We start from the raw sequence: 53733 nt of genomic DNA, 5'->3' as shown, positions 1-53733 counted from the left end.
CTTTAGCAGCACTCTCTCGACTCCCATACAGATATTTTCCGTCAGAGAAACAGAGGAAGCTCCCGAAAAAAAAGTTGCTTTATTTTATGATAGTCCGGTATAAAGAGACGAGACGTAGGCTACTGACAGATAAAATAAAAACATGACTGTTATAGCCTTTATGATTGGTCTGATTTCTTCAAGCGTTCACTATGTTTTTACACTATGCGTATCTTCAAGCGTTTACTATGTTTACTATGGTAATGGTTAGCGCGCATAGTATTTTGCATCACAAACACAAGGCATTCAAACATAAACGCGAGTTAAATTATTTTAAAAGTCTTTAATGCTGACAGAATCATCCCGACTCAGGTGAACTCTGGACTCTGTTCGTAACCACTCCTCTAGCCCGAGCGATCTTCCTTGTATAGTGCCCTCTGGTGGACAAACTATGCAGCGCCAACACTCATAACATGGTTGAAGGGTGTTTCGTCCGCTTTTATTTTATTTTTTAAATATTCATTTATTGGCCATTATAAATGCCGATACCGATAGTTTGAAAAATGCCTAATATCGGCCCGCCGATATATCGGTCGGGCTCTAGTATCCATCTTTGATCTCGCAGGTGTCAGATCCACTACGAGAAGAGAGATCTGTCCGGCTTGCCTGCGCTTTTTTCACTCCTCCTCTCACTGCAGCCGCCTACTCTCGCATACATTTCAGGCGAGGCAAGGCGCATCTCAAACAAGCCTACTGACACGATAGTAAAAGGTCGGAAGACCACAGTTTCACATGGAGCATTTGGAATTTTTTTCTCTTGAATTACCGCGGGGTGTGAATTGTACTAAAAAAACGTTGCCTTATCTTCTCTAAAAAGCGTGCCGCCCATTCAGCTGACATAAACCACAATTTCAGTAAACGAAAAAACCTATTCAGTGATGAAACAAATCTTGTGCGATGTCCTGTCCTAAACTGCCGAGATAATCACACAATGCCTGCCATAGGCTACACGTCTGCTAATGACATGTCCGATACGCATAATGACTCCTTTGAACCATTCACTTTAATGAAGGGTTAAAACAACTGATCTGTCCAACACTGAATTGGTGTATAATAAATAAATAAAAATCGGTAACACTTTACAATAATCTTCCATTTATTAAACTCTAGTTATACATTAGTTAACATACTATTAATAAAGAGGAGAGGAAGATCAAGGGAAAAGGAGAGATCTGAGAACTCTAATCATGTGTTTCTATAATGGAAAATTCTTAACTAGCGAGTTAGAGTAAGTGTTTCGTCAGCAGATCTTCACTGTGACTGAGTGTGAAGCTGCTGAAGTCTCACTGGCTTCAATCAAAGCAGCATCTGTCTAACATTTACAATTTAGGAGTTACAAACTTAGTCTATATGGAGATATCACTTATCTCTGCTTATATCTTTTATATCGATTACTCTCAATCATGTAATACTTTGCGCAGTAACTTACATCATTAGAACTAAAAAATCTGTCACATTCGTGTTAATGAATTAGCCTATATATATATATATATATATAAACATCAACAGATTCTAGTCTCTTGAGTTTGTATCACAACACTGTTAATTTTTTTTTTATAGCCTAGGATTTTTCCAGGTTAATAATTGCATTTCTTTCACAGTATTTTCCGCTGCACTCTGCTGTAACATTTCACAATTACACTACATATATATATATACACTACATTTAAAAAAATACAGTAAAATCAGTAATAAAGTGAAATATTATTACAATTTGAAATAAGTGTTTTCTTTTTGAATATATTGTAAAATGTAATTTGTTCCTTTGAACAAATGTAAATGATGTGTTTTCAGCATAATTACTCTCTTCAGTGAGTCACATGATCATTGACTCCACATGACAGTCTTCAGTGTCACATGATCCTTCAGAAATCATTCTAATATGAACATTTGATGCTCAAGAAACATTTATTATTATTATCAATGTTGGGGGGCACAACGAGGGACACAGTCGAATGCCTTCTCCAAATCCATAAAGCACATGTGGATTGGTTTGGCAAACTCCCATGAACACTCCAGGTACCCTGGAGAGCGTATAGAGCTGGTCCAGTGTTCCACGACCGGGACGAAAACCACACAGTTCCTCCTGAATCCAGGGTTCGACTATCGGCCGAATTCTCCTCTCCAGTACCCTGGAATAGACTTTCACGAGGAGGCTGAGAAGTGTGAACCCCCTGTAGTTGGAACACACCCTTCGGTTCCCTTTCTTGAAAAGAGGGACAACCACCCCGGTCTGCCAGTCCAGAGGTACTGTCCTGACCGCCATGTGATGCTGCAGAGGCGTGTCAGCCAAGACAGCCCCACAACATCCAGAGACTTGAGGTACCCAGGGCGGATCTCGTCCACCCCCGGTGCCTTGCCAACAAGGAGCTTCTTACAGTTTTTTACAATCGCGCTATGACAATTTTTTTCAATACTTTTAACAAATTTCCTAAACTCTTAACGCACCAACACACCTACAACACACAATTGGCAAAACAGTTCATTTCATGCTCAAAAGCACACATTGTAAACTAAACTCCAACACTAATTTTCAAAATACAATAATACACTAGCAACAATACACTATGTCTACCAAAACACTGCAAACATGTCTCAAAATCAAATAATTTTTCAAAACACTAACATACGTTCTCGTCCAACAGGAAGATTTAGTCAATCATAGCACAATGTCATAAAAACACTAACATCAGATGGAATTACAGAAACTGCATTATTTTATATGTGTCAGGTATGCCCTTATATATTGATCATAGATTGTGTTTTGCACTGCAGGTCTTTTTAAGTCTCTCTACATTTTAGTTTTGTTGGGTTTAGGTCTTTTGCTGCAGAAATTTAATAAAAAAGACCCATCTCAGAGTGCTTTACAGAATGTACGGTTACTGTAATGAAAAAACGAAGACAGAGACAGAATTGCTGCAATAAAGACTTTATTTGCAAAAGGACATTACTGCAAGATAACAAAAATATGCAATATAGATGCCATTTATTATGTGAAAATAAAAAATATACGAACAGAAAAAGCACCAGAAGAAAAAAGAAAAAAAAGAGTCATCTTCTAATCTGCCCGGTCTTCTGCATTTGGCCACATGTATTGCCACATAATTTTGCATAATTCAATCAGCTGTTTCTCAGTAGCAATGGAATAAAATACAGGGGATATATTTGTGTTTCAATTCACAATATAAGCAGCTGTTTACCTTGACTTTAGCCTGTAAGGTTAGGTTTAGAACACGGTGTTATCTGTTCTGACATACAGTGTTAAAGCATTGGTAAATTTGGCAGTAAAAATCCATTGTTTTGGTCTTGTTTGAGCTTGTGTGTAAAAGAAGTTCAAGCATTTTAAATTTGTGTTAATTGTATGCATTTTGTGTTAAAGCAACAAGAAATGTGTTAATAGTATAGCTTACACAGACGGATGTAGTGCTAACTGTGTTAAGAGTTTTGGAAAATTGTTAAAAGAATTGAAAAATCTGTCATAGCAATCGTAAAAAAACTGTGACTTCAGCTTGGGTGATGGACGAGTCCCCCTCGGAGGGGTGTGTGTCGGATGTATCGGTCAGATTGAAGAGATCTTCAGAGTATTCCTTCCACCGTCCGACGATATCCCTAGATGAGGTCAACAGCTTCCCCCTCCTGAGGCGCCGGACGGTTTGCCAGAATCTCTCCGAGGCCAACCGATAGTCCTTTTCCATGGCCTCACCGAACTCCTCACAGGCCTGATTTTTTGCCTCCACGACCACCCGGGCTGCAGTCCGCTTGGCCTGCCGGTACCCGTCAGCTGCCTCAGGAGTCCCACAAGCCATCCAGGCCTGATAAGACTCCTTCTTCAGCTTGACGGCATCCCTTACTTTCGGTGTCCACCACCGGGTTCGGGGATTGCAGCCTCGGGCGACGCCTCGGTCCTTGATAGATTGTGTCTCATGGGCTTCTGAACCGCTCTTAGTCTGACCCGTCACCTGGACCTGTTTGCCTTGGGAGACCCTACCAGGGGCATATAGGCCCCCAGACAACTTAGCTCCTAGGATCATCCGGGTACTCAAACCCCTCCACCAAGATAAGGGGGCAGTTCAAGGAGGAGTGTAAGAAAATTTTGTACATTTTAAAGTTAAATTCCTACCTGGTCTCATGGGAAATACGTACCTCTGCACACTTTTTTGCAGCGCCACAAATATGTACCACCCGGTACGTATTGCTACAGTTTTGAAACACAAACGTCCACTGGGGTCGCAAAAGAGTGACATTTACACAAAAAAAGTATTCCTTTTACAAAGAAGAAACAGCACTGCATTGAGTACATTAACAAATAAATAAATAAAAAATAAAACAATAATAATAAAACAATTAATTAAACATTTAAACAATCAATGAAAAGTTGAAATCACAGCTAAAGAGTGACATTGTTTATTCTTATAGCAGTTTGTGACGTCACGAAATATAAACTATTGATTCGTGTTCTTGAACACAAATTTCCCATTTTTTTCCTGTCACTCAGCACGACTTTCGATCTACTGTAGCTATTTCAATAAGCTATATTTTGTGTCTGCACCACGTTTTTCTTTTTGCCACTCGGGAACATTGTTTGGGTTTTTTTCCCCTCATTTGTCATTATTATTATTTTTTACTTTAAGCGCTACATTACTCAACATTTAATCAGAGATTTTTTTGTCATTGTTTTTATTGATTTATTCTGTAGGCTTCTCATCGTCAGTGATTCATTCCAGTCAAAATATAGTTAATATATTCTACCCGTTAATTAACGAGACTGCAGAGTTGTGCTACGGCTATTGCTTCTAAAAGTTGCTGTTTATTTTTTGAGAAATACCGTTTTTCTATCGGTTTGGTGTGTCAAACCTAACAGTAATCTGCAGAACCCATGAGCCTTATCGACCGTTATGACCATCAGTTTTATTTGTTTCTCCTTCGATTGTGAGAACGGGGATTTGTTTTGGATAGTAATTTAATTCAAATAAATGTAATACATTTAATTTAATTAATTAGTGGATGCCAGCATTACCCGTGATCCGAAGCATCCGTTGCTATGGAGACGTACCCAGTCCGCTTTGGGATTGGGTGATTTCTTTAGTGATTTCATTTCTCATTGCGCTCTGCCAGGTAAGTTACGAGGTTCATAATAAGTAATGATCACGTTTTGCTTAAATATTATAATTGATGCATTTCTTTGTCATTAGACTCATGATGTGTCAATAATAACAATATAACTTGGCCTAACGTTACTGCATAAATCTGGAATGAGAAACCCCAGACAAATGTCACGCGCCTTTTAACAGTCATACAGGAAATAGGAAAAACATGACTTTACATGTGCTTGCAACTCTGCTGCTGTTGCTGTTTTATCAGTCAGTGGTTAGATCAGCGTAGCAGACAATAAACGGGACAAGGGACGTCGCGTATGGGACAAATCAATTAGGCCCAATATACAGACGTCCCGGCTAATAGGTGACACGTGACAGTTGGCATTGGCAAGTGGCTAGGTTAGCCAGTAGTACTAACCCCCTTTATAGTAACAACCTAGTTTAAGGAATTCTAACGTTACAATTGTGCCTCTTGTTACTGGATCTCATGTTCCAAAAACAAGTTGTATTAAGGCTTTAATGTCATTTTTTACTTCATTTTAGAGATGCCAGGAAGTTCAAAGAAAATGTGCCCAGGGTGCAACACCCTAATAAGTGTTGCATACAAGGCTTGCCCGCTTTGCAAACAACTGCAGCCATATAAAGCAAAAGTTGCAGCGAAGAGATGCAACTTTCAAAATAAAAAAAATGAATGGAAGGAGTCAGTCAAGAAAAACAACAACAGGACAGTTGTTCTCAATAGCAGCCATGTGTTGGTAAGGTTAGGTCAAAGTTCAGGATTCTAATAGGAATTTATGAAGTTAAGTCAATTAACACAGTAAAGTTTAACAGTCAATAGCCATGTTTCCATGTAATTGTCAAGCGAACTTTTGAAATGTTTCAAAAAAGTATAAAATATCAATCAGGTATATTTCTATCAACTGTGTTGGAGGGAATTAATTAAGATCCCGCGAGGGGATCCTCCCACACTGAAGCTGTCCCTAACCCGCCCCGTTTCCCACCAGCTTTGGGCTGCAAACAACCCAACCCTTAGGAGATGGGACCTCGGCACTATGGGGGCCGTTACCGGAGAAAGACTCAGGGTCCCGAGCAACACCGCCCAAGTGGTTTCCCATACACCACATTTTTGAAAAAGACAAAAACCACCTCAAGCGACCGTAAAATGTTTTTGCTAAATTGAGGACGTTTTTTCCCCAAATTTTGATGGAAACATGGCTGGTGAAACATGTAGTAGTAATGAATTCCTTGATATGAGTTGTACATTTAATATGACCATTAAACAGTTGTCATGAAATTAATATTTAAATTAAATTATTGTATTCGGTGCATGTTTTTTTTTATTTAATAATGTTTTTATTTCAGCTTGACAAACTTGCTGCCCTTGATTTATTTATTTTTTCCCCATACTACTTTTGGGGAAGAAGTGCAAAGGAAGCTTGGTGGCCGATGTCATCCTAGGAGGGGATTATATTTTGGATCCTGATTTGCTTCAGAGGGTTAAACATATGTATGAAGCTGTGCTAAAGAGTAAGTCTTTTTTTACAAATATGAAGCTCTGGATTAATCTGAAAACACTGGTAACCCTAAGGAACCCAAAGCAATGTGAACCCACAAGTATCATTATCTTTATTTTTCTATTGATGCAAAGTATGAGCATTACTTTCAGCCATAATAGGATAAAGCAGCATGTGATCACCCAATTGTTTTCTTTAGCAGTTAAGCCAAGTCAAAATGCTAGATAAAAAGTAGGCAGAAAATCTAGAATGCTCTGATCAGACATTAAGAGACAGCATTACCTTGACTAGGAACTCGATGACTATATTTGTTGATATAGACTGTAGATAATTAATTTTACTTTTTAATCATAGCATAACACACCTGTAATGTACAAATCAATCTTATTATATATACTAGCCTGTTATCATCACTCGCCCGCAGGTCCTCTTCCTTGTGGTTCAATAATTAGTCATAGGCTATATGGAATAAAGGGGCACTGAGATTAAGGCAAACCGTTTAATTTTTCTTGTGTGTGATGTTTGTCTTGTCTGCAAGTTCATTTTCAAAGACAGAAGAAGGCCACAAGTAGCACAGAAACTACAGCACCTCCAGAAGCCACTGAGACCAACGGCACTCCAGAAGCTACTGCCACTGAGACCACAGGTTCATCAAAAGCCACAAGACCCTGGGGCCAGAAAGCAAAAAAAAGACAAAGTGAAGTATATTTCCTTATTAGTCAGTAATGTTTTATTAGAACTGTGTTAATAAGTATGTTATCACAGAACTATGTTTTTTTAATATAGTACCAGTCAAAAGTTTGAACCCACCTACCCATCCAAGAGAATGGGAAAGCGTGTCCAAACTTTTGACCGATACTGTATATTCTAAATTAGTAATTTCTCTGGCAGGTCACATTAGTCAAGCTCGCATCAGCTGATCCACGTCTACCTATAGGAATACGACGCCTATATACAGTAACGTCTATTACTGTATACATGTATAAGCTCCTTCAGTATTATCAGCAGCTATCGCGTTTCTCAGGAGCCAATTACCCTCCTCCATCCCCAGCTCCACCTCTCGTCAGTCATTATAGCATTCTGATTACCCCTGAATCAGACTTAAATTCTCTTAATTATATTGTACATTCAAATGAATTAATGATATCTGCAATACATTTATGTCTGCTCTTATGATTCTATGCTAGGCTGCATGGATGTGCTGGGAGTTCTTGCCCAGAACAGAACCATACCACCAATCCAAACTATATGCTAACTGTCAATCATATTTGACGATAGTGGTCTTGACAGAAATAGTGTTTAATAAAATGTGGTATCTTGTATGTTTTTTATACAGATCCAGTCCAACAGAGGGTAGCCAGCAAGATGAAGCAAAAAAAAAAGTGTTAAGTACATTTTCTCTATTTAAAATGATATGATGTATCAACTACACATTGATTCTGCCGTCACAGTTAGGTATTGTCTATACTGGTATATTGGTATACTTATTTCAATGTTATATTGACTGTCTTTCAGATGAGTGTCCAGAATGCTGTAGGAGAGTGAGGCAAAACAACTTTGACTACTCCAAGGTTTTGAAAAGAAGAGTGAGAGAGGTTTGTCTTTCTAAAGCCTTTTCAACTGTCTTGCTTTATATCAATGTACTTGCATTCACTCATTATTAATATTTAAATCCTTTTTGATTCTACAATGAATAAGGCCCTGTGTCCACGAAAGCGTTTTTTCACGCGACTGGCATATTTTTCCAATAGTTTTCAGTGGGAGCGCCGCTGAGTGTCTTTTTCACGCTGATGCACTGAGCATTCGTCGTTTTTTACCGGTCGCAAAGAGTTGAAGAATGTTCAACTTTGGGTAAAATGCAGCGCTCATCACTGTCACTTTTTACCCAGCTGTCCAATCACAGTGGAGGAGGGGCGGGACTATCTTGAAAATACATTCGCCAAAGAGGGACATACCTGGAAATTCAAGCTTCGCCTTTTGCGTTTTACACTCAGTGACACTTTACCGGTCGCCAAGAGTTGAAGAATGTTCAACTTTGGGTAAAATGCAGCGCTCATCACTGTCACTTTTTACCCAGCCGTCCAATCACAGTGGAGGAGGGGCGGGACTAATAACACACAACCGCCACACTCTGCTCGTACAAAGTAAACAGATGACAACAACAAGCATAATAATGAAACAAAATAATTTTAAACTAGAACCAGAGCAAATACTTTATAATCTATCGACATTTTTATATAGAAACAACACAGACACAAACAATCTGTGAAATGAGATACTAGTAACACTTTCGCGAATATTCCGTATAATAACAAGAAGCAAAGCATCTCTACTGGAAAAAAAAAAGCCAAACGCTGCCAAAACGCTCTCAAGCACTCACAGCTAGGCGTTATCAGCTGGCTAAAAACGGTTTGGTGGACACACAGCCTTAGCCTGACTACGTCAGACTTCGTACTTCCGCTCAATTTCAGTTCGCTTCTGTACTCAGTCTGAGATAGCGACCGTTTTCCCTGTTTTCCTCCGGCCTCAAAACAGCCGGCCAATCAACGAACAGAGGGCGGGCTGAGAGCCGTGACGTAGACGCTGATTGTACCGTGGATGCGTAGATTTACGTCACATAATCTGCAAAAGTCGTTCACAGCCATGTTCACTCCGGTATTTCGCTCGATGGTTTTGTTTTCGCATCATACATGTGTTTGCAACACGGTCTCACCCCTATTCGTCACATACTGCCGTTTGGTCATTTTCCCCTCACGTCCAAAGGCCGACGTTGAGGGTACCCCCTATTCGTCGCTTGACAACGGAGAGGGTCGTCCGATAGATTTGAGTGCAAATCCCTCATCTTTGAATTTTGACGAAATGGGGTTACCCATCCAGCGGTTTGCCTGCGCTGGAAAGTATGGTTTTAGGCGACTGATTTTATGCTGCAAATGTGTATTTTGCAGTAGCGTGCGGCGCATATACTGTTACAATCATTGGCGCGGTGACCATACATTTTCGTAGGGCAGAAACCCTTGTCTGAATCGGTATAACGACTTTTCCTTTCTCTTTTTTATATAATTTTGGGTTACATTAAAATTACATAATTACAGGACTTTATATTTTCTGTATGCTTAACACGTGCCTTAAAGGTGGGATATTTTATAATTGTAGATCACATAGTTTGATCATTTCCCCCTCACGTCCATAAGCCGACGTTGAGGGTAGCTACCCCCATTCGTCGCTTGACAACGGAGAGGGTCGTCCGATATTTGAATGCAAATCCCTCATCTTTGGATTTTGACGCAATGGGGGTTATCCATCCAGCTGGAAAGTATGGTTTCAGGCGATTAATTATGCTGCAAATGTGTATTTTACAGTAGCGTGCGGCGCATATACTGTTACAATCATTGGCGCGGTGACCATACATTTTCGTAGGGCAGAAACCCTTGACTAAATCGGTATCACGACTTTTTTCTCTCTCTCTCTTTTTTTTTTTTTTATATATAATTTTGGCCTACATTAAAACGACATAATTGCAGGACTGCATATTTGCTGTAGGCTTAAAACATGCCTTAATTTAGGTGGGATATTTTGCCGATGGTATTTCAATTTGCAATTGCTTATACTATAGTGAGCCTACAACTTTGCTTTTTTTTTGCGTCAAAAAAAATAAATAAACAATATTCGCCTACTTTTATAGAACTTTCATCTCAATACTGATTATGATGTTGTAATAAATTAAATAGCCTACTGCAGAAATGTTTATATTGCTTAATATGGACATATCCTTTGGCAAAGTGATGGATGCATTCTGGGAAGTGGTGTGTTTAAATGTAATGGCTACATATACCCGTGTTTCCTTCACTTAGACATTTATGCTGACCCTTTAAAATTATATTAAAAAATATTATAAAAAAATATTAAGACTGTACTTTTTAATTATGATTGATATTTTGGCGCAATTTTGTGCAACACGTCACTGTGTGCGACCATCGCAGAAACCATTGCCCAGCGCGATTCCACCACGGTAAGTCGCTTACAACAGTCTCATAAGAAAGAGAAATGAATAAGCATTTATACGTCCAAAAGTAATACAATTACGAGTTTATATAAAAAAAGAACATGTTGTAGGCCTATATATATATCAGGGTACCGTCGTCGGTGTATGAATGAATGAATGAATGGGTGAATGTGAGGCAATCTGTAAAGCGCTTTGGTGGCAATGAGTCTGTTGCAAGCGCCTATATAGTCCATTTTGTGTGGAAATAAACTCATAATTTTATTTTGGACGTGTAAATGCTTATTGAGGGATTATTGGGGATATATATATATATATATATATATATATATATATATATATATAGTTTAAGTCTGGCAAGGCAAAGTTTATACAAGTATCCTGATCATGTTATTCCTGTTTGTTTATCCAAACACAAGGATGTGTTCAAAATATCATGAACCCTAAAGCTCACACAAAAACTTATTTTTAAAGCCATTCATTTTTTATGATATTGTGATTGCATGAATGAACAAGAGCACCATTTACTTAACTTCTTAGCCTAGTAGTTATTCATATTGTAATATGTAGTTTGGTGATCTATTCTTTTTTGATTTGTTCTTCTCTTTCTCTGCAGGTTCCTTAATCCCTGTCCTTTAAAAAAAAAAACATCACCTCATTACATCGGAAAAAAAAGCACTTTTAAGAGCCACATTTGTCTTGTATCTTGTTACTCTCTCTACTGTTGTATTGTGTTCTCTCTCTCTTGCTGTCTTACTGACCATGTCTGATCCTGAGATGGACCGTCTCCTGAATGAGATGAGTGACCTTGTTGATCAGGCTGAACATCAAGCTCACCTCCAACAGCTCATTGGCATGCACCAGGAAGCAGAACCATCCACCAGTCAGCCTTCCACCAGTAATCCGTCCACCAGCCGGCCATCAAACAGCAAGCAAGATGTTAGGTGGATTAAGAGGGACAGTGAGGGAAACATTATTTACGGCAGGCCCAGATCATCCCGGAAACAAGCAGGTAAGATTTTTTCTACATTAATGTTTATTAAAATGTAGACTCCAGATCTAGTTTTGTATCTTGGAAAGGTATACCACATAATCACAAGTCATGGGTCTGAATTAGAATATATCTGAGGTTATTATTACGTACCTGTGCCTAGCATCAGGTAAAGTTTGTGTCATTGAGTGTAAAAAGCAACAGCTTTTTTGCTACAGCAGGTCCCAGTCACAGCCAGAGTCGAAAGACTGGTGTCTCTCATGTCAGGGCTCCGGAAACCAGTGCGGAAATGACCATTGACTTTCCTTCCGTTTCTGCAGGTGTGTTATTTATTTTGACTTCACTGGTTCAAAACAGTATGTTCATTTATTATAAAATCGCCATTGTTCAATGCTACTGTTTTTAAATATTGTGCATTGTTTTAACAGAGTCCTTCCTTCAAGAGCTTAAACGCTCACTGGGTGAGGACATACATGAAGATGAAATGGCACTTCAAGCCTCAGCAGACTGGTCGACTCGAAAGAGCCTCATATCAGGGTGGTGGGAGAAAGAGAGACCCCGACTGGTCAACACCATGGTGGCTCGACAACATGCGGCAACTCGGATCTGCCAACATTGTGGAAATGGTCCAGCCGTTATCCGTTGTTGTGACTGCCGACCACACCCATTCCTCTGTGGCCAGTGTGATGTCAGGGTCCACCAAGGTCAAGTGTTCCACAACAGGGATTCGATGACACTTGCATTTTTTCATCCATTGCCTCCCACAACTTGTGTTGTGGAGAGGGTTCTAACCCAGTGTGGTAAGTTGTAGTTTTTAAGTCACATTCTTAGACTTGACTGAAAAACGAAATGCTGTTTTCTGATAGGTCGATGAAGCCGTCAAGTGCATCTTGTTTAAAATAGTTTCCAGTAAACAAATGTTATTGTTTAATTCTCATCCATGTGTTTTTTTGTTTGTTTTTAAGAGCGTCTTGTTCCTTTGGAGATGCCAGAGACAATATGCGGTTGTCTACAAGTATCGTCCAGTGTCATCGCAGGACAGTCCATAGTTGTGGTTACAATGAATGGTAAGAAGAACTTTATGGGTTTGGGTGGGGGTCACTTCTGTAGAATTTTCTTTTTGATTTTCTCTGATTTTCTTTATCATGGATGGAAATCCAGAGGTGTCAATAGGTTGTGTGTTGATTAGATTGGCTGGGCCCACCTATGTGGAGGAAAACAATTAACCTTTGTTTGAATGGGGATAGTTAATTTGCCTGACAAAAGTGTGACTTCCTATAGAGTGCCTTACAAAATGTTTGTAGAAGTGTCCTCCTGATCCATCCTTAGTCAAATGTTCCCATATCAGTTGTCAGAATGACACAGTTTGGTCTGTCAGAATTAACTTTGTGTATATATTTCCTTCTTTTTCCAGGGCGATATGATCTCAGATTGCCTCAGATTATATGCAAAGCATGTGAAGCCACTTGGAGTCCTGGAGTGGATGACCTGATCCGTAATGACTACTGGCCTGCCACTTCTCACTATTCAACTGTGTACGCAACAGATGTCCTTTTTTCTTTTGAAGAGCTGAAGATGGCTGCACCAGGGATGTCTAGCCAAGCATTTCTTAGAATGCTGGATCAACGCACTGTTCGCTTTGGCCGTGTAAGTATTTGTGGTAATAATTGCGTAACTCCATATATAATACTATGAGGGCATGATGATGATGATGATAGTACACATGAACAGAGCCATTAGACCCTTTATAGACAACCATAAACTCATGTTCTCAAGGCCGGACTTACCATTGGGCTTGACTGGGCTCAAGCCCATGGGCCCCGCCCAATAGGGGGCCCTGCCCGTTTACGTTTGATTTTTTCAATAATATGTCAGTCATTTAATTTTTCATTTAAAGTTTGTTGATTGGTCTAGCATTGTTACCTGGCCCTGCCCTGCCATGAAAAATGTAATTTAATTAGCTAAATTAAATGTCAGTCATCTTGAGGTTTGCTGATTGGTTATTGGCAGTTACGTAGTGCCTCGTTTACTGCCGAACCGTTGAAAAAACCTGTCCGCATTAGACAGTAGCCGCGTTTCCATTAACCTTCAAATTGCGCAAATTGAAATTGCGAATTGAAAATAAGCACAATGGAAACACGTCAATTTCGCAAAAACTCCCGTTTATCGCAAAAAAGTTTTTACGCTCTCATGAGGAGGTTTTTCAGGCAATTCGAAAAAGGAATATTTCGCAAAACTGCAATGGAAACCGTTTTTGCGCATTTACAGTCACCAGACTTAGAAGACGCGGTGTGTTTGAGGTCCATGTATAGCTACGCAAATAATAATAATTTAATATTATTTTATTATAACATTTAATAGGCTATATTTAGAAGACGCTTTTATGCAAAAAAGGAACAAAGCTGAGTGTGGAGCGCGCACTGCATGACACGGAGGCGCGAGCGCGAACACTTGCATTTTCCTATCAACAGTGGAAACAACTTAAAATAGCCTAGGCTACTCTATCATTTCTTGTAATACAGAAAATAATAATACATTATTCCCATCTACTTTTATTTGTGTAAACTCACAATAACAAGAAAATGTTGTGCTTTTGTAAAATAAAATAAAACAATCAGACGCTTTCATGATCTCCGTAAACTGGAGCGCGAGAACTGAAACAAAATATAGCTTATGTAGGCTAAAGCTTGAAATGTCCACTTTAAATCGAACAAATTCGAATCGAAATCTAATACCTTCTGATTAATCTGTATGAAAGGTGCATTTCTCTCCAAAAGCGCATCTGCTTAACAGCGGAGATGGAGATGTGATTTTAGCCAAAACAATAGTTTATTAATAATATTAATGGCTCTTCTCATTCAGCACTGCGGAAAAACATCAATTCCATGTTCTAATTTGGCCTTAGAAAACCAGTCAAATCGACATGTTTTCCATATTAATTTGTGAATATTTTAAATGTTTAATAAAGGGGCAAAAATCAGAAAATTCGTCGATATTTACTTTTTTGCGCAGCAGTTGGTGTAGCCAGTTCAAATTAAAATTTTGGTGTTCAACTTTGCGTTTTAAAAAGACAACAACCGTTCATTTTTCGTTTTTCAATTACGGGTTAAAAAAGGAAAAACGAATAGGCACAAAAGTAGCCTACATGGATCGTTTGGACAGAATACGAGACAGAGTTCTTTATTAAATTCATAAAAGAAACAATAATTAGCCTATAGGAATACTGGATTCTAAATCTCAAAGAAATGCCACAATCAAAACATATGTTTTCCAGGTAAATAAGTGTTTTATTCTCATTCTGACCAAGACATTTGTGCATTGCAATAAACTTATGATCACTTTGAACTTTTTTAATCATTATGTATTTATTGGAAAAAACTTTTTCAAGCTTCAATCAGTGGTCATATAAATAAATTATTACGTTTTTTTAACATGTAACACTGTCTACGGTACCAGTCACCTTTTGAAAGTAGCTTTGCACTTCAAATAACGATTGGATCGATTATATTGTTACGCCACCAGATGGCGACAAATGACTTTTAAAAAAACATTTGTCATTGAATCGTTCATTCAGGAGATTCGTTCAAAAATGCTGATTCATCTATGAAACAAGTGTATTTGATTGAGGAATTGAATCATTCATTCAAACCAAAGTTTTTTTTATTTTTTTATAATTCAGATTAATTAAACATTTTTAATAGACTTCAGCAATTAACATAAATTATGTTATTTTGTTTAGTTGTTTGTTCAGAATCGTGATCTCTACTTTTTATTCTCAGTTTATCCAGAATTGTGTAGCTCTAATACATAGCTTGTGTATGTATCATTTGTGTTCTATTTAAAGTAATGTATAGCCTAGAAGGCAGGGCCCGAAAGTGACTCAAGCCCAGGGGCCTCCACCAACCTAAGTCCTGCCCTGCATGTTCTCTCATCAGCAGTTTGCACTGAGACATTTATGAAAAAACAGGTCATTCTGAAGATCTCAAATTCAACTCCAATGGCTACCGACTTTGACATCTTCTCCCCAATATCATTTCCTGATCCCAGAAGTGTTCCCTTGGATTAATGGGCTAAACATTGCACAGGCTTAATTCTAAACAGTATGGAAGCCGTTGTAGCCCTCTTTGCGTATAGATTTAGACTGAATGTCAAACAATATCCTGTATGTTTAATGGCCAGGTTCCCCAAATACACCAGTGTATAGTGTATGAGTGAAGTTTACACATTGTTTATTTCCTTTGATATGTATTCTAAGGAGTGGTAACAAAGTTTGTACAAACATCCCAAAATATATCCATTTAGAACATTTTACTTCAGTGTCGTATATTGTTTAATTTGATCCGTTTTACTGTTCTCTTTTGTTCTCTTTTACTGAACTCTTCTTTGAAACAGAGCGGAAACATCACAGCAGACAGCTTCCGGAAAAGCTTCTTGGAGTGGGAAGCTGTCCGATTCGAAGTGGACAAATTATGCCAGGAGGACCACTTTGACTGCCCAGCGTGCAACCCAGACATGCTTGCAGTATCCGTTGATGGAAACCGTAAGCACTACAGATTCAAGAGTGCAGCAAGGTACTGTGTGTGCATTGACGGTCCATTACTTTGAAAGTAACTGCTGTGAATTCAAAATCATATGAATATTTAAAGTTAAAGGTGCTGTAAGCGATGCCGGGAGTCGTAACTTCTTGTTGACATTCGAATTGTTGTCAAACAAAACGGAGGCTAGCTAGACCCTCCCTTCTCCTCATCCCGTCTCCTCCCTCCTCCCCTCCCTTCCGGCATAAAGGAAAGTCAAAGTAGTCATTACAAACAAAGTTAAGTTTTACTGATACTTCATTCAATGTGTAATGTCGCCAAGTTAGATAAAGGGTTTTATATATTGCAGAACAGAATGCAGAAAAAGAGAAACATTATTTTAAAATCGTTTTGCCACCTGAAGCTATAACTATAGCTCCCATACAAGGACGCAATAATAGCAAGATAACGTAGCTTCGCGTTTCCCAGTGAGCATAAACAACGGCGGCGGCGTAAACAAATTTAGTCAAAGTTGTCAACAGCCTATAAATGAACATTCAAATTCATAACAAACAGTGGATGAAAACAATCATTCACACAAATTGTCGCCCTACTGTGAATTTGCTTGATCATTTACAATAGAGATTGAGCTCTGCTAGAAACATATATGTTGTATTCACCAAAGTTAACGCTGACTGCATAGTTCTAGCTAATTACATCCTTGTGTTGGTTTGGCGAACATTAACGTCAATTTAGAAAGAAATATGGATTTACCTGTTCTGCAAAAACAGAGCAACTGAATGTGGATCGGAAGCCCTTCTGCCGGCGGAGTTCTCCCACCTTTAAAAGGTTTTTCCGATGTAAATTCGGGACTTCACGCGTTCCTTATCCTTGTCCCTCTTCTTTGCAATTTGTTCATCGGAAATGTCGTGTTTCGGCCATAATTTAAACTTCCCTCTTCATGCTTCTCTCTCCTCCACACACCCACTTCATGTGCACGCGCACTAACCCCCTAAACCCCACACTCAAATACTTCTTGTCGGTGATTGGCTGGAGCACTGTTTGTTGTGTTTCGTGGTGCGGGTGAGCCCAGTTTCTTTTTGTTGCCGTTTGTGGAGCCTGTGGTGTCTACAGAGACCGTGTTTTTTTACAGTGTGTTCAGGGGACAGGCAGCTAGCGGATAGTGAGGAGATGTTTGCTGTATGTGACAAAAAAATGTTTGGCCTAAAAAACGCGTGGCATCGCTTACAGCACCTTTAATATGTATCTCTTTTATTTAGATCGGAGGAAAAAGCCATCTTTGATGGCGTGTTCATCGCGAATGATGATGACGTTGCAAAATTCGTGGACTATGTCCATACCTCAACCAGTCATGTAAACTTGCACAACTTCACTATATTTACCTATAAAACACCACGTCCTACAGAGTACTTTGTTTGAACAAGTTTGGACTGTTCATCTTCCAAGTTTTAGGTCTCTGGAAGAGGTGTCTGTGGAGGGCAATGGTCAGCGGCGCGTGAAACGTCTCAGAAGTCCTCAGGAAAAACAGACGAGGAGGGCCTGGAACTCGCTGTATGTCGTCATGGGGTTCTCACCGTCATGGGGTATGTCGTCATGTCGTCATATGTTCAGGGGGGAGATTTTTGCCTACCCCCTGTACCTACAAAAGCAAATGGCCTGTAAGCCAGTTACATTTTTTGCAATGGATGTGGCATGCAAATACTGGCCTTACCTCCAGAGAGTGACAGAGAAATGCCCTGAGCTTCAGGATCTCCTCACCATGAGGCCATTTCTTTCTGTTTTTCATGCCAAAGCTCATGATTTCAAATGTGAGGTAAGAAAAAATGATTGTCCATGACATTTTCTTTCCCTGAAATCTTATCAAATTATAGACCCATTTCAAATCTTCCATTTATGTCTAAAATATTAGAAACTGGGCTCTTTCTTGCAACAAAATGATATCTATGAAAAGTTTCAGTCTGGATTCAGACCGCATCATAGCACTGAAACTGCGCTCGTTAAAATCACAAATGATTTACTTTTAGCTTCTGACCAAGGCTGTATCTCAATACTAGTTTTACTTGATCTTAGTGCTGCGTTCGATACTATAGATCACACATTACTCTTAGATCGACTACAAAATTATACTGGTGTTCAAGGACAAGCACTAAGCTGGTTCAAATCATACCTATCTGACCGCTACCATTTTGTCTATTTAAATGGAGAAAAATCGATCATAACTCCAGTAAACTATGGAGTGCCGCAGGGATCTGTATTAGGCCCTCTGTTATTTTCAATATATATGATGCCACTTGGAAATATTATAAGGAAACATGGAATTAGTTTCCATTGTTATGCTGATGACACTCAAATATATATTTCATCACGGCCGGATGAAAACGCTAAATTTTCCAAATTGACAGAGTGTGTTAAAGATATAAAAGATTGGATGACGCGTCATTTTCTTTTATTAAATCCAGACAAGACAGAGGTAATACTTATCGGTTCAAAAAACCGCCCACAAAACCTCGCACAATACAACTTTAACATCATAGGATGTCCTGTTACTTTATCCGCTACAGTAAAAGACCTGGGTGTTATACTCGATTGCAACCTGTCTTTTGAAAATCATATTTCATATGTTACAAAAACAGCCTTTTTCCAACTTAGAAACATTGCTAAGCTACGTAATATGCTATCAGTTTCTGATGCAGAAAAGTTAGTTCATGCATTCATGACCTCGAGACTGGATTACTGTAATGCTTTATTAGCTGGTTGTCCTGCATCCTCAATAAACAAGCTACAGTTAGTCCAAAATGCCGCCGCTAGAGTTCTTACGAGATCAAGAAAATATGATCATATAACACCGATTTTATCATCACTGCATTGGTTACCTATAAAGCTCCGTATTAATTATAAGATATTGCTACTGACTTATAAAGCCCTAAACGGCTTAGCTCCAGTCTATTTAACGGATCTTCTATCACCCTATAATCCATCGCGCTCTTTAAGATCACTAAATTCAAGGCTTTTGGTCATACCTAGGATATCCAGAACCACCAAAGGAGGGAGAGCATTTTCACATTTGGCTCCAAAACTCTGGAATAGTCTTCCTGATACTGTTCGTTGCTCAGACTCGCTCTCCCAGTTTAAAACTAGATTAAAGTCGCATCTTTTCAGCCAGGCATTCATATAATCCTACAGTTCAAACTACAATCCGGCCTCTAGCTCATAAATGCCAGAGGAGAACTGGCCCCCGACTGAGCCTGGGTTCTCCCAAGGTTTTTTTTTCTCCATTAGGTCACCTGATGGAGTTTTAGGACACCATTAGGTCACTTGATGGAGTTTTTTGGTTCCTTGCCACTGTTGCCTTTGGCTTGCTCAGTTGGGGATATTTTGGGGATATTTAATTTAATTTTATCAATCAATAAATTCCTCTTGAAACAAACTTTGTTGTATTATTTTAATGTAATACTGTGAAGCTGCTTTGATACAATCTGTATTGTGAAAAGCGCTATACAAATAAACTTGACTTGACTTGACATCAGAGTACCATTCACCTACTGTCCTGCCATAGTGCTCTATGCCATTTGACTACTGTCCTGCGCCACTGTTTCATGCTATTTCTTCACTATCCTGTGCTATTTACCTAACCCTTTCATCATGGGACAGTAATCAAATGGCACAAGACAGCAGATTAATAGTTCCATAGTACTGTAAGTTATTATCTCTGAAAAGTTTGTGATTCAAGTCTGCACAGTTTCTTCTCCTACTGCTACTGGAAAGAAAGGTGATAATCTCATATTTTTTATTTTTGCAGGACGCATAGACATGCTGACGATCATGGCCATGCGCTGGAACCAACAAAAGTTTGACAACTTGGCTTCTACCCTTGCCCGCCGACATCGGAAGGTAAAGACACCAGTTTTCCCTTATGCAAAATGCATAGCGATATTGTAAAATAAAATATTAAATGTTCATACCATATATATTGATAGTCCAAGTACATACGAATATACTGTATATTTAATTAGTGTTGTATGTGGTTTTCTAATAGTGAAGGTACTTCACAATCCTTATCAACAATTATTGTCAAAGTTGTAGGCGTTTCCCTCATTGTCATTTATGTTTGAAGGCCAAAATAGCCCTGCAATGCCAGTTGCATAACCTGGAGGCCATGAAAACGGTAATGGACATCTCAGACAGTCAACTGGAGAGGTGGATCTTTGATGTCAATGAGTGGGCAGAAGGTAGGATATACTGTTTTATACTGTTTGATATGGTGCTTGATGTATCACTTCTGACTAAGCTTGGCTGCAATTCCAAAGAGGCTCATTGTAATCGTAGTCAAAGAGCACATACTCTGATTGCTGATGACGTGTGGACAAGATTATCCCCATGGGGACAATAAAGAACCGAACTATACTCAAACTTAGCTACAAGTGTAGCCTCTCAGTTACAGAGAAATATGAAAAGATTGTTGAGGCTTTATTTTGCTCATACACCAAAAAAATTTTTTCATGGAATCAAGAAGCATATTTCTTATCTCTTCATTTCTTCCTCTCAGCAACAACATCCCCAAATGATGCTGATGTTGCCGCTGTTGCCAGCCCAATAGAGGAGCTGGTGGCAAGTGTTAAGAGGAGGTCCCAGCGTCTTTATAAGGACAGTGACGGATGCAAAGGACGTGCCCGAATCCGCCGAAAGATCAGGGAGGAAAAAAAAATCGTAAATTCTGTAGTGGAGAAGTATAACACCTTGGTTCCTAATGCAGAAAAACTGACATTGGACACCATTCTATCTGACGAGATTGTTTGGCCATGGCAGCTTACACACGGTGGTATGTACACAATTCCGTTGACTTTGTGCAATAGTCACATAGTAGGACAAAATCTGTCATGCCTCGATTGTAACCCCAGAAAATATTGAAATACTAATCTTAATTACAACCGACTTATGTTTCATCTATGTATTTCAGACTCTGTAGATCTAAGGACAAAGAGGAAGGCGTTCGACATTGTGATGGCAGTAAGGAGACTTGAGGAGGAGAAGAGGATTCTTATTGCAGAGATGAACAAGCATTGGAAGTCTCTTTGCACCCGTGCAGACACCCTGAAGCAGATGTCATCCCAGCTTTCTAATGTGACATCAGGTATGTATTTGTCATACTTGGCATACATTACAATGTTTCTGATTAATAAAGGCTCAATGTGTTTTAACATGTAAGGTGAGACGTGGGGCCTGCTTCAAGATGGTATCCGAGGTCTACAGAGCTTGACGATGAAGAACAAGGAAGCAAGCAACAGCCTTGCAAAGCATGCAAAGAAATGTTATGTTTATGTTAACATTTGTTTATGTTGTTTTTTATTGTAAGTATATGTCGGATGTATGATAAAATAATATGTTAAGTTTTATGTGTGAAGTATTTGAACTCAAGGCAAATATCCCTCTGGGGACAATAAAGGAGGCTATCGCCTGCAAAATGGGCTTCATGATTATATGTAAAAATGTAAACGTTGTCATAGGACTATAGCAAGCACATCATTGGAAAGGTCTCAAACCTCAACAGTAACATATGTCAGTCTGAAGAGGATACATTACTCCTGATTTGAATTATTGACCTCTGCTCTGAACCTTGAACCCAGTACATGTTTGTACAGGCTTGTCATTTAGCAACAGAATGTGCTACACACATAGGACCAGCTCTTATAGAAAGCTCTGGACCTTAGCCGTCATGCAGATATGGTCTCCAATGTTTAACCACTGTAAGCACTGTCAAATGTGGTAATAAGCTATTTTGACTTATTTAACGATTCAATTTTTTAAATCTGATGAGACCAGTGTGTTCCCCATCCCCCCCAAAAACAGGGTATATCCAAAATTCTACACTGCCAACTTCTACTTATGAGAAATATACCAATATATTTTGAAACTACAACTTCAACTAGAGACACCCACAGAACACAGTTACAAAGCTAGTGTTACTTGTAGTTCTTCCGGGCTGGGTGGGTGGACTTGTTTGACGACTCTGTTTTTCTGCTGTCTGCTGTGAATGGGCTTCAACTACACTCGAAAAGTTCAAAACTGAGCAAAGTGTTGTTGCTGGTGACAAAACCACTGATTAAATGTGTACATTGAAGCTATACTGGCGTTAAAGACCCCCTGACCTGCATTGAGGGATATGGGATTCATATGTGACCCGCTCAGCCCACATTGTAGTGTTCTGTCTGACAGCATACTGTAATGTTTCACCAATAATAATACTGGAATGACATAATTAAAATAATGTAATGAATACCATGATAACATCTAAATAAATGTTGATAGATGTAGCATTATAGTTTTAAAAATATCAATTAACAAAGCAATCCAGCTTCCCTGGCAATAAGACAGAAATAATAACATTAAAGAAATACATATAAACCATATGATCTCATGAATAAATGTTATCTGTGTATCCATGTAAGATGTATCTAGGAGATGGAGGAAACTGTCATGATGAAATGTCTTCTTCCCCCTAGTATAAACACTGTACTTAAGACGACACACCACATTTTAGGCATTTATTAGCTTATACAAAAACAACACACATAGCTCAGACACATAACAAAAATCACAAATGCAAAAAGTGAAGAGCATGTCGAGTGATTACAAAGGCCTGGTAGGGACTGACCCTGTGATACATGATGGGCAGCTATGGAGTGATTTGCAGTGGTGGTAGTGCAAAAGTAAACATTGCAGGGATTTAATCAGTGCAAAGCTGTGCATGTTTAATATGACTATGGAAAAAAAGAGTGTAATAGTATTGCTTAACAAAAACAATACAAAGAAGATCAAATAAATAGAACAACAGAAACTTAAATATATTTCAAAAAAAAAAAAAAAAAGATTATACAAGGGGTAAATGTTGGGACCACAGCCCAGAATGTGTAGAGGGGCTAATGTAGCCTGTAAGACAGTGAAATGGATAGTGGATACTAGACAATAGACAAAGTGATGTGATGGTTGGCGCAGGGTGAGACTCATGCTGAAAAGTCCATTTCTCCCCTAACCTTTTCTGTGACATTGAGTTGCTGGTTTGCCCTGGGGACAAATGACCTCCTCGTTTTTGAGCATGACAGAAGACTGCTACTGCAAATTATCCTCAGTTTGTTAAATGATTAACCTCAGCTCCATGCCAAACACAGAGCCAGCTTTCCTTACCAACCTGTCCCAGCGGCCCTCTTCTTAATGCTGCCTCCCCAGCACACAACCGCATAAAAAAGGACTCTGGCCATGTTTAGTCTTGCTCAGAGTCACTGCTGGTATGGTACTCCTCAGAATCACTATCGAAGTTAATTTCGGTTTCAGTCAGAACTTGAACATAACATTTCTTTGCATGCTTTGCAAGGCTGTTGCTTGCTTCCTTGTTCTTCATCGTCAAGCTCTGTAGACCTCGGATACCATCTTGAAGCAGGCCCCACGTCTCACCTTACATGTTAAAACACATTGAGCCTTTATTAATCAGAAACATTGTAATGTATGCCAAGTATGACAAATACATACCTGATGTCACATTAGAAAGCTGGGATGACATCTGCTTCAGGGTGTCTGCACGGGTGCAAAGAGACTTCCAATGCTTGTTCATCTCTGCAATAAGAATCCTCTTCTCCTCCTCAAGTCTCCTTACTGCCATCACAATGTCGAACGCCTTCCTCTTTGTCCTTAGATCTACAGAGTCTGAAATACATAGATGAAACATAAGTCGGTTGTAATTAAGATTAGTATTTCAATATTTTCTGGGGTTACAATCGAGGCATGACAGATTTTGTCCTACTATGTGACTATTGCACAAAGTCAACGGAATTGTGTACATACCACCGTGTGTAAGCTGCCATGGCCAAACAATCTCGTCAGATAGAATGGTGTCCAATGTCAGTTTTTCTGCATTAGGAACCAAGGTGTTATACTTCTCCACTACAGAATTTACGATTTTTTTTTCCTCCCTGATCTTTCGGCGGATTCGGGCACGTCCTTTGCATCCGTCACTGTCCTTATAAAGACGCTGGGACCTCCTCTTAACACTTGCCACCAGCTCCTCTATTGGGCTGGCAACAGCGGCAACATCAGCATCATTTGGGGATGTTGTTGCTGAGAGGAAGAAATGAAGAGATAAGAAATATGCTTCTTGATTCCATGAAAAAATTTTTTTGGTGTATGAGCAAAATAAAGCCTCAACAATCTTTTCATATTTCTCTGTAACTGAGAGGCTACACTTGTAGCTAAGTTTGAGTATAGTTCGGTTCTTTATTGTCCCCATGGGGATAATCTTGTCCACACGTCATCAGCAATCAGAGTATGTGCTCTTTGACTACGATTACAATGAGCCTCTTTGGAATTGCAGCCAAGCTTAGTCAGAAGTGATACATCAAGCACCATATCAAACAGTATAAAACAGTATATCCTACCTTCTGCCCACTCATTGACATCAAAGATCCACCTCTCCAGTTGACTGTCTGAGATGTCCATTACCGTTTTCATGGCCTCCAGGTTATGCAACTGGCATTGCAGGGCTATTTTGGCCTTCAAACATAAATGACAATGAGGGAAACGCCTACAACTTTGACAATAATTGTTGATAAGGATTGTGAAGTACCTTCACTATTAGAAAACCACATACAACACTAATTAAATATACAGTATATTCGTATGTACTTGGACTATCAATATATATGGTATGAACATTTAATATTTTATTTTACAATATCGCTATGCATTTTGCATAAGGGAAAACTGGTGTCTTTACCTTCCGATGTCGGCGGGCAAGGGTAGAAGCCAAGTTGTCAAACTTTTGTTGGTTCCAGCGCATGGCCATGATCGTCAGCATGTCTATGCGTCCTGCAAAAATAAAAAATATGAGATTATCACCTTTCTTTCCAGTAGCAGTAGGAGAAGAAACTGTGCAGACTTGAATCACAAACTTTTCAGAGATAATAACTTACAGTACTATGGAACTATTAATCTGCTGTCTTGTGCCATTTGATTACTGTCCCATGATGAAAGGGTTAGGTAAATAGCACAGGATAGTGAAGAAATAGCATGAAACAGTGGCGCAGGACAGTAGTCAAATGGCATAGAGCACTATGGCAGGACAGTAGGTGAATGGTACTCTGATGTCAAGTCAAGTCAAGTTTATTTGTATAGCGCTTTTCACAATACAGATTGTATCAAAGCAGCTTCACAGTATTACATTAAAATAATACAACAAAGTTTGTTTCAAGAGGAATTTATTGATTGATAAAATTAAATTAAATATCCCCAAAATATCCCCAACTGAGCAAGCCAAAGGCAACAGTGGCAAGGAACCAAAAAACTCCATCAAGTGACCTAATGGTGTCCTAAAACTCCATCAGGTGACCTAATGGAGAAAAAAAAACCTTGGGAGAACCCAGGCTCAGTCGGGGGCCAGTTCTCCTCTGGCATTTATGAGCTAGAGGCCGGATTGTAGTTTGAACTGTAGGATTATATGAATGCCTGGCTGAAAAGATGCGACTTTAATCTAGTTTTAAACTGGGAGAGCGAGTCTGAGCAACGAACAGTATCAGGAAGACTATTCCAGAGTTTTGGAGCCAAATGTGAAAATGCTCTCCCTCCTTTGGTGGTTCTGGATATCCTAGGTATGACCAAAAGCCTTGAATTTAGTGATCTTAAAGAGCGCGATGGATTATAGGGTGATAGAAGATCCGTTAAATAGACTGGAGCTAAGCCGTTTAGGGCTTTATAAGTCAGTAGCAATATCTTATAATTAATACGGAGCTTTATAGGTAACCAATGCAGTGATGATAAAATCGGTGTTATATGATCATATTTTCTTGATCTCGTAAGAACTCTAGCGGCGGCATTTTGGACTAACTGTAGCTTGTTTATTGAGGATGCAGGACAACCAGCTAATAAAGCATTACAGTAATCCAGTCTCGAGGTCATGAATGCATGAACTAACTTTTCTGCATCAGAAACTGATAGCATATTACGTAGCTTAGCAATGTTTCTAAGTTGGAAAAAGGCTGTTTTTGTAACATATGAAATATGATTTTCAAAAGACAGGTTGCAATCGAGTATAACACCCAGGTCTTTTACTGTAGCGGATAAAGTAACAGGACATCCTATGATGTTAAAGTTGTATTGTGCGAGGTTTTGTGGGCGGTTTTTTGAACCGATAAGTATTACCTCTGTCTTGTCTGGATTTAATAAAAGAAAATGACGCGTCATCCAATCTTTTATATCTTTAACACACTCTGTCAATTTGGAAAATTTAGCGTTTTCATCCGGCCGTGATGAAATATATATTTGAGTGTCATCAGCATAACAATGGAAACTAATTCCATGTTTCCTTATAATATTTCCAAGTGGCATCATATATATTGAAAATAACAGAGGGCCTAATACAGATCCCTGCGGCACTCCATAGTTTACTGGAGTTATGATCGATTTTTCTCCATTTAAATAGACAAAATGGTAGCGGTCAGATAGGTATGATTTGAACCAGCTTAGTGCTTGTCCTTGAACACCAGTATAATTTTGTAGTCGATCTAAGAGTAATGTGTGATCTATAGTATCGAACGCAGCACTAAGATCAAGTAAAACTAGTATTGAGATACAGCCTTGGTCAGAAGCTAAAAGTAAATCATTTGTGATTTTAACGAGCGCAGTTTCAGTGCTATGATGCGGTCTGAATCCAGACTGAAACTTTTCATAGATATCATTTTGTTGCAAGAAAGAGCCCAGTTTCTAATATTTTAGACATAAATGGAAGATTTGAAATGGGTCTATAATTTGATAAGATTTCAGGGAAAGAAAATGTCATGGACAATCATTTTTTCTTACCTCACATTTGAAATCATGAGCTTTGGCATGAAAAACAGAAAGAAATGGCCTCATGGTGAGGAGATCCTGAAGCTCAGGGCATTTCTCTGTCACTCTCTGGAGGTAAGGCCAGTATTTGCATGCCACATCCATTGCAAAAAATGTAACTGGCTTACAGGCCATTTGCTTTTGTAGGTACAGGGGGTAGGCAAAAATCTCCCCCCTGAACATATGACGACATGACGACATACCCCATGACGGTGAGAACCCCATGACGACATACAGCGAGTTCCAGGCCCTCCTCGTCTGTTTTTCCTGAGGACTTCTGAGACGTTTCACGCGCCGCTGACCATTGCCCTCCACAGACACCTCTTCCAGAGACCTAAAACTTGGAAGATGAACAGTCCAAACTTGTTCAAACAAAGTACTCTGTAGGACGTGGTGTTTTATAGGTAAATATAGTGAAGTTGTGCAAGTTTACATGACTGGTTGAGGTATGGACATAGTCCACGAATTTTGCAACGTCATCATCATTCGCGATGAACACGCCATCAAAGATGGCTTTTTCCTCCGATCTAAATAAAAGAGATACATATTAAAGGTGCTGTAAGCGATGCCACGCGTTTTTTAGGCCAAACATTTTTTTGTCACATACAGCAAACATCTCCTCACTATCCGCTAGCTGCCTGTCCCCTGAACACACTGTAAAAAAACACGGTCTCTGTAGACACCACAGGCTCCACAAACGGCAACAAAAAGAAACTGGGCTCACCCGCACCACGAAACACAACAAACAGTGCTCCAGCCAATCACCGACAAGAAGTATTTGAGTGTGGGGTTTAGGGGGTTAGTGCGCGTGCACATGAAGTGGGTGTGTGGAGGAGAGAGAAGCATGAAGAGGGAAGTTTGAATTATGGCCGAAACACGACATTTCCGATGAACAAATTGCAAAGAAGAGGGACAAGGATAAGGAACGCGTGAAGTCCCGAATTTACATCGGAAAAACCTTTTAAAGGTGGGAGAACTCCGCCGGCAGAAGGGCTTCCGATCCACATTCAGTTGCTCTGTTTTTGCAGAACATATAATGTTTCGTTTCGAATTGTTTAATTTTTTTGCTTCATCGGATGGGGGTGAATCTTGGTGACTTTTGTTGTATTACCTATATGAACACACAAAAAAATCAAGGAGATGATTCTGATATGTTAAAGGCTCGTAAAAAAAAAAGTCACACTTAGCTTCCTCCCGCCCGAAAACGGGCGACATAGGAAATGAATGGGAAATACGAAAAAATAGGAAAACTCAGAGAAACTTTTGGTGGTACAAGCTACAGATCAGCCACTGTGCTGAAAAAAAGTGTACAGCAATGAAGGGGTGACACTCTAAAACATCAAATAAGACACCCTCCCCCCCACACACACACCCACACACACACAGACAGAGAAATTAACTGGTAAGACTGAAACAGCAAATTTTGCCCCAAACTATATAAAAATTATATAATCATAATAACTCCAAAACTATAGCAAGGAGAGTCAAAAGTTAGGTATCGTTTGAAAGAACTCTTTTTAAATTTTTGGAAAATATAAATTACATTACATTTGGACATTGTCCTGCCAAGAAACAGCGGATAAAAGACAATATATACATATAATTTTTATTATGATTTTGCATATCTTTCTTATTTGTCATGGAATAACTCAGGAAGGAAATAAGGTAGGAGGAAAATTCTTTTTTAGTGAAGTCCCCCTACATGTTAGCTGCATCTGGATAAAATAATAATAATTTTTGGATAAAGGAATCAAAAGTTACAGCATTTGGAAAAGAGACAGCCTTTTTGTACAGTCTTTGACACCCCCTCATGGGCAATTTTTTCTCCATGAAGAATATCTTGTCATAAAAGCAATAGATTATGTTAATTTTGGGCTAATTTTAATTGTAATAATATGCTGTAAAAAATGAAGTGCCATTTTCAATTATCTGAGAATGTTTCATGAGCTGTATGATGTTCTCTTTCATAGGTTCACTCAACGCTGCGGATAGCGCAGTGGGATATTCTCCGAATGTGCCGATTGTCTGAAGCCCTATAGAATCACGCCAATTCATTGGCTGATGGCGCCCGCGTAGTCTGGCTCCGCCCCGACGCTCTTACGTCGCATCATTACATATTCGCGTGCGCCATCTGCTCCTCAGATTTCTCTGCCTTCAGAACGAAGCGGTCACGTTTGCCCTTCGCTCGTGATTTTTCTGAGCTAAAAAAAAAATAAAAAAAATAAAATAAATACGACTTCTGGATTATTCTCGGCGCTTCTGCGACTGTTCAAGCGGAACTCTGTTTCTCCTTACGGTGAAGTTGCCATGGAATACCGACGCTGTACTCCGCCATGTGCTCGTTACATCGCTGACGACGACCCACACAGTAAGTGTGTTAAATGTTTGGGTTTTTCACATGCGCGCGAGGCAGTCATAGGATCGTCTAAATGCAAATTCTGTGAAAATTTGTTGCTCAGAACCCTCAAATCGCGGCTCGCGGTTTTTGAGAGGGAATCATTCGTCTCCCCCTGTCGCGCTCCCGAGGCCGCTCGAGGATCCGCGACTTGGGGTTCGGATGTAGAGCTTGAGGATGTGGAGTTCGAGCAGACGAGCCCCGCTCTTTCTCTCCCTCCCTCCCCTCGGCACGCGCGAGGCATGCCAGTCGAATTTTCGCACGATTATTTGCGCCCCAGCCCGGGAGCACGCGACGCGGTTTCTTTCGGGCTGGAGGATGTACTTTTTACCGAGGCTTCCGACTCCGAGGATTTCGGGCCTCCTCTCACCGACGAGGTTATCCCGCCGAGCGGCCAGGAAGCGCAGCCTACTGCGGCCTACGCGGAGCTCGTTGACGTACTTTCGCGCGCTACGGAGAAGCTCGCTATTGATTGGCCCGACGAGCCCCGCGAATCTCAGTCGTCGAAACTCGACGAGAGACTTCTCAGTGGCCCTAATTCTAGGCCTCAACGGAGAAAGCTGCCATTTTTCAGTGATCTGCATCACGAGATTTCCAGATCCTGGAAGCAGCCTTTCTCTGCGCGCCTCACTAATGCGGCAGCTGCTGATTTCACCAACCTAGTAGGTTCTGTGGAACAGGGCTATTCCGCCATTCCGGCGATTGAGGAGACTTTAGCCGACCATCTTGCTCCGTCGTCTGCGCCGTCCTGGAAGTCGCGCCCCCTCCTCCCCTCTAAAGCATGTAGGACTACTTCCTCTCTCATTGGGAAATCCTACATGGCGGCTGGGCAGGCAGGCATGACCCTGCACACTATGGCCATTCTTCAGGCCTACCAAGCGGACGTCCTGAAGGAAATGGACGAGGGCGACGGCGTGACCCCCGAAGCGGTCAAGGAGCTTCGTAAGGCTACGGATTTAGCCTTAAGAGCCACCAAACATACTGCACGCGCCATAGGTCGCTCTATGGCTGGTTCCGTTGCGGTGGAACGCCACTTGTGGCTTAATCTCACGGAGATCCGTGACAAGGAGAAGGTTTTCCTCTTGGACGCCCCCATTTCTCAAACGGGGTTGTTTGGTGAGGCGGTCAACACAGTGGTTGAGAAATTCCGCTCCTCCAAATCCCAATCGGCCGCGTTCAGACAGTTCATGCCCAGGAGGGTTAGGGAACCTTCTGCTCCCTCCCCTGTTCGACCCAGAGAACGTCCCTCTTATAGACCGGAGTTTTCTTCCAGGAGGAGCGAACCGGTGCATCCCCCACCTACACAGGTTTGGGGAGCCCGCGGTCGCCCATTTCCCCGTCAACGGCCTCACAAGCGCCTCCAGTTGAAGCGGTCCGACAAACCGACCGCTCCGGCGGCCCAGAGCCGTTCCTGACCCTCCGGTCGGAAAAAGGAGAGCTCCTCTGCTTCCTCAAGGTTGGGACAGACCGCGCAAGCGTTTCTGCCCACCTCCCAGCTCTCCTTTCCTTGCCCTGTCACCTTCGCCACTCAGAGTGTCTCGAAGTGCAGGCCATTTTTCACCATCTCTACTCAGCCCGGCACGGGAGGAAGGAGACGCTTTTTGCTTTCTCCCCTCACCCCCGACACTCTCTATAACTGCCGGTCGCATCCTCGGAGGCACTTTTTGTTCTCCTCCGGAGCAGGCAGACCTGGTCACCATGACCCCAGCATCGATGCCTCCCATCACGTGCCAGGACGCCAAGGGCTCTCCTGCACAGTCAACTTCTCTACCCCACGAACGTCAACACGGCACCCTCACTCAGGTATGTCGTCTGCATTACAACATCCCTCTTCCTCTTTCACATTTCTTTCAAGAATGGGAGCGCTTACCAGGGGTATCGTCTTGGGTTCTCCGCACAGTTCGGTTCGGCTACACTCTTCAGTTTTGCCGCAATCCCCCGTTTCAACGGGGTCTTTCCTACTGTAGTGGACAGCGCCACTCAGGCTTCTGTACTTCAGCAGGAAATTTCATCCCTCCTTCTCAAAGGAGCAATAGAGGAGGTTCCTTCAGGAGAAACCGAACGGGGCTTTTACAGCCGTTATTTCCTGGTCCCGAAGAAGGGCGGCGGTTTGCGTCCCATCCTGGACCTCCGCCGACTGAACTTCGCCCTTTACAAAGGGAAATTCAAGATGTTGACGCTGAAAGCTATCATATCTCAGATTCGGCCAGGGGATTGGTTCGTGACAGTAGACCTAAAGGATGCTTACTTTCACATCCAGGTTGTACGGCGACACAGGCAGTTCCTCAGGTTCGCCTTTGGAGAAAGAGCGTTCCAGTACAGGGTCCTTCCCTTCGGCCTCGCTCTGGCCCCGAGGACATTCACGAAGTGTATGGATGCAGCTCTGGCCCCATTGCGGCTCCAGGGCATCCGTATTCTAAATTACCTGGACGATTGGCTCATTTTAGCCCAGTCCAGGGAACTAGTGACCCACCACAGCGACATCGTCCTGAGTCATATCCAGTCTCTCGGTTTGAGGTTGAACTCGGAGAAGAGTGTTCTTGCTCCGGCTCAAAGCACCATTTTCTTGGGGGTGAACATGGATTCCGTTCTCATGCAGGCCCGCTTGGCTCCTGCACGGATTTCCAGTCTGACGACATGCTTGGCCCGTTTTTCGCTAGGCCATCATGTGTCTGTGGGCACTTGCCGCAGGATGCTGGGCCTAATGGCTGCGGCCTCCTCTGTGCTACCGCTGGGCCTGCTCCACATGAGACCCTTCATGTGGTGGATGAAGCTCTCAGGGGTTCGGCCCTCCGGGCCAACCCTTCGTCTACTGAAGGTATCGCGCAGTTGCTTTCGAGCCCTGTCAGTTTGGCGGGACCCTCTTTTTCTTCGGAAAGGGGTCAGCATGGGTACGGTATTTCGTCGTCAAATGATTACGACGGATGCCTCTCTCACCGGCTGGGGAGCGGTTTTCGAGGGCAGACCAGCGTGTGGGGTCTGGACTGGCGAGACTCTCTCTTGGCACATAAACTGCCTGGAGTTAAGAGCCGTTTTTCTGGCTCTGCATCATTTTCTCCCTCTTCTGGAAGGACACCATGTAATTGTCAGAACAGACAACATGGCAGTGGTGTCTCATGTGAACCGGCAGGGGGGTTCTCGGTCGCGCACCCTAGACAGGCATGCGCGTCACCTTCTCCTGTGGTCTCAGAGCAGATTCCTGTCTCTGAGAGCAGTTCATGTCCCAGGGGTTCTGAACCTCGCAGCAGATTTTCTATCGAGGCAGAAACTCAGATCGGGAGAATGGATGTTGAACCGCCAGACGGTGGCCCTGATATGGGAGGTTTTCGGAGAAGCGGAAGTGGACCTCTTTGCATGTCAAGAGTCGTCCCAATGCCCGCTTTGGTTCTCCCTGAGTCCCCCGGCTCCATTAGGGATAGATGCGTTTGCTCACCCTTGGCCAACGCAGAAACTCTATGCCTTCCCGCCCATCAAACTGATCCAGGCGGTCTTGGCCAGAGTGAGAGAGAGCGGAGTCCGCCTCCTCCTGGTAGCTCCGTTCTGGCCGTCTCAGCCATGGTTTTCAGAGCTAATTCCTCTGCTGGAATCTTCCCCCTGGAAGATCCCGGTCAGGGAAGACCTGCTGTCCCAACTGCAGGGCAGGATATGGCATCCTCGCCCAGACATATGGAAGCTGTATGTTTGGCCGATCAGAGGCCGTTAGCATTAAGTTCTGATCTCCCAACTGACGTTCAGGAGACCATTGCGAGTGCTAGAGCCCCTTCTACGAGGAGGCTATATTCTTCCAAATGGAAGGTTTTTGAGACATGGTGCTTAGCACATGATAGGAGCCCGGTTAACTGCCCTGTTGGTTCAGTACTGGAATTCCTGCAGGAGAAGTTTGCTTCTGGAGCAGCTGCTACCACTCTCAGAGTTTATGTCGCAGCTATTGCAGCACATAGGGAATCGGACGAGATTCCCCTGGGGAAACTAAGGTTAGTTTCGGCCTTCATGCGTGGGGTTAAGCGCCTGAAACCGGCTCGCTCCCCTAGAGTTACCTCATGGGACCTTTCTATTGTCCTAGAGGGTTTGACGAAGGCCCCCTTTGAGCCCTTGGAGTCAGCTCCGGAGCGGATTCTGACTCTCAAGGTTTCTCTTTTGTTGGCCTTGTCCTCATTAAAGCGGGTAGGAGACTTACAAGCTCTTTCTGTTAGCGAGTCTTGCTTGGACTTTGCTCCTGGCTTGGTCAAGGTTTCCTTGAGGCCGAGGCCAGGGTATGTCCCCAAAGTTCTTTCCACAACTTTCCGCTCGCAGGTGGTTAACCTTAACGCTTTCCACCCTCCTCCATTTTCTTCTGAGGAAGATAGGAAGCCTAACTTGCTCTGCCCAGTTCGTTCTCTTAAGATATATGTAGACCGCTCAGGCGGTTGGAGGAAATCTAACCAGCTTCTGGTTTGCTTCGGTGCTGGCCGCCGTGGGCTTGCTGCATCAAAGCAGAGGATTTCTCACTGGGTCACAGAAGCTATCTCGTTGGCTTACGAGGTGCGTGGCTTGCCTTCACCTCTTAGCATTAGAGCACATTCCACCAGAAGTGTGGCATCTTCTCAAGCTCTTTTTAGAGGAGCACTTTTGGAGGACATTTGTGTTGCGGCAGGCTGGTCCTCTCCGCACACTTTTGTAAGGTTCTATAATTTGGATCTTGACATGACCCCGGGTTCCCAGGTTCTTTCTGTTTGAACTCATCTTGGTCGTTGTCTCATTTATGTACCAGTCATGGAAAGCGCTCTAGCTTGGCGAGTTTGGTAGTCCGTTCCCACTGCGCTATCCGCAGCGTTGAGTGAACCTATGAAAGAGAACGTCTCTGGTTACTTACGTAACCTATGTTCTCTGAATAGGGAACGAGACGCTGCGTTAGCTGCCAAGCTCCTCGCGCTGCTGACAGTTTTCTTTTCGGCAGAGAAATCTGAGGAGCAGATGGCGCACGCGAATATGTAATGATGCGACGTAAGAGCGTCGGGGCGGAGCCAGACTGCGCGGGCGCCATCAGCCAATGAATTGGCGTGATTCTATAGGGCTTCAGACTATCGGCACATTCGGAGAATATCCCACTGCGCTATCCGCAGTGTCTCGTTCCCTATTCAGAGAACATAGGTTACGTAAGTAACCAGAGACGTTTTTGACACATTGCAGTACATTATTTTATAGATTATGAAAAAAAGAAATTCTATTTATCAGCAAATAACTCAGCAATACTTAAGAGTTTTTCAAAGTGGATACATTCACTGGAAAGTTCAGACTCTAAGCTTTCAAATGACATCAACTTTGTGTTAATCAAGGCAAGATTTTTTTTAAATATGGTAAAGAATATTTTCGCAGCTAGGTGGCGCCTGCTGGCGGTACACTCGGTTTTAGAGGGATTACTCAGCACTCGTTAGGAGTTAATAAATGTAATTAGATGCATTAAAAAGCTGAGATCCTAAGCTTTAAAATGATATATAATTTGTGTTGTTCCATTCAGTGGTTGCGTAGTAATAAAAAAAAATCTTTCCGAATGGGAATAAATCAAGTAAATAAATAAAAAAGCTATAGGCCGCCTATAGGCGGTTATAGGACATGACACAAATTAATACATGTTGAAGCCACTAGATGGCGCTCTTCTTACTTGAATTTTTTTTTTGAAACTAGACCAGTTTCACAGCGTTCAGGTGTCCGGCCTTGTTGATGTTAATGATGCCATAATTGGAAGGGTATATTTTTGCAGGGTATTTTTATTATATAACTGTTAATACACTGTATATTATCTATATATTATTTGTACTACTCTTATACTGTTACTGCTACTACACTGCACATATGTTGTTCATACTGCATATCCATATCTATTCTGCTCTTATAAGGCTACTGCTAATACATTGCACATTTATATTTAATTTATATTACTGTCTACACTGCACTGTATGTCTTATACTGCACCGCCTGTCTATACCATATAATACTAACCTTCCTTTGCAGTTTCTTCAACTAATACTGCCTTCTCTCCTCTCCTTTTGTGCTCGTTTTATCTTCGTGATATTTGTGAAATGGCTGTAGCACTCCCTGTGGTAGCCAGTGTTAGCTGGTTTGACTAACTGGTTTGTAGGTTCATGGCTTTGTAATTTGCATGCCTGTACTGCCTCTTCTGCAATAATACTTTCTCTGCACTCAAGGTCTTTACACAGAAACACTGATTTAATGAATTTGTCCCAGCTTGTGTCTGTGAAGGGAATGGTGGGTCTACTTCCCTCAAATAAATGCATGCAGCACTTCATGTTTTGCCATTTATACCCAGTAAACGTGTGCGGGGAAAAAAAGTATTGTCTGGCTCGTTTTTATGACGTTGTGTTTCCAAGCAATTCAGATCAAATGTGTGAAATCAGAACGGTGTATTTATTAAAGATTACAACTAAATGACATGACGTCGTATGACAAAAGATGCTTATATAAAATAAAAAACAGTAAGAATGGATAACGTCACCTCTACATTCACATTTTCACATCAAACTGAATATGTAGCATAAGTGGGTAAAATGAGTTAGCAGAGCGCGCCAATGTGTTGACAAACGCATCACCAACACCGACACTTTCCCCCGAACTCCATCTTGATGACAACAACAATCCTCCGATGGTGAGAGGCTGACGGACAACCAAAGAGTATAGAAGTTAAGGCCAATTTATACTTCTGCGTCGGGTGCGCGTAGAAGGTGCGGCGTAGCATACGCATTGACGTGTACCATACGTCGTACCCTTCGCCGTACCCTGACGCGCACCTCCTCAAAAATGTAACTACGCGTCGCGGCGACGCGGACCGCAAGATCTGTGATTGGTCGGCTGGATAGCATCGCGTTTCCTCCTACACTCTGCATCGCCCGCCCGCCATTTTTAAATTCCGAAGATCAGTGAAGAGCCATGGAAAAAGACCAAGTGACTGAGAGATTGCTTGAAGAAGTGCGGAAATACAGCCATCTGTATGACTCCTTCAGTCGCCATTGCTCGTAGAAACCTAAACTCAAAATAGCCGCGAGGAATGTAAACACAGTGGAACTGGAACATTAAAACCCACCCGCGCCAACTAGCGTTTCGGCGGTGTAACTGCACATCAACACAGACATTCGCAGAAGTATAAATGCTCACGACGGCGTCGCCTACGTGCGTAGCCTACGACGTACACTACGGCGTACCCTCGACGCAGAAGTATAAATTGGCCTTTAGTATAGATAGATTTACGATGACGTCACATTTCTCCCGGAACTCCTTACGGCGCCATCTTGTGTGTCAAGTGGGTCAAGCGTTTGTGTTACGGAGCATGATAATATCCTGAAGCAATGGGTCACATGATACGATTATTCTCCGTTTGGCTGGAGTTAAAGGCAGGGTAGGTAGAATTTTTCTAAAAAAATAAACATTCCAAATTTGTTTGTCTTCATATACCAATACATAATTAAAATGTAAGCACTCTGAAAAAGAGAGTATAAAAATCGAGTGTCTGTAGACCTCTCACGACTGTTGTAAACACAGCTAATTATTTCCATTCACTCCACCCCCTCCCTTCTGAGCTCCTTCCAAAGCCACGCCCCCAAAACACATGAACGCGCGACGCATTTATTTACCTGAGACGAGTGGAGAGGAAGGAGCGCAGTGCATGCAGTGACATCATGTCAGAATCACATGTAATAAAATACCTAACTTCATCACTATAAATATAAACAAATAAGATGGCTTTTAGTACTCACTATCAAGCTAGCATATCGATACTGGTAAAGTTTAAAATATATTTTGTTTGATTCGGTAACAAGCTATATTTATAGGTAACGAGCTATATTTATAAGGCAAAGCTAAAAACAGGTTGCATTGATACACGTTTTTCCATTACCATCAGTTACACTGTGATGAAGGTGAATTTCGTGTAAGATTCATAACATATACAGTGTTTTGCATGTAATGAAAACAGTACCAGAGACAAGTACCGATACCTAGGGTATATGCAGGAATCATAGAGATGAATTTACTACCTTTTTTTACCACCTCCACAATATTTTTTACTACCAACACGACATCAAGCAGCAGCCCTTTTTTTGGGGTGTGTGGGGGTGGGCAAGCACTACTTACTACTTACTATAAGGTATAAGTGTGACACTGTCACACCCATCATACATATTAGGTACACTAATGTTTAATTGTTATCATTAAGTATTGTCATTGTCAATTATGTTTTTTTTTTTGTAGTGTCGAGTTGAGTTTCAGTTGTCCTTATCTTAACCCTAGCCCTTGAGTTATCCTAACCATAGCCCTTAGCCCTAATAAGGTGAATAATAACCTTGGCACTTTGTCATTGCTATCAACTCCGACTCACTCAGGGCTCGACATTAAGCCTTTTCATGTGCTTGTCCTCTGGACAAGTAAATCTGTCATTCACTTGTACGAGTAAAAAAGTTGCTTGTCCGGAATGTTTTTGGTGTGTGTGTGCTGTAAATATAATTTATTCTGAAGAAATATCCTCATCTGTGTTCAATCAGCTCTGATATATTTAAATCTGCATATTGTCATATCTGCACCTTTAAAGGGCATACCCCCCACCCCCCAAATCTTATTCAATGTATGCTTCATCTTTAGTTTTAAATTTTATTAATAGATTAAATTGGAATAGCCTAATAAGATAATATAGGGCTGTTGTTACCCTAGGAAGGGCTGATCAAATTAAATAATTTACACTGAAAATGTACAACTGTATTAAATAATGTTATGAATATGAGATCGTTTTAAATATTTTTGAATATACAAATAAGAAACGTTGGAAAGAATGATACTTTTAAACATGAAAGTAAACCACCAGTAGGTGGCGGCCAGAGGGGCAGGGTTTCATATTATTTTGAAGCTTCCCCGGGCGCCGCCATTGGCTAGCGGACCATCACCTGCTGTTAGCATCCATATAGGTGTGTTCGACATCGGCTGCGGCTGGATGTAACCGATCGGCGAGAGTAGCCGCGTGCAGGCGGGGAGGAGCTGCAAACGGAGACGTGAAGTCGGACACTTTCTGATTCCCGTAGTGACCGCTCACGTGGTGTTCAAGTACTTTACCACAGCTGAAGTGAAATAAATGTAATATTTGCCAAATAATACACAGATGTTTCAGAGACATTTTCATTCAATAGGCCTACTTTATGTACTGCTTCTTACAGCGTCTGTTTGAACAAGAATAAAGTTCAACATAAGCTACTATCAATGAAGTGGAGTCTATTCGTTTTTTAATCAGTTTTAATTTGATAAACATGACACAATATAACATCGCAACGACATGAAAAGAGTGTTTACTGTTATAAAAAACTGATTTGTGAGCTTTAGAGGAACTAAAGGTGTTCGAATAAACACGAAACACACGTGATCGTTGTCATGCGGTGAATCCGGCCAATCGTGGAACAGCTGTGTCGTCATCAGCCCAGTGCAGCCCAGTGCAGAGTGAATCGCTCTCACGATACTTTGATGGCATACGTCACAGTCACATGGCGTCGGCGCTGTATAAAGTCGGACAAAATTTCTAACCGGCATGCACTGCTTCAAGTCAGCCGCCGATCGGTCTGCGCAGAGCTGCATGAAGTCGAACAAGCCTATTGACTCTCATTCATTTTGGCATCACTTTGGCCCCATTTACACTGCATGGTTCAAGTGACCCAATTCCGATTTTTTCCTCTCATGTGGCACAGATCGGATATGACCGGTGAATGTGTAAGCAGGAAAAAAACGCATGGATTCCGATTTTCTCAGATCGGATTCAGGGCTCATTCATATGTGGTAATAAATCGGATATGAATCGGATACGTGCATTTGCGTGTGCCATGTAAGCAGACAAATCGGATATTCCCCAGTAAATGAGAGTCGTACGTCATTAACATCCTGAAATCCCTGATAATGACAGCATTTGTGATAGCATGTGTTTGTAATTTATGTAGTTACCATTTTTATTTCTAAACCTAAAAAACATAACTATTAACTATCCGCCGTTACAATAGCAATCCGCTGTGGAAAAAGCGCCTCTGCTCTTAAAGGGAATGTGAGATGACGCTCTGATTGGTTTATTTCACATTACGCCCAAACCACACCTATGAATAATGAAGCTACTTCAGACCAACCCATTTTAGATTTGCGCCTGGCGCAAGAGTCATTTATCCCGCCGGGAAAATAGCAACAGCGCCGAGACCCGCCCACAAAGTTACTTGCGCTTTGCGCTTGACACTTGCGTTTCAGATCGTTAAAATAGGGCCCATTATGTCCTCTTTTTTTCCTGATAGAGAGCTCAGTATCACTCAAGCTTATAAAGCAGAGCCCAAAAGCTCTCTGTTCAACATGGACAACATCATCAATTATCTAATTATGCATTTACCCCTAGTTGGTTAATGCAGTAGTAGTCCCTCACTATGCTAAGTTCAGTGTCAGTTGTAGTTAATTATTGAGTCATGCAAACACTTTTTTTATTTATGCTTACATCTGGACTAATGTCTATTGAAAGAAAGCAAATAGAGAGTGTCAGCTTCACAGAATATAGAGAACTGCTGCTGGACCAGTGAATAATCAAAATACAATTAATATGGCCAATCAATGAAATCTGAAGCGGTCTCTGTAGTGATCATTTAAAAACGCATCACCTGTGCCCACTTAGTAAAGGATGAAGTCCTTCTTCTTGGACCATCGATCAGTTGAACTGGTTGGGCTGCTGTCTGAGTGTTTCCCTCCTCATCCGATGCACTTGATCTGTCAGTCTTTGTTGGCATTCAGGGGTCTGGTGTCATGTTGGGACATAGTGGTTTGACTCTGGATGCTGTTGTCTCTCTGCCTCTCCTCAGTCTGGCTTTTGGCCAAGCCACGGAGTCTGCATGATGATTTTGCATGATGGCAGGATGTTTTCTTGGTTGTTTCTGCATCAACACAGTCTTTGTCCATACCAGCCCCTCAGAAGTTTCAGCTTCCTCTTCCAGAGGGGATGAAGGCCCACCAACCGAACGCCTCTTCTTTTCTCTGCAGCCGTGTCCTTATGTTTCTCGCTCTCACTTGTTGCACAGTCCAGTTGCTGTTGGTTATGTTGAGGGAGCCGTCCCAAGTGCTGTCTGGTGTCATCTGGAAATTGAACACAGAGATCCGCATTAATCAAATTCATCCTTTATAAATTCTGCAACCATCTCTTTCAATTGTCCCTGAATTTCAGAAGTCTCATCTGGTTGATAACAGCAGTTTCCCCATGCAATTCTAATAAAGCAAGTTCTTCTTTGCAGAAAAGAGCAAGCATTTTTCTTCTTTGCAGCTTGCAGAAAATAGCAGCCTTTCCATCTGTCTAAGTTGCCTTATTTTCAGTCACATATATAGTATTTTTATCACTCGTTATATCGATCCCTACTCTCTCAAGCATTTTAGGATTAAATCAATGAGTCTCATTACTGTGAAATGTGTATAATACAGTATGGCTGTTAAAAATGTCTGTTTAGCGTGATCACCCAATCCTGCTCATTCAACACAATGCACAAGTTATTTTAAGTTAACGGAATCCAAAGATCTCAATTTCTGCAATGGCTCAAATTTAAAACTGTCTCGCAGGGACAACAAGATGCAAACATCATAGGCTACGTCTTTATATAACAGGTCAGTCATACCCACATCTAGCATGTCTCTCTCTATATATATATTTTATCTCTAAATGTCAGATATTTCTATAAACCTTTTTATCAATTATTTGATTTTCCTCTGGGAACTACACAAACCACTTATACTAAGGAGAAAACTCCAGTGTTTTTGATGGCCACTAGTTTGCGCAATCCTCCATATCAATCCCTGTTAGGCCTGCTTATTAATTTAATTCCCCCATAGACCGGTCAACTAACATTTAAGCAATTTTTATATTTTCTTTCAGGTTAATTTCTTATCAGTTATTTTTATTGGTGTTTTCTTGGTATTTGTGAAATTAGTCTACTTTTAATTCTGACTGGATTAGCAGATTTCACCAATCGTACTTGATCTCTTAGTAAACTGTTTTTGAATATCTTTTTATTTAGTTATTTATTTATGTTTTACGAATGTTTCAGTGTCTCTGCACATATCCACATCTAATGTTCCCTCAGCTGGTCATTTTGTTTTTAGGCTTCTTTCTCCATTTCTGGAGGGTTGTCCTATAGTATCTCTGCAAAATTAATATTCTGATCTTGGTATCTCTACAGGTGTTGATGCCATTATAATCTTAATTATTATCAGTGTGTTTCACTCCTTTTTAGTATACCTTACTAACCCCAGCTTGCATCTATTCTTAACTAGTTTTCAGACATTGGTGGTCAGACATTTATTAAGATATTTCATTAGTCTTTCTCAGGCATTTTAAAAATGCAGTTCCTCTATTACAGGTCCACTGGTGGGGACGACAGTTACAAATAAAATCTCTCAAAGTGTTGTTCAAAGTGTATGTTGGAAATTGTTACTCACTTTCTGGTTTATATGCTAGTCAGAACTAGGAAAGGTGAAGTCTTTCTCTCTGTCTCCCTCCTTTCCTTCTTCACACACACACACATGCAGTCTCACTTTCTTCTTGCAGCCCCTCCTCTCTCTGTCAGGGGCAGCCCTATGGGAAGCCAAACAAACCAAAAGTGGGACGAGACAGCGGGGGTTTACAGAGCTCACGCCGCGCTGACATGTCATCTGCGCGGTTCAATGGTCCGAGCCGCGCGGCCGATTCGTCAGCGCAGCGCGGACGTGTTTCCTAGCGACACCCAATGGGCAGCGCGGCGCGAACAATCCTCACCAGCGCTGCGCTGACCAATTTAAACAGCGCAGCGCAAACCATACATGCAAATAAATGTACAATAAAGAAACCCCTCCTTCCTTACAAAAAATTGGTTCTCTGCTGAAATTTTGGAGTTTTTCCCTACAGAAGACAAAGAAGAATGACAAGATGAAATGCATACATTTCTTATATTTATTATCTTTAATAGTGTTAGTAAAGAGTAGTGTTGTGTGTCGATACTTTGAAGAACTGCACATATGTATAGAGGCTACGGAAAGAGCTGTATAAAGCAGAAACTTCAATGACTTTCAATATCGTAGTCGTCTTGAGGAGCACGCCAACCTTCTGGTAATTATATATCGGACAGTTTACATGTTCAGGTAATGTATTTTATTACTGTAGTAAGTTTTGCATTCAGCCATCATTATTTTGTAGACTTTAAGCTTTTTATGTCTGAATTCCATAATTAAAACGATCATTTGTTAATTTTGAATAAAATGTTAAAGGTACAATATGCAAGAATTTTTGCCGCTAGAGGGCGCTACATTCCAAACAACAACAACGGCGTAGCTTGATGACGATGTGAAGGAGCGTGGAATGATGGGAACTGTCGTTTTAAACTCCACCGTGGATGTAAATCAGTCAGACGGGAATCGAAAAATCATGTTCATGGATGAGGCTAAGTTCTATTTTTATAAATGTTGCGTTTAATGACATGCTTTTTGTGGCGAGGGGGGCGTGGTTCAGCGCGGTCTGTGATGGGAGAGAAAAGAGACGAGCAAGTAGGTCAAGTGCAAATGCACCTGTGTCTTATTGCAGTGATCGGCGTGGAGAGACCGCTTATAAGCCGCGCTGGAACGAGAGAGAGACTGGAGAGAAAATTGGACTCAGAGGAAGAAAACCGGTGGATCCAAGCTCTCATTTTTGAACTGTTTTGTGCCGTCGCGGTTGCCACAGTGAATGCGCGTTGTGCGCGGCTTTTGTTTGTTTTGCTTTATTTTAATAAAGTACGAGTCCCAGTCACACCGACGCGTCTTCTTCCTTCCTGACTCTTAAACCTCATCACACTTTTATTTCATTAAAATGAATTAACCGCAAGAAAAGTAAGGTTTAATACTTCATAGATGTTACTGTATTTGTTGAATTCATTGTTGTGATAACGCTGCGCAGTTTTACATGTTCTAAACAATTGTTGTAAAAGTACATTCGAACATGCCCACATCATTTGCCAAAATACTGATTCATCTTTATGTATAACACATGCTATGTTTATTTACATGGCCATAAACACCAGACGTGATAAACAATGTCAATAAACTAAACACAAATCTAAAGCAATAATACTCTCCTTACATAAACATAACTATTACCGAATGCTACATTTGGAAAATATAAAATTAAGCATGCTTTGTCGACAGAACCAGCTGCAATCGGTAAAGAATAATTGTGTACCATAACGACTGCAAGAAACAAGCTAAAGTTTGTAGCTTGATAGACGCTACAACTACAACTTCCGCATTTGTCCAGGACTCCACACAGTACGAGCGGAAACCGAGGGTGACGCGGATATGACGCAATTGACTGGCGACTCCCAGCTCACCCCTGTTCTAACCAAGCGGGAAGGAAGTCGACCGGAAGTTGAAGCCGGCCGCGTGCCACCATCTTGTAGCAGAACTTCACCTGCTGTTAGCATCCCATTGACTCCCATTCATTTTGGCATCACTTTGACAGCGAATAACTTTACATCTGAGGCGTTTGAAGACTCCATTTGTCCATTATTTATTTCTAAAGAAACACGACAATGTATAAAATGCTCCATTACCTTGTAGCTTACGTTATGGCCCCGTAAAAACAGTTTTTGTAAAAGTAGGCTAACGATTGCGTCATAACCACGCGACTCTCTGTCGCACAGTATAGAGATTACCGTATTGACGGGAGGAGAAGCTCGAGAGCAATCGGGGAGACGTGGAGGCAAAATGATAAAATAATTAAACAGAATACCTAGCAAAAGTTTCTCCTGCTCCTAGCTCATGGACACCTCCTACTAACGCTCTCCGTCTCTGCAAGATTCGGAAGGGAATGATTCAGATTTCTCATGCCACAGCCACTAGAAGACAGACGGGTTGCTCACGTCACATCTACGTCGTCAAGCTCAGTTTGAGTCTGCGCGTCAGGAACGGAAGTCCTAAAAAATCGCTGAAAATGGGCTTCACTTGCCTCAATTGAGTTCCAATGAGATGACTCTGTCCATTTCTTATACTGTCTATGGTTCTAACGCCCCGTTTCCTTGGTTAAAATCGCAATTTTCTCACGATTTAAAAATAGTTGGAAACATTTGGGATATTGTAAGTAATCAACTTAACAAAATATATAACACTGGCCTTGAGATTTTGGGATATTTTAATGCAAAATTCTTACATATTGTACCTTTAAAACTAAAGATCGATTTTATGTTATTGATATTTTGTGATATTGATTTATAGGGTGAATTCAGTGTGATTTGGACACTTTTTGCCATTGAGAATAATTGGAAAAAGTGTCCCTCCCAATCAACCTGAATACACACACACACACACACACACACACACACACACACACACACACACACACACACACACACACACACACACACACACACAAAGCCGCTTTTCCACACGCAGGGCTGCTCTGACACACACACACACACCCACACACACAAACACTCACACACACAGTGTCGCTCTCACACACTTATTTTATAATTTTCCTATTTTTCTTGTAACGAAAGAAAAGACAAAGTCAATCAATCAAACTTTTGACAATATGGGCTGTGTTTCCCCACTCGGATCACAACGCTTACAGTCCGGAAGATGGCCAAATAACCGACAAAGACAATTTTGGGGAATATTCTTTGTTCTTTGATATCTTGATTTTTTTATTTTTCCTGTCATCAATTTTTATTTTATCATCCATTAAACATTTAATAACACTGTGTAAGAAAAAATGAAGTGGACGTCGAAGATCTCAAAAAATGAAGTTTATTACAGCATAGTAGTGGCAAGGTACACGAAGCACCTTGGGTTCACCGGCGTCAGAATGAACCCCGAACATCCAAATCTCAAACCTTTTATCCTGTTACAGTTTACAACTCTTAATGTAAATGAAGTTGCTCTTGTTGTAACAGCTGTGGTCTGTATGTTAATGAAGTATTGTCTGAGAAGATTCTCTGTGTCCCACACCCATTCCCATTCTACAATTGACTACCATTTGTTCAGGATGTGATCAACCCAAATGGTCAACTCTTAATGTAAATGAAATCAGAACAGCAAAAGGTTTAGGTGATAAAATCTATCTGAAGTGGATCTTCTGTTAAAACAGAACGGTCAAATGTTTAAGGTGACAAACTATTTGAAGTCCCTGTAATCAAGATGGTTGTCGGTTGCCCTCTGTGATACTATTTACATATTACTGAGATTGGATGTAATTGTCTCTATATGATAATTAAGCTCTTTTAAGTGAAGGAACATTTTGATATATATATATATTGGAGTGGAAGTTGTTGGGAACAGACCATAATTTCTTATAACTGATTCAAAAAATTATTTCTTATAAGGGTTTTAGTTCATATGCCGTCTGACTATTAAAGTTTTCTTAGCCTGACAAATCTCTTTTCACTGCGCAGCTTCAAGGCCACTCACACACATCTAACGACTTAGGGCAGACCTAATTAATCTGACCAGCTCAACTACAAGTTTCAAAACACACAGCCTAGTCAAAAAGCACTCTCTCTCTGTCTCTCCATCCTTTCTAAAAATTCTGTTCAAACACAATTCTAGCGCTTTAAATTTCTTATATATATATATATGATAGTTATTATTTCTCTCCAAGTCGACTGTTCTACTTATATTTTTAATGAGAATTCTCTTAGATAAACAAAGACACTTTACTTCACACACAATGCACTTTTTGCATACAGACAAACAACGCGCTTCTCGCGTACATAAACTAAAGAACGCACTTCTGCTTTTAACGCGCTTCTCGCGTACATAAAGAACGCACTTCTGCGTTTAGACAAACAACGCGCTTCTCGCGTACATAAAGAGACAAACAACAGACAAAGACACTTTACTTCTCAACAATCACACTCCTTGCATTCAGACAGACAGCAGACAAGACGAGCACTCTCTCCTGCATGCAGACAGACAAAACACTTAATGCATGCACAATTTTCTCAAGACCTGAAATCTACCCTCCTTTTACCTCCTTAATAATTTTAGGTTCTTTTTGGTGGGGTCTCTTATCTAAAGCCATGACCAAAGAGACGCCTGCCAGGAGCCGCACAAAACAAATATAAGCAAAAACTGCTTACCTCTTTTTTATGGTGCACCTTTGTTTTGTGAGGCCTCCGCCAGCACGCCCTCCCCAGTCACCTCTTGTCTTGACCCCTTTTCCACTCCTGGCTCGGGCTTCGCCAATTATGTTGTGGCAAATTCATAGTTCCTTCTTGGCTCAGGTCTCAAAGAAGTTTCTCAGAGTCGAGGTTCCAGGTCAGAAGAATTAACTTTATTGTACAAACAATAAAGGAGAAGCCGGCTGGCCATCCGGACATCCAAAGTTACATTGGCCAGTGTTCATGTCTTATACTTTTTTCATATCATCAAGTCTCCAATAGATACTCTCAAATCTATCTCTTCCCCTCTGTCACGCCTGGTGACCTTGACACAATTAGCTCTATTGGTCAAACATCTCAAAACCTTACATAATGGTGTCCTGTTTCATACAGTATTTTGACACCTTGCATTTCTTATGCATACTGGGTATTTTTCCATTCTCTCATCCTTTCCAGACCTATTTTTTCATGCTTGTAATTTTTCATTGCATCATACTTAGACATGAATCAAGGGAAAATTCTTCAACAATATTAGCATAGACGCCATTCTTCTTATGATGTAACAAGTACATCAGGATTTATGGGAAGTGTTCCCGGTTCCGGCTGACCTAATCTATGCAGCCTAACATTGAATTATAAAAGTCTATAATGTGTTAGGTGTATGCTAGGTCAAAGAGATGTGTTTTTAGTCTAGCTTTGAACTGACAGAGTGTGTCTGCTTCCCGGACAATGTTAGGAAGACTGTTCCAAAGTTTTGGTGCTAAATAGGAAAAGGATCTACCGCCAGCAGTTGATTTTGATATTCTAGGTATTATCAACTGGTCGGAATTTTGAGATCGCAATAGACATGAAGGACTATAATGCGTTAAGAGCTCGCTCAAGTACTGCGGAGCAAAATAATTTAGTGCTTTGTAAGTAATCAGCAATATTTAAAAATGTATACGATGTTCAATAGGGAGCCATTGAAGTGTTGACAGAACAGGGCTAATATGGTCATACTTCCTGGTTCTGGTAAGAACTCGAGCTGCTGCGTTTTGGACCAGCTGTAATTTGTTTATTAAGCGTGCAGGGCAACCACCCATAATAGCATTACAATAATCTAGCCTTGATGTCATGAACGCATGGACTAATTGTTCTGCATTTGTCAATGAGAGCATATGACGTAATTTAGATATATTTTTAAGATGGGGGCAGTCATGGCCTAGTGGTTAGGGAGTTGAACTGGTAACCCAAAGGTTGCTGGTTCGATTCCAGAACCGGTGGGAAATGATTGAGGTGCCCTTGAGCAAGGCACCTAACCCCTAATCGCTCCCCGGGCGCCACACAAAGGCTGCCCGCTGCTCTGGGTGTGTGTATCCATGTTTGCAGTGTGTGTGTGTTAACTACTCACTACTCTGCTCCTAATGTGTGTGCATTAACTTGCATGGGTTAAATGCAGAGGTCAAATTTCAAGTATGGGTTACCATACTTGGCCGTCACGTGTCACTTTCACTTTCACTTTCACTAAAAGATGGAAAAATGTGGTTTTACAGATACTTGACACGTGACTTTCAAATGAAAGATTGGTATCAAAGAGCACACCCAGGTTTCTAACCGACGACGAAGACTTGACAGAGCAGCCATCAAGTGTAAGACAGTATTCTAGATTATTACGTGAGGACGTTTTTTTGTCCAATAATTAGAATCTTTGTTTTTTCAGAATTAAGTAGTAGGAAATTACTAGTCATCCAATTTTTTATATCACCTATACATTCAGTTAATTTTGTGAATTTGTAAGTTTCGTCAGGGCGTGAAGAAATATAGAGCTGAGTATCATCAGCATAACAGTGAAAACTAATTCCATGCTTCCTAATGATATCTCCCCAGGGTAGCCAGCCCGATCTCATCCCAAGGCGTCATATACTGACGCTTTTGACATTTCGTCTACATCCAACGCATATGGCACCCCTTAGCGTCAATAAGAGACGCAGATAGATATGGGCCAGAAGGCGCCTCCTAGCGGTCTAACCCTAACCCTACCCCAGACCTAAACCTACCCATAACCGAACAAAGCTCTGTGCGTGTCATATTGACGCTAAAGGGTGCCATGTGCGTTGGATGTAGACGAAATGTCAAAAGCGTCAGTATATGACGCCCTAGGATGAGAATATCAGGAAAAAAATTATAACTATGCAACCGTTTGATTAAACCGCTTGTTAAAAAAACGCAACTTGATAAAGGGAGTGGGTGTTGTGGTACAACAAGGCTCAGTACTAGGATTGTTGCTTTTCACTCTGTACATGCTACCCTGGGGAGAACTTGTGATCGATGAGACATCTCTTCATTTACTGCTACAAACTGATAACGGTCAGATAAGTATGATTTAAACCATGCTAATGCAATTCCACTAATGCCAACATAATTTTCGAGTCTATTTAAAAGAATGTCGAGTAACACTAATAGAGAGATACAACCACGATCGGATGATAAGAGCAAATCATTTGTAACTCTAATGAGAGCAGTCTCAGTACTATGGTACGGTCTAAATCCTGACTGAAAATCCTCACAGATATCATTTCTTTCTAAAAAGGAACATAGTTGTGAGGATACTGCCTTTTCTAGTATCTTTGACAGAAAAGGTAGATTCGAGATCAGCCTGTAATTGACTAATTCTGTACGATCAAGTTGCGTTTTTTTAACAAGCGGTTTAATCAAATGGATGCATAGTTATAATTTTTTTCCTGATATTATCAATCTTGTAAGTGAAATAGTTCATAAAGTCATTACTGATGTGCTGCTTGGAAACTTCTGGGCTTGAAGCTTTATTTTTTGCTAGTTTAGCCACTGTTTCAAATAAATACCTAGGGTTTTGTTTATTTTCTTCTAATAGGGTTGAAAAATAAGCAGATCTAGCAGTGTCCCATGACATGAAAATTTCACTTTATGAGGTTTTTTAACCTTAATAAGAGTTTCCCTAGCCTGCCTATGGTCCCCCAATGGCTAGACATTTTGATAGGTGTAAACCAAGCCCTGGGTATTTTTGAGAAAATGAAAGCTCAGACGGGCGAATCTAGAATCTTCCCTTTATGTCGTCATAAGGGGAAAGGTCACCTCCCCTTTCTCTTCTTTGCCCGCAAAGAAAATTTGGCCCACCCATGAGAAAATGAGCTGCGCGAGCGCGATATTGGTGATATTGGATATTGGAGAGAGACATCATGGCTTGCAAACGAGCGAAGCAAAGCAGTTGCTCAGTGTTTGGATGTACAAATGAACACAAAAGTATTTTTTTAGTTCCTTCATCCAAGCCTCTGAAGAACCAGTGGGTTATGTGAATTTCTGATGTGTAATTGTTCAAGTTCAGACAGATAATCTTTCTCTCAAAATCGTTCAATACTGTTTATCAGTAAATCAAGCCAGTGACTAAAATATCAACTTCATATCGTTTCTCATGGTAGGATGAAAATAATCTTATTTAAACTGTGATTAAAATACAGAAAGCGATCAAAGAACAATCCCTTTCCAATCGCCCAAGCTGTCAATCACACAGCGCGAGTTTATCTGGCCACTTGCCAAAACTCGTTATGAAATCAATGACGCTGTTATGCGGCACAACAAAGCTCTTACTGTACTTACCTCATGTTTGCATTGGTGAAATCATTAGTGAGAGTGCAGAAACTGCGTTGCAATGATATGATCACCATTCACGCGATCAACAGACTGTCATCTGCTCAATGCTCATCACTGCAACCTTTTATGTGATGGGAATAGATCTAAATACTTAAAAAACTTCTCACGATTCGTTAATATCGATAGCTGTAATAGTAAAAGTATTCGAGAGAGTTCCACATAATGCTAGCTATTTCATATGCAAGCATGTCAGCCAATCACAGCAGTGGGCGTTTACACTGAAGTCTCACAGCAGACATGCCCCTTCAAACAGTGTTCAAATCAGAGGCTAAAATCAGGCTAGGAAAAATGCCTTTTTTTTCTAAATTATTAAAAATGTTAATCTTAAAAACATACTAACATTATAAGGGCACCCCAGGAAACATTATAAAATAATAAAATAATCCATGTCATGGGACCTTTAAGGCCTCTCTGTTACCCCTTTTCCACCAACAAGAACCGGGTGCTGGTTCAGAGCTAGAGCTATTGCCAGTTCGGAGTTGGTTCGACTGACGAGCTTACTAAGAACCGGTTTGCGTTTCCACCGGCCAGAGAGCCACAACAGAGCTATATCTTACGTCACTGCATACGTATCACGTTGCCCAGCAACGCTAGTACGGCAGCGCCAAACACAAACACACCAGACTTGTTCGAGATGCATCGGCTTCTCGCAGAACGATCAGCACATGAAATCAAAGCGATCAAAAAGCACAAGGAGTCGTATGATCTCCAAACACTCCCGCAGCTCTGATCGGTCCACGCTGCTCCGATGCATCTCGAACAAGGCATCAACAATAATAGACGTTGCGTTACTATGGATGCGCATGGGTTTGCGAAAATAAATCGGCATCCAAACACGGCGAATCCAACGCGTTCTTGCAGCTCGCCGTAACTTACATAGACGGATATTATAATCGAGCCGCTATTAGCTCGACTAGCTGCTATTTAAAAATGGCGGTCACAAGTTTCTCTTCAGTCTTGTTGGCCACGGTAACCCCGCCCCCAGCCCCTGACGCAAGCGGTTCTTTCTTGGCTCCGTTCTAGACCCTGCAATGATTTGGTGCTACTTAAGAACCACTTTTACTGGTTCGGAGCTGGTGCTTTGGCGGTGGAAAAACAAAGAACCGATTTGAAACTAGGCTCTGGCTCCGAACCAACACCAGCTCTGCCTTGGTGGAAAAGGGGTATGTATGCAATCGAGCTCTCTTTCCATGAAATGCGAAATACCTCTGGTTTTGTTTTCTTCCAGTTGCGCTGCATTTTTCTGGCTGCTCTCTTAGGGGGCTGAGTGTGCTCGTTGTACCACGTTGTTGGACTAATTTCTTTAATCTTCTTTAAGCGCAACGGAGCAACTGTGTCTAAAGTGCCGGAAAATAGAGAGTTAAAAGTTTCTGTCGCAATATCGAGTTCTTCTAAGCTATCTGGGATGCTGAGATGATGAAATTGATCAGGAAGATTATTAATAAAGTAATCTTTAGTGGCAGAAGTGATAGGTCTAACATATTTGTAACACGGAGTAGGCTTTGCAGCCTTGGCTAAATTAAGTTTACACGAGACCAGATAATGATCTGAGATGTCATCGCTCTGCTGCAGAATTTCAACGGCATCAACATTGATTCCGTGTGATAATATTAGATCTAGGGTATGATTACAACAATGAGTAGATCCTGACACATGTTGTCTAACTCCAATATTATTCATTACAGCGAGATGGTCTTTCTGCTGGGCCTTAGGCCTGTCGCACCTCCAACGGTGCCTTTGGTGGACTATGCATGGCAGAGGCGTCCTCTTCCCTGAGGCAGGCCTAAACCTGTCTGCATACCACACGGTTTTGCTGCAGGATCTTCAGCTGGGGACCACCGCTCATTGACGTTTTGCCCCTTAACCCAGAACGTCTCATGGTGGCGGGGCAGTGAACAGGGACGTCTCCCTGACACCCCCTGCAGCAAAACCTAATTAGATGTTACACCCCAAGCCTTGTCTCGTCGTTTCAGCCAGAGCCAGTGGCTTGCTTTCTCAGCTTCCTCAGAGAGCTCTTTGGTGGATCTGCTCAGTGTGGCTCCCCGTAGTCCCAGGTCCTTGAGCAGACGTGATGTTGATCTGCCCACAAAGCCTCTGGCTCCCACCTCCACCGGGTACAGCCTCACACTCCATCCACTTTCCCTGCACTCTGCAACCAGATCTGCATACTTCACCTTCTTTCTCTCATAGGCAGCTTCCAGTCCCTCCTCTCATGGCACTGTCAGCTCGATCAGTATTACTGACTTCACAGCTGCAGACCACAGCACCACGCCTGGTCTTAGGGTGGTGCTGCATATCTCCTGTGGGAACTGGAGCTGCCTTCCCAAGTCTACTTCCATCTTCCACACCGCCCCTGGTGTTAATAGCTTGGCGGGTTGTCTCTTGCTGGTATGCATTGCGTGTTCCCCCTGCCTAATGAAGTGGATCCTGCATCGGCTCTCTGATGGACTCTGGTTGTTTGCCTCCTGTCGACTTTTCTCCAGCACCTCTGCCAGCTTCCTGAGCACTTGGTCGTGCCGCCATCTGAGCCGACCCTGTGTCAGTGCTGTTTTACAGCCCGACAGAATATGATGGTCATATGATGGAATTGATGGTCCCACAGAGGTCGCAGGATTGCTCTGCTCCAAGCCATTGGTGGAGGTTTTTAGGGCTCGGGAGGGTGTCGTACGTTGCCGTAATGAGGAAACTGAGCCGAGCCTGTGGCAGTTTTTGCAGAACTCTGCCCAGCTGATTGCTCGGCTCGCAACACCCTCCCAAGTTGTCCACCGCCCCTGCTGCCCCTGTACCACAGACCTCACTCTGGTCTCCTGTGGGACCATCAATGCCTCACTCCAACATATTCTGTCTGCTCAAGGACCTGGGACTACGGGGAGCCACACTGAGCAGATCCACCAAAGAGCTCTCTGAGGAAGCTGAGAAAGCAAGCCACTGGCTCTGGCTGAAACGACGAGACAAGGCTTGGGGTGTAACATCTAATTAGGTTTTGCTGCAGGGGGTGTCAGGGAGAAGTCCCGGTTCACTGCCCCGCCACCATGAGACGTTCTGGGTTAAGGGGCGAAACGTCAATGAGCGGTGGTCCCCAGCTGAAGATCCTGCAGCAAAACCGTGTGGTATGCGGACAGGTTTAGGCCTGCCTCAGGGAAGAGGACGCCTCTGCCATGCATAGTCCACCAAAGGCACCGTTGGAGGTCCTCTTCCCTGAGGCAGGCCTAAACCTGTCCGCATAACACACGGTTTTGCTGCAGGATCTTCAGCTGGGGACCACCGCTCATTGACGTTTCGCCCCTTAACCCAGAACGTCTCATGGTGGCGGGGCAGTGAACCGGGACGTCTCCCTGACACCCCTTGCAGCAAAACCTAATTAGATGTTACACCCCAAGCCTTGTCTCGTCGTTTCAGCCAGAGCCAGTGGCTTGCTTTCTCAGCTTCCTCAGAGAGCTCTTTGGTGGATCTGCTCAGTGTGGCTCCCCGTAGTCCCAGGTCCTTG

General features: G+C 41.6%; 3 protein-coding genes across 5 annotated transcripts in view; 2 read left to right on the top strand and 1 right to left on the bottom strand.

Moving 5' to 3' along the window:
• The first annotated feature begins 7327 nt into the window (after positions 1 to 7327).
• LOC309481100 (uncharacterized protein) lies at positions 7328 to 22013 on the top strand. Of its 3 annotated transcripts, none has more exons than XM_082145896.1 (10): positions 7328 to 7346; positions 7986 to 8033; positions 8165 to 11661; positions 11862 to 11960; positions 12069 to 12440; positions 12606 to 12707; positions 13055 to 13287; positions 16033 to 16211; positions 17435 to 17528; positions 17622 to 17761. In XM_082145896.1, the coding sequence occupies exons 3-10, from the start codon at positions 11412 to 11414 to the stop codon at positions 17625 to 17627; spliced, it is 1335 nt and encodes a 444-aa protein (XP_082002022.1). In that variant the 5' UTR covers positions 7328 to 7346; positions 7986 to 8033; positions 8165 to 11411; the 3' UTR covers positions 17628 to 17761. The 3 variants fall into 3 exon arrangements, with proteins under 3 accessions (XP_082002022.1, XP_082002021.1, XP_082002023.1); XM_082145895.1 differs by having other exon boundaries at positions 7329 to 7346; positions 11859 to 11960; XM_082145897.1 differs by lacking the exons at positions 7328 to 7346; positions 7986 to 8033; positions 8165 to 11661; ... (2 more) ...; positions 12606 to 12707; positions 13055 to 13287 and adding exons at positions 19975 to 20066; positions 20290 to 20404; positions 20722 to 20994; positions 21133 to 21306; positions 21382 to 22013 and having other exon boundaries at positions 16039 to 16211; positions 17622 to 17758.
• Positions 22014 to 23056: 1043 nt separating this feature from the next.
• On the bottom strand, positions 23057 to 27981 carry LOC309473865 (uncharacterized protein). Its single transcript, XM_082136094.1, has 7 exons — positions 27478 to 27981; positions 27248 to 27384; positions 24940 to 25031; positions 24602 to 24716; positions 24012 to 24284; positions 23700 to 23873; positions 23057 to 23624 (listed from the first exon to the last, which is right to left on the bottom strand). The coding sequence occupies exons 1-7, from the start codon at positions 27588 to 27590 to the stop codon at positions 23434 to 23436; spliced, it is 1095 nt and encodes a 364-aa protein (XP_081992220.1). The 5' UTR covers positions 27591 to 27981; the 3' UTR covers positions 23057 to 23433.
• Positions 27982 to 53067: 25086 nt separating this feature from the next.
• LOC309498582 (uncharacterized protein) overlaps positions 53068 to 53733 on the top strand; it is a gene marked incomplete at its 5' end in the record, with an annotated part of 10787 nt that continues 10121 nt past the window's right edge. The window contains one exon of the mRNA XM_082169374.1: positions 53068 to 53166. Within this exon, the coding sequence (XP_082025500.1) occupies positions 53068 to 53166 (99 nt within the window). The remainder of the gene's footprint in view (positions 53167 to 53733) is intronic.

Source organism: Leuciscus leuciscus, assembly GCF_965113295.1.
Source record: "Leuciscus leuciscus genome assembly, chromosome: 1".
Taxonomy (NCBI): Eukaryota; Metazoa; Chordata; class Actinopteri; order Cypriniformes; family Leuciscidae; genus Leuciscus; species Leuciscus leuciscus.
This window is presented reverse-complemented; position numbering and strand designations above follow the sequence as displayed.

Excerpts from the sequence above, each read along its gene's own strand:
- LOC309481100 (XM_082145895.1), top strand. The coding sequence starts at position 11,412 with ATGTCTGATCCTGAGATGGACCGTCTCCTGAATGAGATGAGTGACCTT. Across the intron at positions 12,708-13,054 it reads AGTTGTGGTTACAATGAATG|GGCGATATGATCTCAGATTG; the intron begins GTAAGAAGAACT and ends TTCTTTTTCCAG. Across the intron at positions 13,288-16,032 it reads GCACTGTTCGCTTTGGCCGT|AGCGGAAACATCACAGCAGA; the intron begins GTAAGTATTTGT and ends TCTTTGAAACAG.
- LOC309473865 (XM_082136094.1), bottom strand. The coding sequence starts at position 27,590 with ATGTATCTCTTTTATTTAGATCGGAGGAAAAAGCCATCTTTGATGGCG. Across the intron at positions 24,717-24,939 it reads TTGCCCGCCGACATCGGAAG|GCCAAAATAGCCCTGCAATG; the intron begins GTAAAGACACCA and ends TTATGTTTGAAG. Across the intron at positions 24,285-24,601 it reads TGTCAATGAGTGGGCAGAAG|CAACAACATCCCCAAATGAT; the intron begins GTAGGATATACT and ends TCTTCCTCTCAG.